General features: G+C 43.3%; 2 protein-coding genes across 3 annotated transcripts; both read right to left on the bottom strand.

The window, feature by feature from the left end:
• Positions 1 to 7,340: 7,340 nt before the first annotated feature.
• On the bottom strand, positions 7,341 to 13,514 carry cbx2 (chromobox homolog 2 (Drosophila Pc class)). The gene is made up of 5 exons (XM_079613759.1): positions 13,272 to 13,514; positions 13,152 to 13,195; positions 10,622 to 10,687; positions 9,510 to 9,579; positions 7,341 to 9,405 (listed from the first exon to the last, which is right to left on the bottom strand). The coding sequence occupies exons 1-5, from the start codon at positions 13,353 to 13,355 to the stop codon at positions 8,059 to 8,061; spliced, it is 1,611 nt and encodes a 536-aa protein (XP_079469885.1). The 5' UTR covers positions 13,356 to 13,514; the 3' UTR covers positions 7,341 to 8,058.
• Positions 13,515 to 14,895: 1,381 nt separating this feature from the next.
• On the bottom strand, positions 14,896 to 25,659 carry LOC306996965 (ectonucleotide pyrophosphatase/phosphodiesterase family member 7-like). 2 transcript variants are annotated; one of them, XM_079609941.1, is made up of 6 exons: positions 25,442 to 25,659; positions 24,655 to 24,800; positions 21,573 to 22,205; positions 16,807 to 17,041; positions 15,316 to 15,448; positions 14,896 to 15,146 (listed from the first exon to the last, which is right to left on the bottom strand). In XM_079609941.1, the coding sequence occupies exons 1-6, from the start codon at positions 25,524 to 25,526 to the stop codon at positions 15,086 to 15,088; spliced, it is 1,293 nt and encodes a 430-aa protein (XP_079466067.1). In that variant the 5' UTR covers positions 25,527 to 25,659; the 3' UTR covers positions 14,896 to 15,085. The 2 variants fall into 2 exon arrangements, with proteins under 2 accessions (XP_079466067.1, XP_079466066.1); XM_079609940.1 differs by lacking the exons at positions 14,896 to 15,146; positions 15,316 to 15,448 and adding an exon at positions 15,919 to 16,004 and having other exon boundaries at positions 25,442 to 25,637.
• Positions 25,660 to 60,948: the final 35,289 nt, after the last annotated feature.

Genomic DNA, 60,948 nt, shown 5'->3' with positions numbered 1-60,948 from the left:
AGATTTATTGACTTCTCCTCTGCTACACAAACACAAGCGTCGATTGTTTACTTTCTGTTGCGTTTTTGGTACTCACGGTCACTCAGACCTCACACACATTTGCTGCTGGTGTGTTTAGGCGTGCGTGTGTGTGTGTGTGTGTGTGTGTGTGTGTGTGTGTGTGTGAGAGAGATAATTGTTAGTTTCCCTCGTCTCCACCCTTTCCACAACTATTGTTTAACACCTGAGACTTTACAGATGACTGCACTCTGATTATTAATGTTAAAGACATGCCTTAAGGATTGTACATGCTGAACAACATACAGAAAGCTCTTCCTGAAAGATTCTTGACAAAATAATGTTGATGGACTTGATCAGCTTGTGTGTCCCGCCTGCTTCATACTCACACGATGAGCCTTACATCTCTGTTAGGAGGAAACTAATACACCTTTAAAGGGGTGGTTGATTATGATTTCACTTTTCTAACTTTAGTTAGTGTGTAATGTTGCTGTTTGAGCATAAACAACATCTGCAAAGTTACGATGCTCAAAGTTCAAAACAAAGGGAGATATTTGCTTTTAGAAATTGATTTTTAAGGACTACAAACGGCTGGCAGAACTACACAACATTCCTCCCGGGTTAGTGACATCACCAACCCTAAAATTTACATAAACCCCGCCCTCGGGAACGCGATTTATAGATTATCATGACAGAATATGCTAATCAATGACTAGAAGATAACTACACATAAGCTATTTATCAACCAACCATTCAGAAATGTTGTCTACATGTTGTCACTTCTTCTTGAGTCTCTCCATCTTTCTGACTTTGGTTTGAACATAAAAGGCTAAAAGTTTTTGAAATTTCTAGTGCGTGTGTGTGTTAGTGATGCGCGGGTCGGCTTTTTTTCCAACCCGCGGGTCCGCATTTATGAAATTATTTGGCCCGCCCCAGCCCGCCCCGCACCACTGTATCTATTTTTACAACCCGCCCCACACCGCACCCGCGACCATAAAATAGACATGCGTTGTAATGGAAATGAAAACAGCCTTTATTACAGCCTGAAAGTGAAGTGCACATCACGCAATATACGTTGCTGCGATCTTCATATTGTAAACTTATCAAATAACCTAATAGAATATGAAAATATATATTCCCAAATATTTCATATAGGCTGACATTTTTTTATTTTGTTTTTAATGACCCGCCCCGCAAATAAAGTGACAATTTCTTTACCCGCCCCAACCCGACCGGGGTCCGCGGGTTATGAGACGACCCGCGCATCACTAGTGTGTGTGTGTGTGAGTCCTGTAATCCTGGCTCCGCCCTCCTACGTACTTCCGCTCAATATTCTTTTTTTCATTTTCTCCGGTCAATTTTTCACCGGTCCAATCAGCGAACAGTGGGAGTGGCTGAGACCGATGACGTTGAGGTCGTGCGCTAATTTGTGTTGTAGTTTCGTCACGACCAAACGTTAGCGATTGGTTATGGCAGATCCTGAGTGGCTCTGTGGAGATCCAATAGTTTTAAACTTCAACAGAGTTAACAGAGCCTTCAAGGAAGTTAACGCTCGTCAACGGAGAGAGGCCAGACTCTCTGTACAAATGAAATGTACGAGAGTCTGGTAGGACCAGGTTAGTGTGAGGTAAAATGGACACGAGCTGTTGAAGCTCCGCCCTCTGTGCCGGGAGCAGCAGCTCATTTGCATTTAAAGGGACAGGCACAAAAATCGTGCTATATACAAATATGTATTTTGAGCTAAAACTTCACATACACACTCTGGGGACATCAGAGACTTATTTTACATCTTGTGAAAAGGGCATTATATCACCCCTTTAACTAAAATGAAAACAGAAAATATAATCCCAAAATCCATTCTTCTACTGTCACACATACATTTTCCTTCACATTCATACATTTCTACTCTCACACACACTTCTACTGTCACACACATACATTCTCCTTTCACATACATACATTTCTACTCTCACACACACTTCTTTCACACACATACATTTTTACTCTCACACACATACATTTCTACTCTAGGAGAGTGTGTGTGTGTGTGTGTGTGTGTGTGTGTGTGTGTGTGTGTGTGTGTGTGTGTGTGTGTGTGTGTGTGTGTGTGTGTGTGTGTGTGTGTGAGAGAGAGAGAGAGAAGAAATGTATGTATGTGAAAGGAGAATGTGTGTGTGAGAGTATAAGAATGGATTTTGGCTTGTACAGCCCCTCATAATTTTACATATAATACACACACACACACACACACACATATATATATATATATATATATATATATATATATATATATATATATATATATATATATATATATATACACACACATAACACTATTTTATATCATATATGTCCTATTTATTTGTGACTAAAATATATATTTAATCAATAAGAATTTTGAGGGAAATAATTTTGCAGTAGCCTACAAAAAAATAGGCACTTTCTTTAATAAATAGAATTTCTTATTTCTTTCTTTTGATTATGGGATGGAATCAGACCGAGTTATTAGCATTTTTCACAGTATTATACACACAAGTGTGTTTAGGCCATTGAATCGGCCTTGAGTTTAGCAGTGAACCCTAGGTTACACATGTTTGACTGTTGCCCACAGGAACACAGAGTAGCATTGAGCATCAGGAGCTCAGGCTGTAATCCGATCCCTCCCGCCCAGCAGTGTTTGGCAGCTTACATAAGCCAGCTCTGATGTACCTGCTGGAGAAACACTGCAGCAACCTCAGCACATGTGTGTCCTCTTATCTCATTCCTTCTGCTCGTCTCTGATTATCTCACTCCGCTCAGGAATGAGCCGGCGCTGATAGCAGCGGCCCAGCGGCGACATGCCGGCGCTCAAACTGCTAACATGTCGAGCTGCTCACAAAACATGGGTGAAAACTGCTCCTTTACACTGTCAGTTGTCAGCACTAATTTGTCATGTCAACAACATTGAAAATCACGCTGAAATATGTATTTTTGGTCTCATGCCAACCCAGAGAAAACATTTTTTCTCTTAGCAGTGCGACTCGTTTTAAAGTTTTCTGCTTTTTAGATGTTTCTCTTGAGGAAAAAAACTAATCTCACATGTGTCTCAACAATGTGCTCAGATTTGCAATCATTTATTAGAGATCTTAAAGGGATAGGTCACCCCAAAATGAAAATTAGCCCATGATTTACTCACCCTGAAGTCATAGGTGTATATGACTTTCTTCTTTCAGACGAACACAATCTGAGCTATATTTTAAAAATGTCCTGGCTCTTCCAAGCTTTATAATGGGAGTGAATGGGTGTATGTCTTTGGAAGTCCATAAAAGTGCATCCATCCATGATAAAAGTCCTCGACACAGCCGTGGGGGGTAATAAAGGCCTTGTGAAGTGAAGCGATGAGTTTGTGTAAGAAAAATATACATATTTAAAACTTTATCGACTTAAATAACTAGCTTCTGGCAGACGGCCTATGCAAGTTGACTTACGCCACTAGAGTAACTTGTGACGCACGTATGATGTAGGAGTAGCGTAAGCTTTAGACATCTTTAGCGGTTCAAACAAACAGGGCTAGGCTACAAACTCAAGCTCCTCCCACATTTCTCTTTGTTTTGAGAAACTGGTGTTTTTCTCTATCCTCTGCGCTTCCGCGTTCATCATTACGTTGTGCGTCAAGTTTAAGGGTTAGTCTTTCGCCATAAATCGAAAAGTGCGGCCGTCTACCGGAAGCTAGTGATTTTAGTTGATAACATTTTTAATATGGATATTTTTCTTACAAGATCTCTTTACTATCTCCGTTTTTTCTCTTAGCAATTTAAAGTCTGCTGCGAATTGAAAATACGGCCAATGGAAACACATAAATTTAGCAAAAACTCCCATATATCGCAAAAAAGTTTTTACGCTCACATGAGGTGGTTTTTCAGGCAATTTGTAAAAGAAAATATTTTACAAAACTGCAATGGGAACAGATTTTTTTTTTTTCGCATTTAGGTCGTGTCCACCAAAGCATTTTTTTCACGTGGCTGGCGTGTTTTTTCAATTGTTTTCAATGGGAGCGCCGCGTTTTTAAAACGCCATGAGAGTAACGAGGCGCTGAGCGTCTTTTTCACGCTGAAGCGTTGAACGTTCGCCGTTTTTTACAGGTCGTCAAGAGTTGAAGAATGTTCAACTTTGGGGAAAAGTCACTTTTTACCCAACCGTCCAATCACAGTGGAGGAGGGGCGGGACTAATACCAGACCGACCAACGGATATTCTGTATCATAGCAACAAAGAAGCAAAAAAAAACTGCGCTGCCAAAACGCTCTCAAGCGCACACAGCTCGCCGTTTTCAGCAGAGTGCCTAGCGTTTTTAGCCAGCTGAAAACGCTAGGCGCTCTGCTGAAAACGCCGGGCTATTTGCTTTGGTGGACACACGGCCTTACAGGTCATGACGTAAGTAAAAGTCGATCATTCTTTAAAGGCGGCGCGTTATGTTTGGACAGAAGACGAGACTGAGTTCTTTATTAAACTCATAGATGACAAAAGTATCACTGGAATACTGGATTCTAAACAACAAAGATTTGCCACAATTTATCAAGACCTTGAAGCAGATATGAGGGAGAAACGCCTCATACGAGCCACTCCCAAGGTCTTTCCTTGCCATTAATGCTGGGGACACACACCTACGTCTCCTTCGGGTAAAATAATGGCTTGTGCTGTGACTGAAATATATGTAAACTTACCAACATCCTTGCCATCATTTTTGGAATGACTTTAGTCACATAACATTGGTTAATAGAAACGCCGTCATTTCGCAATAGTTTTTTATCGACATTTAGAAAATATATTTTATAGTTTTGCGCAAATCTGTAATGTAAACACAGTTAATGTCTCAAAATGTTCTCCTATTTGCAATAATTTATCAGAGATCTCAATATGAGCTGTTCTCCACATTGATTTCACAGCTCTATATTCGTACTGGATGATGACCAGTGACTAATAGTGATGATTGATGACTAATTGTATTTTCCTCAGGAATTTTAGAAGAAATGTTTGACACAAAGTTGACTTAACTGAACAACCTAAGCAGGTGAAGTCACCGGAGCAGTGAAGCTGAAGCCCGTGTGAGGTTAAGGGAAGGCTGTGCCGCCCAGACAGACCACAGTAGAGTCTGTTTTCAGGAAGCCGCCTCTTGGAATTCTGGGAAAATTAAAGGGCTTCTCAAAACTTCTAAACCAGCGTAATTAAACAGCCTCTCAGATGTGCAGGACTGCGGAGGACATCAGACAAGAGACAGACAGCAAACACTAAACATGTGAGCTGCAGATACACTTTTAGAAGAAGAAAAAATCATACACTCTAAAAAATGCTGGGTTATTTCAGCCTAATTTTGGGTCAAATATGGACAAACCCAAACATTGGGGTTAAAAATGTAATGTAAAAATGTAACCCAACGGCTGGGTTTGTCCATATTTGACCCAAAATTGGGTTGAAACAACCCAGCATTTTTTAAGAGTGTACTCCGAATCTAATTCTCTAAATTCAAATAACTAAAAATTCTTGAAACAAGACACTAGAGAAGCAACTCTGCATACGATATTAAGGCTTGTTTTAAATTGCGTCTTCAGTTTATTTAGTCTTACTGCACTGGTTGGTCTTTTCAGTTGTTTTAAGTATAAACAAGTTAAAAATAAGCACAATATACTTGTATTAAAGACAACCTAAAACAAGTCTGAAGATCTTGCGCAGTGTTACATCAGCCCGGTCTCACCCCAAAACGTTATATACTGACGGGTCTTGACCATACGTCAACATACGGCGAAAAGGGTTCCCCTATAACGTCAATATGAGACGCAGACATAAGCGCACCAGCAGCGCCTCCTAGCGGTACCCTAACTCATACCTAAACCCAACCATACCCGAATCGTCACACATGGACGTTAAAGGGTACCCTTTTCGTCGTATGTTGCCGTATGGTCAAGACCCGTCAGTATGTGACGTTTTGGGGTGAGACTGTGTTAGTTACATTCATCTTGTCTTTAGGATATTTGGATATTTGAACTGAAGAATGTGTCAAAAAAGACCAAGTCATTTTTGCATTCTGACTTAAAGGTCCCGTTTTTCCTGTGTTTTTGAAGCTTTGATTGTGTTTACAGTGTGCAATATAGCATGTGTTCATTTTTCGCGTGTAAAAAAAACTGTATTTTTCACAAAATGTACTTATCTGTATACCGCTGTTTTCACTGTCCTAAAAACGAGCTGATGACTTCCTTGTTCTATGAAGTCCCTCCTTCAGAAATACGTAACGAGTTATGATTGTGCCAGCGGTTCCTGTGTTGTGATTGGACAGCAGCTTAGCGCACGTTGCCCGGAAAGGTCACGCCTCTTACCATAGTGGAGATGCATGCGCTCAGTGTTACTGTAAACATGGCCAAACAAAGGTGATTTGACTCCGGGATGAAAATAACAACGTTTCGACGTCATGGCGACAAACACACTCTACAAAAACGCAACTCTTCCTCTTCTCCGTAGGAGCGCAACAAGACCACGCCCCCTTTTTTGTGTATTCCTGTGTGCAGAGGTTAGTCAAAAAACTGTTCTAGTGACGTCATTAAAGCAGGAAGTAGAGATGTAGTCCAAACCGGCCGTTCGCTGTAGGCTTTGAAAGGGGACTTCTGTTAAATCAAATATCTCGCTTGGCATTGAACTTTGAGCTTTATGATTTTACAGGTATTATTTATGCTCTAACAGCAACATTACACACTAGCTAAAGTAAAAAAAAATGGGATCACGAAGAACAGGACCTTTAAATCATTGTAATATAAAATATGTGGTACAGTCAGGGGTGTAGTAACTAATCCTGAAGATCTTGATTAGCTGGATCAGGTGTGTTTAATTAGGGTTGGAGCCGATAAACTCTGTTTTTACAGCATCTTTGATCAAATAAACAGCCTTGGTGAGCAGAAAAGACTTCTTTCAAAAACATTTTGAAAAATCTTATCGTCACCAAACTTTTGCTCTTGCCATTTTTGCCTCTTTTCTTTAAAGGAAATCAGGACTACAGGGTCAATATCATTCTTACAACCCCTGAATATACAGGTAAAACTCGAAAAATTAGAATATGGTGCAAAAGTGTATTTATTTCAGTAATTCAACTTAAAAGGTGAAACTAATGTATTATATATAGACTCATTACATGCTAAGTGAGATATTTCAAGCCTTTATTTGTTATAATTTTGATGATTATGGCGTACAGCTTATGAAAACCCCAAACTCAAAATTAGAATATTGTGAAAAGGTTTTCATAAGCTGTAAGCCATAATCATCAAAATGATAACAAATAAAGGCTTAAAATATCTCACTTTGCATGTAATGAGTCTATGTAATACATTAGTTTCACCTTTTAAGTTGAATTACTGGAAAAAAACTTTTTTTTTTCAAAAATTACTTTTTTTGCACCATATTCAAGTTTTTCGAGTTTCACATGTATATAGCCTACACATTCATGCTCTAGGCTCTAGGTTTGATTCAGAACAGACAATGATGAATTTTGTATAAAAAGAATCTTTACTGTGTGTTTCAGCGTGTCACCTACCAACAAAAACCTGTAAGAAATAATAATAAATAAACAGAACTGTTGTGTAGTATAAAAAAAAATGCCCACATTCATTCTAGAAGGAAAAATAAACCCTCAGTTATAACTGTTATCAGGCAGAAAGAGGACAGCTTTATAAACAGGCACCTTAAAAGATGTGATCTGGCTTTAAAACACTTTGGATACATTTGTTCTGATTTTCTTCTTTACTAATACAGTACTCAGAATCAACATCAAGGGAACAAGAAACCATCCCTGCTGAGGAAACCAAGACGAACGGTCATTTGTTCAGTAACATATATTTATGTTTGATTCAAATTAGTTGAGACTATACATGTCTCTGATTGAGCTGGTCTTCAGGCGTTGGTCTAACTCCAAGAAACTGACCAACTAAAACAGTTAAAACAAGTAAAATCCATTGAAGATTGAGAAGCACCAAAAAAAAGCTGATTCTTTCGAAGCTTCTCCCGATTATCCCCAGAGTAGCTCCAGTTTCAGTTGACGACATTCAATAGTTACGGATGTTAAAAAACCCAACGCTGGTGGGCGACTCCTTCACCGTCACAGTGACCAGGTTTGCAGTGACGTCGGTGACAAACACGTGCTCTATCAGGCTCCTCGTCGGCCTCCAGTCCTGACCCGCCTGCACCGAGATGGCCAGGTCCCGGTTGTCCCTCGGAAACGAGGAATCGTGTTCAGAATCCGAGCTGCTTCCCTCTTCTCCGGTGCTCAACTCGCTCAGAGTCTTGCTTTGTTTCCCGGCATCTTTAGACAAGGCTCTGTCTTGCACCGGTTGGGAATCTCGACCCTCGGTCGCCGGAGTCTGAGCCAGAATCTTATCCGCTCGACCCTGATTCTTCTTCCCGAGCCTCTCGGCCAAATCGTCCGCTTTGGATTTCTCCCGTTGCGGACTCTTTAGGACTTGTTGGTTGGTCGTGAACTTACTAGGGGCGTTCGGCGCAGGACTCAGCTCGTGTCTTGTGTTAAACCCAGAACTTTTCCTGCCCGGATTAGGGGAACCCTTCAAGTAGGCACTGTCGGTCCCGTTACCCTGCGCCGTTTTGTCGACGCTCTGTAGATTGAGCGCTTGAAGGCTGGAGGGCGTTTTGAGTGACGAAAAGGAGCTCGATGGAGATTTCTGGAGAGATCCTGCTGATCTTTGAAGAAGAGTCTGGTCCAGCGCCTCCTGTTTTCTCAGCACATTTGGAGAGAGTTGTGGACAGGTTTGTCCATTGCTGCTGTGCACATTCAACGCAGCCACTCCTGGAGATTTGCACGTAGGCATTTTGGGATCGACTCCGCTGCCCATATCCGAGACCGAGAGCTTGAAATCCGAAGAGGATTTTGTTTGTGCCGGCCGACTTAGTGAAGGAGGCGTGGAGGCCGACCCGACAGAGCGTCCGAGGGAACTCAAAGAACTCTTCTGGGTAAAAACACCTCTGTTTTGCAGTGTCATCGGCTCCCTTCCGGAGGCTCGGTTCAACCCGGTGTAGGTGAAGCTTGCGGGCATGAGCGGTTTCTTTATGCTCCCTCGGAGGTCCAAGTCTCTGGAAAAGGGCTTGAGGATCTTCCGAGGACCTTTGGCCTGACGCAGCGCCTTCAGCTCCGGAGGCAACGCTTTCCTCCCTCGCTTCTTCTTCGGCGGCTCCGGCTTGGCCACCACGATCTGGGCTTTCTTCTGCGGGACCGGGTGATGCTCTCGTGGACGAGGACTCGGCTTCGGATTCCTGTCTGTATCATCTTCATCGTCGTCGTCGTCTGAAGAAGAGGAAGAAGACGAGGAAGATGATGATGAACCAGAAGACGAGGATGATGAGGACGAGCTGCTTGATTTGGAGAGCACTGGAATGGTTTCCTGAGAAAGGAACATATAGAAAACGATGAGAACAAAATGTATTGCACAAATTGAGTTTTTTTTTTTTTCAGTAGATCTGGGGCATTTTTTTTTTACAAACTCACCAATATTTTTCTGGGTCGTCCACGGGGCCGTTTCCCCTTTTTACTGATCAAGAGCTCCCGCTCCTGCTCCCTAAGAATGGATAAAAGACTTGTAAAAAACTTACAAATTAGCAATATTTATGTTCAATTAAATTGTGTTTATCCTACGGCCTTTGCTATCATTAAATTGTATTATACATGACCATTACAGCCATTACACAAGTTTATATACAGTAGTCAACATTTGAAGAGGATCAAAAAAGTTGATCAAAGTTGTCCTAAGACAAGAACGGGTATTGTTCAAAATTCATGTATTACTTTGATGAAAGGTTTTGATCCACTTCAAATGTTGACTACTGTATATTGTACAAGATTATTTTTTTTAGATATTATTTTAACAAACTGTCTTAGCATATCAAGAACGGCAAAACAAAAACAGTGGGCCGATTGTGAAATTCATTTCCTGTTTTTATGAATGAACATTTTCTCGTCCTCACTTCCTGTTCTCTTCCTTACTTCCTGTCAGAAGCCGCTGTCGTTCTAGTTTGGGCAAAAAAACATCACATTTCTTTTGTCTTTGTTTTTGGTGGATGCGTTAGCAAAAAGTGGTGTTTTCAACTAAAAAAATCATTGTTTGTGCCAGACATGAATGATACCTCAAATGTTATTTTAAGTGATCAGACTTATGTTTTTTCCGTGGCAAACGATAAGACAGGAGAAAAAACATTAAGGATAGACACGAGACATATTTCAACAAATATCCTTCAAAAATTGTAGAAAAAAAATATAGTTTTAACTTAACAGTAGAAAGTTAGTGTCAACATGTGGTTATGTTTCTCGTGCAATCCGAGGTATTCACACGGATTCTTCATAAACTGTGAAACCAAAATGCTGACAGAGCAAACTAGTTGTGCTGAAAACGTTAACTGCTAAAAATGTTAACGATGTTTGATTTTCAGTCAGTCTGCAGAGGCCCTCGTGAGCCTGGACACGTCTGCAGCCCCTGAATGGCCTGTGAATGGAGCCCCATTTACACCCTCCCAAGCGTTGCAGCCCATATTGTTTGCACATGGAGAAAAGGGGGCGTCTCTCTCACACACAGGCCTGCTCGTCCAATGGGAGAAACCTCTTACCTCTTGTTAAACGCTGCCAATAGTCTCGGGTCAAGAAGGTTTTCCTGAGGTTCCCAACTGTTATGCCTGAAACACAGACACTGGGATCTTAAGCATGCGAGTAGATGACATATAACATGCATATAACATAAAAAAAGATGGTTATGTACAAGGTAAAGTGTATATCTAAAGTTCCACAACTTATTTATTTTATGTTTCACACCATTTTAATCTCAATCCTGCGGTGTGACTAATTAAGTGGTAACACTTTACAATATGGTTCATTTGTTAACATTACTTAACTACAACATGAACAATACTTCTTCAGCATTTATTAATCTTAGTTAATATTAATTTCATCATTTACTAATGCATTATTAAAATCAAAGGTTGTATTTGTTAACATCAGTTGTGCACTAACATGAAAAAACAATGAATAGCTATATTTGTATTAAATTAACTGGTAACACTTTATAATAAGGTTCATTTATTAAACATTAGTTAATGTATTAACTAACATGAACTAACAATGAGCAATACATTTGTTACAGTATTTATTAATCTTTGTTAATGTTAGTTAATATGAATAAAGCTGTTCATTGTTAGTTCATGTTAGTTCACAGTGCATTAACTACTGTTAACAAGATTTTAATAAAGTATTAGTAAATGTTGAAATTAACATTAACAAAGATGAATAAATGCTGTATAAGTGCAGTTCATTATTTGTTAATTAATGTTAACTAATGTTAACTAATGAACCTTATTGTAAAGTGTAACCAATTAACTAATATTAACAAATGTTACTGTAACAAATGTATTGCTCATTGTTTGTTAATCAATTAACTACGGTTAACTTAACTCATGAAACTTATTGTAAAGTGTTACCAATTAAGTTTTAGACGTACACATATTTCACAGTCTTCCAATTAATATGAATCATATGCACATAAAATGCATGTATAATAAAGCATTGCCAAAACTTTTTTTTGTTATATAAATTACAACATGTCACACACTTCGATTAAAGCAACATAACCAAGCATGCAAAACAAGCTATTTGTGTAGCAACCCTTGAATACCATTTGGGTACCAATTTTGCATCTACTACTGTAAATGTAAACAGAAGGGATGTGGCGTAAAACTGGGCTTTAGTTAGACACGTTGGCATTATATAGCAGAGAGAAAGAAGATAAGATGAGAGTTTACTTTAAAGGGCACTTCAAAGAGTCTGGACCGTCTGGATTTGATTTAACACACAAAAAAATAGACGCGCTTAACCCACCATTACTCAATCAACGGCATTCGTTTTACTTCCATAACTACTACCACTACTTCCAATGAGAAAACAATGCAGGACAAGGCTTGATTTTTTCCCATCAGGAGTTGTTTGGATGGTGAAAAGTGTATTTAAGTAACAGGTGGTTGAATAATAAGAGAGCCTGGAGACATTCAGTCACAAAGAAAAGTTGTTTCAGAGGTGGAGAAGTTATTACACTTCGATGAAGGAATAAGAAAACTTTTTTCTTTCTTTAAGAATAGCGTGAACATGTAAATCAATCATGACAGACCAGCAAAGTGTTAAGATAAGTACAACACAATTTGTAAGTGCACATCACAAAAACAAAGAGTATTTTATAAAATATACTGCGAAATACATCAAAACAACGAGAATTCACCTCTCCTCAAACATCTACAGTATTTTAGAAACTTTCAGTGGCATTTTGCCCCTCAGTTGTGGTCAGTTTATGACCCTGCTTGATCAAATAATAATAAAGATTATAAAATAGATGGGAGTTGTAAATAATCAATGAAGCAGATGGAAGCGCGCGCGGGAGGTGTGGCTCGTGTGATTGACAGCTCAAGTGCCCATAGACGGGGCAAAAAGGGGGCGACAATGTAACAGAGAGCAACAGTGGGGGCATTAGGGGGGTTGGGGGGCAGCTGGAGTTTTTAAAGAAGAAGAAAAAACTCGAAACAAACCACGCGCTGAGCGGCGCGAGATCAAACCGTTGTCGTTACAAAAGCACAAATTGTTGCAAAGTAACAGAATGCGTTACAAAACTGAGACAATGTAACGACTGATTCATAACAACTGACCGACTCTCGAAACTCAATACATGAGGTTTATCACTGAAAACGAAAATAAACCAGCACACTAAATTGTTCTGTTTCTTTCGATTTTATTTTTAACAACCGCGATAAGACACACGAACCCAAAACAAGCCGAAGGCAAACAAACAAAAAGTAACTTGAAAGACAAAGAGAAATGCAGCAAAACGAGGCAAAGGCGAGCCGACCTGATGCGGTGTGATACAGTGCACGAAATCACGCGTGGACGCCAAATTAAACGCGCAACACGCTGTTGTTGTTGTTTTCATTGTTTCTCTCTCTCTCCCCCCTTTCTCGCGATCCACATTCAAGGATGTTTACTGGCACCGTGAGTAAAATAGCGCTGCATTAGCAAAGTACTAGTCCATATGAAGCATATATAGTCAACATATACACTCTCACACACATAAAAAAGCCAGTATTTGTAGCAGTTCTCACTTACTTGGACGACCATCCTCTCCACTTGACCAGATACTCCAGTTTTCCCTGTGGAAATCAAACACGCGTTGAGGATCACGATTCACGCGCGCTGAATGTGTGTGTTTGTGTGGATGTTTGTTACCTTCTTTATGCGTTTGTTGAGGATACACTCGGCATCAAAGACCTGCTCTCCCACCGCGCTCAGCTCCTCCATGACTGTTCTCATCTCATTCTCATCTCGTTCTCCGTGACCGACGTGTGTGTGTGAAAGAGAGAGAGGGAGAGAGGGAGAGCACAGAGCAGAACAGAGCAGATGGGGGCGGATACGCAAACGCGCAGTGGCCCTTGGAGGACACCGTCCACTTGACGTCACACATTTTTTAACGTACGTGAGTTTTTGGTCAACATCAGAAATTATGTAGGGTATGATAATCTGACTTTAATGTAGTTGTTTCGTTTTAATAGAATTTATAAACATAACATCTTTGATAGAATTTACAAGCAGAAATTGTGTTAAATCAGGCCTATGTAATTAAATGCTTTATAATCCAATTTAATACAGTATTTTAACTCTTTATTAACTTTATAAATTCAACATTTTGACAGTTCTAAACAAGATATATACATAAAAAACAAATACCTATATATCTTTGTTTTTAATTAATTTATAAATGTTATTATTCATATTTTAAATATAACACAACATATATATATATATATATATATATATATATATATATGTATATATATATGTATATATATATATATATTATAGTTTACTTTATATTATATATGCTGTTAATATTATATTGTATTATTATTATTTCAATAAGACTATTTTATAGCATACTTGTGAAACGTTACATGATGAGGTACAATTAATGTAAACGAGATGCAAATTAAAATATTATAAAAATAGAGCAACAAATAATAGGATAATGATAATACCATATAAACATGACATATTAAAAAAATAAGACCATGAGCTCAAAATAGTCAATCATTTATAACAAAGTACGAAATTATTTTATATATTCAAGTTTCATATAAAGAGACAAAATGAAGGGAGGGGAGGGGGGGGGGGGGGGCAAGTGATTTTGATAATTTAACACAATATAGTATTACAAAATATAACTAAATGTGTTTTCCTAATATTTCTAAGCGATTTGTGTAAAAATACAGGGGAAACCTTGAAACAAAGTGCAATGAAACTTTTTTTAGAAATATAGGACTGTTTTAAAAGCTTCTGGTGTAATTCTAAACACAATGAATTCATTAAATTAATCAAGAGTGCAGTCTGTGTGAGTGTGTGTGTGTGTGTGTGTGTTTGTGTCATTTATAATCATCAGTAATTTATGTAGCTGTCGTTTCATTTAAGCATTCATATTATTATAATTTGATTTATTTAATTTATTATTTAATCCTTTATTAATTTATGTAATTTTATGTTTTTATATTTTCCATTGTTGTTTAATCCATACAATCCATTACAACCGTACAATTTTGTGAACATAGAGTTACAAAATACACCAGTACCAGTGTCTCCACAGCTTTGACTGATACTAATTTATGTCATTTTATATATATTTTCCATTGTTGTTTAATCCAATGATAGTGTGGGTTTGAAGGGATGTTTGTCTTCTTCATGACTGAGAGATAAGAGAATGTCTCCATTTCAAGGTTTGTAACGTCACAGGACGATGTTGTGTTCTTGCTGTGGTATAATAACACTGGTTGGATCTGTAATCTACTAAGATTATTCACTACTAAACTCTGTTCTTTTTATTATCATCCCGTCGTCTCCTGCTTCTGCTCTTTCTCAGGCAATCTCTCAGGCTGATAGAAGACTGATATCTTGATCTGATATTTCTGATGTGGAGATCCGTCCGATCTAACAGTTGGAAGGATGTCCTCCTCATATATGTGTGTGTTTATCTTCCTCTGGATGTCCTGGCTCTAAAATGAGGTTTGTTTTGTTTCAGACGGACACGTGTCAATCTTCCCCTCGTCTGTGAAACTGTAAAGAACCAAGAAAATAAATCACATCCAGATCATCAACATTCAAGATCTGCTGTCAGGGCAAAATCAGGTCGGTCATGAAACAATTTATTTCTTTGTTTCATTCTATTTCAGACATACTTTTTAATTGTAATCTTAATCTTTTTAATTGTTAGTGTGAGGTTTACCTGCGTTTGTTCCTCCTGCGTCTGAAAATGCCGCGACTTATCAGAACGACAAAGACGACGAGCAGAAAACCAGCAACAGCTCCCAGTCCAGTGAAAACACTGGTGAGGATATCATCATCAGACGAGCCTTCATCTGAAACACACACACACACACACACACACACACACACACACACACACACACACACACCACATAATAAATCCATAAAAGTAGGCATTTTCTTAAGAAATCTTTGTTTGTGAAAGTAAAACTTTGTAACAAGGATAAGAAAGTTAACAGTAGTTTCTAAAGATTTGTTTGGGTTTTCAAAAAGACAAAGGACATCCTTAATGCATAGATTACCGTTCATATTAACTTTTGAAAAACAATTAGAGCTCAAATCATTCCAGAAAATGTATGAAACATTACAAGAGAAAAACAAATGACAGATGACTTAAATATTTAATCAAATCACTAAGAATAATTGATAACAGAAAATACTTATTTTTTGAAGAAATATGCTGAGATCTTTCATGTACCATGATATATATATATATATTTGTTTTTTTCTTTCTGTCTTTCTCTGTTTCATTCTTTCTATTATTGTCCTATGATTGTGCAAGATACGAAATTACTTGTATAACATACACAATATTAGATATGTTCTGATTTCTAAGAGATGCGTGTTTGCACTATTGTAAAGAAAATTCTGGAATAAAAACACACACACACACACACACACACACACACACACACACACACACACATGCTGATTAGAGACTGTTTCATGTTTCATTGACATCAGTGATTTAACTACAGGGAAGCGGAGGCAGACCGAAATACAGATAGATAGACAGACAGACAGACAGACAGACAGACAGACAGACAGACAGACAGACAGACAGACAGACAGACAGACAGACAGACAGACAGATAGATAGATAGATAGATAGATAGATAAATAGATGGATAAATAGATTGATAGACAGACAGACAGAAAGACAGACAGACAGACAGACAGACAGACAGACAGACAGACAGACAGATAGATAGATAGATAGATAGATAGATAGATAGATAGATAGATAGATAGATAGATAGATAGATAGATAGATAGATAGATAGATAGATAGATAGATAGATAAATAGATTGATAGATAAATAGATAGATAGATAAATAGATTGATAGATAAATAGATTGATAGATAGATAGATAGATAGATAAATAGATTGATAGATAGATAGATAGATAGATAAATAGATTGATAGATAAATAGATTGATAGATAAATAGATTGATAGATAAATAGATTGATAGATAGACAGACAGACAGATTGATAGATAAATAGATTGATAGATAAATAGATAGATAAATAGATAAATAGATTGATAGATAGACAAACAGACAGATTGATAGATAAATAGATTGATAGATAAATAGATAGATAAATAGATAAATAGATTGATAGATAGATAGATAGATAGATAGATAGATAGACAGGTGTTCTCACTCTCAGGCTGTATGGAGGAGGTCAGCATGTGTTGTGTGAGCTCCAGCTGGCCGTCGTTGGGTTCAGGTGTGATGTTCAGCATGTGGCACATCAGTGGGTAGATGTTGACGGTCTCGAACGGCTCCACCTGCAGGTTCTTCCTGAAGTCGGGCCCCACGGCCCTGAAGAACGGCTTCATGTCCAGAGCCTGGTTATCATAGCCGTGCTCTCCCTTATGGAACTGCACTGGGAAATACTGCGGGAAAACAAGCGGATAGGGTCAACTAAAGGCTATTCTACAAACTATCAGCACTTTAGAGCACCAACATATTAAAGGGCTGGTATAATGCCCTTTTCACAAGATGTCAAATAAGTATCTGATGTCCCCAGAGTGTGTGTGTGAAGTTTTAGCTCAAAATACCCCACAGATATCTTTATATAGCATGTTAAAGTTGTCACTTTTTGAGGGTTAGCAAAAACACACAGTTTTTGTGTCTGTCCCTTTAAATGCAAATGAGCTGCTGCTCCCGGCACAGGGGGCGGAGCTTCAACAGCTCGTGTCCTTTTACCTCACACACACATGCCCTGAAAATTGCATAGACAGTATATAAGATGGACACAGCGACCCCATAGACTTATACGTAGACAACGGAGAAAAGTGAAGCCCATTTGAAGCACTCACTTCCTGATCGCCAGGCGTACTGCGCAGGCTCACACTGAGCTTGACGACGTAGATGTGACGTGAGCAACGTGTCTGACAGCTGTCAGTCTTCTAGTAGCTGTGCGGAGAGAAATCTGAATCATTCCCTTCCGAATCCCGCAGAGATGGACAGTGTGAGCACTGTAAACTGTCCATGAGCTAGCAGCAGGAGCAACTTTATCACTCTCTGTGGGCTTCTCCCTTGACTTTATCGGACTTTATGCCTCCACGTCCCCCCGATTGCATGCAAGCTTCTCCGCCGGTCTATACGGTAATTTCTCTACAGTGCGACAGAGAGTCGCGTGGGTTATGACGTAATGGTTAGCCTATTTTTACAAAAACGGCTTCTACGGGGCCATAACGTAAGGTACAAGGTAATGGAGCCTTTTATACATTGTCGTATTTCTTTAGAAATAAATAATGGACAAATGGAGTCTGTGGACGCTTCAGATGTAAAGTTATTCGCTGTCAAAGTGACGCCAAAATGAATGAGAGTCAATGGAATGCTAACAGCAGGTGAAGTTCTGCTACAATGGCGGCGCCCGGGGAGGCTTCAGTTTCCGGCGGATGGATTACCCCCTTGGAAAATTGTTCAAACCGAAGTCAGAAAGATGAAAGACTCAAGAAGAAGTTATCTTCTAGTAATTTATTAGCAAATTCTGTCTTGATAATCTATAAATCGTGTTCCGCGGGGCGGGGTTTATGTAAATTTTAGGGTTGGTGATGTCAGAAAGAAAATATCTCCCTTTGACTGTGAACTTTGAGCATTGTAACTTTGCAGATGTGGTTTATGCTCAAACAACAACATTACACACTAACTAAAGTTAGAAAGTGAAATTATATTGAACCACCCCTTCAAAATATTTGAATGACTATTTTTATGCTTACTCCATAATATTCACTATATGCATTCTGTCTACTGAGAGAGAAAAATCTGTAGAAAACAGAAAATGTACTGATAATTTTCTGCCAGTTTACAGTTTATGGACTTTCAACACAGTGCGATGTGTAATCCGAGCTACTGGTAAAACACCTGTGAAAAATCAATATAATATTAATAACACACCAAAAATGTGACATATTTAACGACTGTCCTTAAAGCCAGTATTCAAAATGGAGTAATAAACCCCGATAAAAATGTAATGCAGTCGATTTTAATATGTGTCACATGACCTCATCATATTTGCTTATTGTTTAATTCAGTTATTGCGTTGGTCGTTGGAAACTAAATATTATTAAATAATATTAAAAGTAAAACATTTATGAAAAGACGCCTAAACTTTTGGTAGTTCAATCAAATAATGAGAACAGAACAATATGTTAAAATATTTTACAAGCATTTGTTTTGTACATCGCATGGGAAACATTATCTAACGCGATTACTGAACGTTTGGGCAAATGTAGAACATCATCCTAATATTTCATGCATAAAAACCAGTTCGTACATATTTGCACATTGTGTAGACTTACTTATAGTAGTAGTATGGTAGTTTAAACAAAGCAGGGCTTTTTTCAGTGAGTTTAACGAGTGCATTATATCATTCAAACAGCAGAGGGCGCCAGAGAGCGGCTGATTTGTCTTCTGGTTGTCATGGCAACGTCTGTCTTGCGGTTTCAGAAAAGATATTCAGCTGCGGTAAGTGTTTTGTTTGGCTCTTGGATCATGTTATGGTTATTGAGTGGTTTAGGATGCCAAGGTAGAGCTGCTGCTGTCAGGCTTGGTTTGATTTGCTCATGCTTTGCACCAGTGGTGTGGTTGTTAGTGCGCCACACTTATAAAACTGTCCTCTGACATCTGTGGGTCAAAGGTCAACAGGAGCTCAAAGAGTTCAATGACCTTGACCTGACCTTTGAGGTTGTCATGTGAGCAGAGTATTGATTCATTGATTGATTACAATGCAAATTAAAAGGAGAGGAGTGGCAAAGTAGAATTAGCCATTGATCGTGTTCGGTTCGTCTGCCAGTCAATAGATTTAGATTTACATTATTCATCTATCTGTCAGTTACCTACGACTAACACCATAAAAACAAACATTTTTTTACTTTATTAGACAGATATATATATATATATTAATCGCAATTAATCGCATCCAAAATAAAAGTTTGTGTTTACATATATGTGTACTGTGTATAATTATTTATATATATAAAAACACACACACTTATGTATATATATTTAAGAAAAATTGGTTATATTTATATATAAAATATTTATATATAATATAAATTAGGCCTATATAAATGTATATACAGTATATAAATGCAAATATTTCTTAAATATATACATGAATGTGTGTGTATTTATACATAATCGCGATTAATCTTTTGACAGCCCTAATATATATATATATATATGCATATATACACTTATTTTATTTTAGCTAGTTTTTAGATAACTTTCTGTACTAAAATAAGTAAAAATTGTAAACTTAAAAATAAATTAATTAAAACTATATAGACACACACATAAAAACACACACAATAAAAAATAACAAAAATGTAAACAGAAAATATGAAAATAATTCAAAATATTAATAAAAACTAGAAGAGCAACTCAATGGTACTAAAACTAAATATGCAGTCTTCAAGGAAGAAACTTGTGCATGTTTATTGTTTATTTGCGTGTTTATAAGTTTCTCATGAAAGCATGTCCTTGGTCAGGTTAAAACAAATGTTTTTGATAACAAATTATATTTTGCATAAAGGAAAGAATGCCTATTTTGGACTATTAGTTGGTCAACATTATAAAAAAATCATTAAATATAAAAATAATTGTTGATAAAATAAGTATTTTGCATGTGGAATTGGGGAGTAAATATGGTAAATTGTCATTAAAATAATATCACAGTGTAACATCTCTCAATGTTCATATATAGGCTTTGTTTTCTTTATGTAAAGCACACTATATTTCTGTTGATTTTAGGGAGATTTCTAAAAAGGTTTAGTGAGAGATTCCCTCAGATATGCACTCACATATCACAGATATGTCAATCAAGTAAACAGGAGGACAGTTTGTTCTTTCCCTGAGAGAGCTGATGAGATTTCAGAGTAAACCATAAAACACAGATAATCTGTGAACAGCCCTGACTGTTGATCATGTACACCGGCTTTCACTCATGAATCAAAATCATTTGGTCAATTTGAACTCCAAATGAAGGCGATACTGCATGTGTGTCGGCAGATCTCTAATTCACCATTAACCATTAACATCAAGGTAACATCACTTACTCTTTATAAGTGTTTTCATGGTGATCTGGGGCATTTCCCCAAATTCTCAGCACAGTAAGGCCAAATTATGTATTTATTTATTATAATTAATGCAGTGTGAATTTTTGTACATTATTTTCATGGTGATTTAGTGCATTTACCCCCTAATCCTACTGTTATGCAAATTAATTCGTTCATTCATTCATTCGTTCGTTCGTTCGTTTATTTATATTGATACATTTTTTGGGATATTTGTACATTATTTTTATGGTGATTTAGTACATTTAACCCTCAGTTTTCATTAATGTAATGCAATATCACCTCTGAGAATAATGAGAACTACATTTATACTTTGTAGGACTACACGCCTGCGCACATACAGTATATATTCAAACACGCATACCTATCGACCGAACACGTGATGCGCATGTAAAATACCGAAACTCTTTGGTAATTTTTCCGAGAGAGATGCTAACGGTCTAATCGGATTCAATGATCTATGCTAAGCTATGCTAAAAGTGCTACCGCCAGACCCGGAGATCGGCTGAATGGGTTAGAAAACGGTGAAACTCAACCGCTTAACTCTAGGGGAGTTGGAAAATGAGCCTATTTCCAAAAAAAGTGGAGTGCTCCTTTAAGTAGGAAGAAACTGGTAGGAAAATGTGCTTAAAAATCATGAATATACAGTAATGTCACAATGCTAAAATCATAACCGATACCTAAAACATGCTTTATCTGCTTAATGCAATGTAAATCCTATTTTTCTTTCTTTTAATTTTGAGGAGAACATTCACCCACTTGTGCTTGAGAGCGGCCTTTTTAATTCCTTGACAAACTTGCATTACGTTTTCACGTCTTTTAAAAAAAATGAGAGTCTCACCCCATTGATGACGTATCCTGGATCGGCCCAGAGGATGATGGGTAATATGCGCTGGTTCTGGGAGAAATGCAGGCGAGCGGGCATCTCCTCCCTCTTATAGACGTGGAGATGCGGATGAGCGCCTTTCAGCGCGGTGTACACTTTATCGAGTCTCCCTTCTTTGGGAAGCAGAAGTCCCACCGGTCCAAAGTCCACGATATGGAAGGACAGATCTCCGAAAGAGAAGCCGGGGATCTTGGAGAGCACGATCTCGTCCACCAGGCCGTTCCTGTAGACGGTGCTCATGCCGTGGTCGGCCGTGATGATGATGTTGAGCCTCTCGCTCAGGCCGTTTCTCTCAGCCGAGCTCCTCAGGTATCCCACGGTCCGGTCCACCTGTCGGACCATCGCCCTGCGCTCGGGGGAGTCCGGCCCGTACCTGTGTCCCGTGGCGTCAGGCTCACCGAAGTACACGGACACAAAGTCCAGGTCCTGCCCCCTGAACCAGGACTCCATCACTTTATCTATGTTCTCTCGCCAGGCCGTTTCGTTGCTGTAGTTGTAGTTTGCAGGCTCCACTTCTCTCACAACAGCACTTTCTCCCTGATACGTGGATGCTGTTCCAGGAAAGTGGAGGGAACCGGCCTTCAGACCCTTTTTTTTTGGGCGGGAAAATCAATAATATTCATTCAGCAAACGCTTCTTTTACCAACTCTAAGAGCAAAGCAGAAAATGTTAAATCTAGCATTATTTGCTCTCATGTTAAACACAAAACTAGTATCGAATTATTTTTTCATCAAAGCAGAAGCTCCTTTGCAACTTGACAAGTCACATATATTTCTTTATGCTACATTAATGGCCATTGTTTGCAGCTTGACAGACCTTGGTCACAATATGCATGCGTTGCATGGACAAGAGAAGATCTGAGATGCTTTAAAACACAATTTCATTGGTTTTCAAAGTCATTGGTTTAGTGCGACAGTGGTAAATGAAGATAGAAATGTTCTTTAAATTGATTCTGGTTGTTCATGCATCACCCTTTCTAAGGGTTTGAACCTGCAATCTTAACAGTCTGTATTTTTACTGACTAGAATTAGTATTATGTATAACTGTGAGCAAATCATCATATGAGATTTCGAGTTTCTGAGCTGGTTTCTGCGATTCATCTGGTTGAATCTCCTGTGTGTCTGGTTTTATATGTAGAGGTTACTGGAGGAAATGAAATGAGGTATTCGGGATGATTCACAGTGAAGTGTTGCGGATCATTAGCAGACGGCCCGCTTGTGGGAAATACGTGTCTTGCAGGAGACCAAGTCAATTTGAAATGGTCCTCTCTAACCAACCCCAGAAAAACTGGACAATATTCATTCAGAATCCATTTGAAATCAGTTTATTTCATTCTAAAGTCAAGAAGTTTTTACAGTTACATTTGACTACATTTAGTATACATTTAAAACATATATTATATTATATGAATTATATTATATTATATGAATTATATTATATTATATGAATTATATTATATTCATTATATTATATTCATTATATTAAATTATATTACATATTATATTATATTTCAAGTACAGTAATAGTAAATAGTATGATAAACTCAAACCAACCCCAGAAAAACGATATTTAAATATTATTATTATTTATTATTTAGTTTATTTCATTCTAAAGTCAAGAAATATTTAGTTACATTTGACTACATTTAACATATGCAGTATATATTTAAAAAACATATCACATTATATTATATTATATTTAGGGCTGTTAAATGATTAAAGGTGCTGTAAGCGATCCTGGGTGACATCACTTCTTGTTGACGTTCGAACTATTGTCAAACAAAACGGAGGCTAGCTAGACCCTCCCTCCTCCTCATCTCGTCTCCTATAAATTAACATTCAAATTCATAACAAACAGTGGATGAAAACAACCATTCACATAAATTGTCGCCATACTATTAATTTGATTGATCATTTACAATACAGATTGATCTCTAGCTGCTACAAACATATGTATTCACCAAAGTTAACGCTGACTGCATAGTTCTAGCTAATTATATCCTTGTGTGGGTTTGGCGAACATAAGCGTCAATTTAGAAAAAAATAAAAATTTACGTTACCCACCTGTCAAGCAAAAACAGAGCAACCTGAATGTTGGACTTGAAGCCCTTCTGTCGGCGGAGTTCTCGCCATCTTTCGAATGCTTTACCGATGTAAATTCGGTACTTCGCGCGTTCTTTATCCTTTTCCCTCTTCTTTGTAAGTTGATCAACGGAACGTCGTCTCTTGTGTGTCGGCCATTATTCAAACTTCCCTCTTGATGCTTCTCTCTCCTTCACACACCCCCCTTCATGTGCACGCGCACTAACCCCCAAGACCCACCCTCAAATACTTCTTGCCAGTGATTGGCTGGAACACTGTTTGTAATGTTTCGTGGTGCGGGTTAGTCCAGTTTGTTTTTGTTGCCGTTTGTGGAGCCTGTGGTGTCTACAGAGACCGCGTTTTTTACAGTGTGTTCAGGGGACAGGCAGCTAGCGGATAGTGAGGAGATGTTTGCTGTATGTGACAAAAAATATTTTGGCCTGACATCACTTAGAGCACCTTTAATCGCGATTAATCGCATCCAAAATAAAAGTTTGTGTTTACATAATAAATTTGTGTGTACTGTATAATTATTTTGTGTATATAAATACACACACGTTCATGTATATATTTAAGATTTTTTAAAATATATATATATAAATTATTTATAATTTATATATAGTATAAATTATATATAAATCTATATACAGTATATACATGCGAATACTTCTTAAATATATCCAAGCATGTGTGTGTATTTATATATATAAAATAAGTATACAGTACACACAAATTTATTATGTAAAAACAAACTTTTATTTTGGATGCGATTAATCGCTATTAATCGTTTAACAGCCCTAATTATATTATATTATATTTAAATTACAGTCATATAGTAAATAATATGACAGACTGTTAAGTCAAAGGCTATGTTCAGAGTGCATTCGGCTCAGTGCGCACCATGTGACCCTGAACAGTGCAGCTTGGGACGGGCGCTGCTGGTGTAACTGGAGTACCTGTCTCTGAGCCGTGATCCATATGGGCAGACTTCCACTGTCCCACCACTCGTTCACAAACTGAGACTTGTAGTAGGACTTCTTCTCCCAGGTGCTGGTGTTAAACCACATGTTGTGAATTACACCGTGATTCTCTATATATTTCCCTGCGGAAAGATACTTAAAGACATTAAATATATATATATATATACTGTAGAATTTACTTTAAAATAATCGTCACTCATAAAAGCATAATCTGTTTAATTTACATCTTTTTAAAGTGTATATTCATATACACACACTAAATGTATAGATATTTATGGATATAAGTATTCATTATTGCCTTGTTTCATCTGGATGGATGGACATAAATATTAAATGCATATATTTAAAGCTAGTTACATTGTATATTATACATATATATTAATTTTGAAGAATTAGTTTAATGATTTGAATTAATTATGAATTAAATTAAATGTTGTATATATATATATATTTATTTTATTTTATTAACTGACAGGACTAATATATATATATATATATAGTAAATAGGCTACTTAGTGCTGTGTTGATTAATTAACTAATTAATTAATTCCTGTAATTTATTAATTAATTGCATTTAACATTCAAGTTTTAAATATATTTTTATATTGTAATGATTTCACAGTTGTTCTAAATCTTTATATTTAGTCAACTCTGTGTACACAAACAATGTAGTCAATGCTCAAGTTTTTGTAGTCAATGCTCGAGTGTTTGACAGCCCGCATGATTCTTCCGTGTGCATTGCTTCATGCGTGTTGTATTGTACCTGTGAGGATGGTGAAGTGTGTCGGGCTGGTGATAGTGAGGAACGCAGGGGTCACGTATGTGGCTTTGACCCCATCCTTCGCCATGGCGTCCAGGTGCGGCGTGTCCACGTCCCTGTCGTAGTCCCACCTGAAGCCATCGAAGGAGACCAGCAGCAGTTTTCTGTGTTTCTCAGTGGCCCGGTGCGCTGGAACGGGGACCGCCAGAGCCTGAACACACAAACACAGACAGAGAACCGGCGTCCACAGCATGATCAGAGCGGATCGTGTTCAGGTGTCCGTGTGACACAACCAGATTGTGTTCGGTTCTCCGGCTCAGCCTCTTTTACTCGCCCTCGCTGCTGCCGGCCAAAGTTTCATCTGGTTATCTTATCTCTTTTGATTTGCCGGTTTGCAGATTTTTGCTGAGGCTTGATTAGCTCACATAGATTCAAGAAAGTGTGATTGCTTTTTGCATTAAAATATGTTTTTAAAAAAATCGTATCAACCACAAACCTTTGATCGGTAGTGCATGTCATTTGCTTAAATGCTGCAGGATCATTTCTTGTGACCACTTTTCTTTTTTCTGAAGTGTCAATGTTTTTTAGTCGGCTGGTGTTTTGGTGATTTGATAGATGTATCAAGCTCTCCTCAAGTTCACACAGGTGTCCTAGTCCTATAATCTTAATGAAATGTGTTATCATTGCACTTATCAGTGTATGACCAGAGAGCAGATCTCACTGTAACTCACTAATTTCACTATCATTACTGACCTTGTTAATCAGTTATCAACGTCCTTCTGGAAGAGCTTTTTCTCTTTGTCCTTGACAGTATTTCAGGGGAAATATCTAATCTGTGTGAAGATAAAGAATTACATTCCTCAGCTTACTTACAAACAGTTAATTCATTACAACTCTTTTTTTAATGAAGACCGGTGTCCGTTAAATGTTTCTGTGTCTATATGTGTTCTTATATGATACTTTATTTGAGTCTGATTTGTTCAAATAATAATGTCTTTTCTCAATATTATTTTTATTATGTATTATTGAATTTGAAGCTTATCCTTTTCCGCACTCATCCTGACAGCCTCACCATGACGACCTCTCAGTCCTGACAGTGTCACCATTACGACCCTTTACATCTGACAGCCTCACCATGACGACCCCTCAGTCCTGACAGTGTCACCATGACGACCTCTCAATCCTGACAGCCTCACCATGACGACCTCTCAGTCCGGACAGCCTCAACATGACGACCTCTCAATCCTGACTGTGTCACCATTACGACCCTTCACATCTGACAGCGTCACCATGACGACCTCTCAATCCTGACAGTGTCACCATTACGACCCTTCACATCTGACAGCCTCACCATGACGACCCCTCACTCCTGACTGTGTCACCATTACGACCCTTCACATCTGACAGCCTCACCATGACGACCTCTCAATCCTGACAGCCTCACCATGACGACCTCTCAGTCCGGACAGCCTCAACATGACGACCTCTCAATCCTGATTGTGTCACCATTACGACCCTTCACATCTGACAGCATCTCCATGACGACCCCTCACTCCTGACTGTGTCACCATTACGACCCTTCACATCTGACAGCATCACCATGACGACCCCTCAATCCTGACAGTGTCACCATTACGACCCTTCACATCTGACAGCATCACCATGACGACCCCTCAATCCTGACAGTGTCACCATTACGACCCTTCACATCTGACAGCATCACCATGACGACCCCTCAATCCTGACAGTGTCACCATTACGACCCTTCACATCTGACAGCCTCACCATGACGACCTCTCAATCCTGACAGTGTCACCATTACGAACCTTCACATCTGACAGCCTCACCATGACGACCTCTCAATCCTGACAGTGTCACCATTACGACCCTTTACATCTGACAGCATCTCCATGACGACCTCTCAATCCTGACAGTGTCACCATTACGACCCTTCACATCTGACAGCCTCACCATGACGACCCCTCACTCCTGACTGTGTCACCATTACGACCCTTCACATCTGACAGCCTCACCATGACGACCTCTCAATCCTGACAGCCTCACCATGACGACCTCTCAGTCCGGACAGCCTCAACATGACGACCTCTCAATCCTGATTGTGTCACCATTACGACCCTTCACATCTGACAGCATCTCCATGACGACCCTTCACTCCTGACTGTGTCACCATTACGACCCTTCACATCTGACAGCCTCACCATGACGACCTCTCAATCCTGACAGTGTCACCATTACAACCCTTCACATCTGACAGCATCACCATGACGACCCCTCAATCCTGACAGTGTCACCATTACGACCCTTCACATCTGACAGCATCACCATGACGACCCCTCAATCCTGACAGTGTCACCATTACGACCCTTCACATCTGACAGCATCACCATGACGACCCCTCAATCCTGACAGTGTCACCATTACGACCCTTCACATCTGACAGCCTCACCATGACGACCTCTCAATCCTGACAGTGTCACCATTACGAACCTTCACATCTGACAGCCTCACCATGACGACCTCTCAATCCTGACAGTGTCACCATTACGACCCTTTACATCTGACAGCATCTCCATGACGACCCCTCACTCCTGACAGTGTCACCATTACGACCCTTCACATCTGACAGCATCACCATGACGACCCCTCAATCCTGACAGTGTCACCATTACGACCCTTCACATCTGACAGCCTCACCATGACGACCTCTCAATCCTGACAGTGTCACCATTACAACCCTTCACATCTGACAGCATCACCATGACGACCCCTCAATCCTGACAGTGTCACCATTACGACCCTTCACATCTGACAGCCTCACCATGACGACCTCTCAATCCTGACAGTGTCACCATTACGACCCTTCACATCTGACAGCATCACCATGACGACCCCTCACTCCTGACAGTGTCACCATTACAACCCTTCACATCTGACAGCATCACCATGACGACCCCTCAATCCTGACAGTGTCACCATTACGACCCTTCACATCTGACAGCCTCACCATGACGACCTCTCAATCCTGACAGCCTCACCATGACGACCTCTCAGTCCGGACAGCCTCAACATGACGACCTCTCAATCCTGACTGTGTCACCATTACGACCCTTCACATCTGACAGCATCTCCATGACGACCCCTCACTCCTGACTGTGTCACCATTACGACCCTTCACATCTGACAGCCTCACCATGACGACCTCTCAATCCTGACAGTGTCACCATTACGACCCTTCACATCTGACAGCATCTCCATGACGACCCCTCACTCCTGACAGTGTCACCATTACGACCCTTCACATCTGACAGCATCACCATGACGACCCCTCAATCCTGACAGTGTCACCATTACGACCCTTCACATCTGACAGCCTCACCATGACGACCTCTCAATCCTGACAGTGTCACCATTACAACCCTTCACATCTGACAGCATCACCATGACGACCCCTCAATCCTGACAGTGTCACCATTACGACCCTTCACATCTGACAGCCTCACCATGACGACCTCTCAATCCTGACAGTGTCACCATTACGACCCTTCACATCTGACAGCATCACCATGACGACCCCTCACTCCTGACAGTGTCACCATTACAACCCTTCACATCTGACAGCATCACCATGACGACCCCTCAATCCTGACAGTGTCACCATTACGACCCTTCACATCTGACAGCCTCACCATGACGACCTCTCAATCCTGACAGCCTCACCATGACGACCTCTCAGTCCGGACAGCCTCAACATGACGACCTCTCAATCCTGACTGTGTCACCATTACGACCCTTCACATCTGACAGCGTCACCATGACGACCTCTCAATCCTGACAGTGTCACCATTACGACCCTTCACATCTGACAGCATCTCCATGACGACCCCTCACTCCGGACAGTGTCACCATTACAACCCTTCACATCTGACAGCGTCACTATGACGACCTCTCAATCCTGACAGTGTCACCATTACAACCCTTCACATCTGACAGCATCACCATGACGACCCCTCAATCCTGACAGTGTCACCATTACGACCCTTCACATCTGACAGCCTCACCATGACGACCTCTCAATCCTGACAGTGTCACCATTACAACCCTTCACATCTGACAGCATCACCATGACGACCCCTCAATCCTGACAGTGTCACCATTACGACCCTTCACATCTGACAGCATCACCATGACGACCCCTCACTCCTGACAGTGTCACCATTACAACCCTTCACATCTGACAGCATCACCATGACGACCCCTCAATCCTGACAGTGTCACCATTACGACCCTTCACATCTGACAGCCTCACCATGACGACCTCTCAATCCTGACAGCCTCAACATGACGACCTCTCAATCCTGACTGTGTCACCATTACGACCCTTCACATCTGACAGCGTCACCATGACGACCCCTCAATCCTGACAGTGTCACCATTACGACCCTTCACATCTGACAGCATCTCCATGACGACCCCTCACTCCTGACAGTGTCACCATTACAACCCTTCACATCTGACAGCATCACCATGACGACCCCTCAATCCTGACAGTGTCACCATTACGACCCTTCACATCTGACAGCCTCACCATGACGACCTCTCAATCCTGACAGCCTCACCATGACGAGCTCTCAGTCCGGACAGCCTCAACATGACGACCTCTCAATCCTGACTGTGTCACCATTACGACCCTTCACATCTGACAGCGTCACCATGACGACCCCTCAATCCTGACAGTGTCACCATTACGACCCTTCACATCTGACAGCATCTCCATGACGACCCCTCAATCCTGACAGTGTCACCATTACAACCCTTCACATCTGACAGCGTCACTATGACGACCTCTTAATCCTGACAGTGTCACCATTACGACCCTTCACATCTGACAGGGTCACCATGACGACCTCTCAATCCTGACAGTGTCACCATTACGACCCTTCACATCTGACAGCATCTCCATGACGACCCCTCACTCCTGACAGTGTCACCATTACAACCCTTCACATCTGACAGCGTCACTATGACGACCTCTCAATCCTGACAGTGTCACCATTACGACCCTTCACATCTGACAGGGTCACCATGACGACCTCTCAGTCCTGACAGTGTCACCATTACGACCCTTCACATCTTACAGGGTCACCATGACGACCTCTCAATCCTGACAGTGTCACCATTACGACCCTTCACATCTGACAGGGTCACCATGACGACCTCTGAATCCTGACAGTGTCACCATTACGACCCTTCACATCTGACAGCGTCACACCATGACGACCTCTCAATCCTGACAGTGTCACCATTACGACCCTTCACATCTGACACCGTCACCATGACGACCTCTCAATCCTGACAGTGTCACCATTACGACCCTTCACATCTGACAGCGTCACCATGACGACCTCTCAATCCTGACAGTGTCACCATTACGACCCTTCACATCTGACAGCGTCACCATGACGACCTCTCAGTCCTGACATTGTCACCATTACGACCCTTCACATCTGACAGGGTCACCATGACGACCTCTGAATCCTGACAATGTCACCATTACGACCCTTCACATTTGACAGCGTCACCATGACGACCTCTCAATCCTGACAGTGTCACCATGACGACCCCTCACTCCTGACAGTGTCACCATAACGACCCCTCACTCCTGACAGTGTCACCATAACGACCCTTCACATCTGACAGCATCACCATGACGACCCCTCAATCCTGACAGTGTCACCATTACGACCCTGCACATCTGACAGCCTCACCATGACGACCTCTCAATCCTGACAGCCTCAACATGACGACCTCTCAATCCTGACTGTGTCACCATTACGACCCTTCACATCTGACAGCGTCACCATGATGACCCCTCAATCCTGACAGTGTCACCATTACGACCCTTCACATCTGACAGCATCTCCATGACGAACCCTCACTCCTGACAGTGTCACCATTACAACCCTTCACATCTGACAGCATCACCATGACGACCCCTGAATCCTGACAGTGTCACCATTACGACCCTTCACATCTGACAGCCTCACCATGACGACCTCTCAATCCTGACAGCCTCACCATGACGACCTCTCAGTCCGGACAGCCTCAACATGACGACCTCTCAATCCTGACTGTGTCACCATTACGACCCTTCACATCTGACAGCGTCACCATGACGACCCCTCAATCCTGACAGTGTCACCATTACGACCCTTCACATCTGACAGCATCTCCATGACGACCCCTCAATCCTGACAAGTGTCACCATTACAACCCTTCACATCTGACAGCGTCACTATGACGACCTCTTAATCCTGACAGTGTCACCATTACGACCCTTCACATCTGACAGGGTCACCATGACGACCTCTCAATCCTGACAGTGTCACCATTACGACCCTTCACATCTGACAGCATCTCCATGACGACCCCTCACTCCTGACAGTGTCACCATTACAACCCTTCACATCTGACAGCGTCACTATGACGACCTCTCAATCCTGACAGTGTCACCATTACGACCCTTCACATCTGACAGGGTCACCATGACGACCTCTCAGTCCTGACAGTGTCACCATTACGACCCTTCACATCTGACAGGGTCACCATGACGACCTCTCAATCCTGACAGTGTCACCATTACGACCCTTCACATCTGACAGGGTCACCATGACGACCTCTGAATCCTGACAGTGTCACCATTACGACCCTTCACATCTGACAGCGTCACACCATGACGACCTCTCAATCCTGACAGTGTCACCATTACGACCCTTCACATCTGACACCGTCACCATGACGACCTCTCAATCCTGACAGTGTCACCATTACGACCCTTCACATCTGACAGCGTCACCATGACGACCTCTCAATCCTAACAGTGTCACCATTACAACCCTTCACATCTGACAGCATCACCATGACGACCTCTCAATCCTGACAGTGTCACCATGACGACCCCTCACTCCTGACAGTGTCACCATAACGACCCCTCACTCCTGACAGCCTCACCATGACGACCCCTTACTCCTGACAGTGTCACTATACTGACCCCTCATTCCGGACATGTCACCATGACGACCCCTCACTCCTGACAGTGTCACCATAACGACCCTTCACTATTGACCCCCATCCCCTTGGCCACCTTTTACCGCAGCTCTCATTTTTTGACTCAGTCACCATAACGACACGTTACTCCTGACAACATCACCGTTACCGCGGTTTTCTGATTTTCACACCTTCACCAGGACGACACTTCATATATTTTTAAAGTTGAAAACAAATCACTTTTGTTAGATATCTTGTTAGAAATTCTCAGTAATGACTTCATGTACAGAAGTTTAACATTAGCCTTTTCATTTCTTCAGCAGAACATTTACAAAACGAACAGCCATTTGAAAATTCATTAATTCATTTGCTTATGAAAGTGTTTTGAAACATGACAGAAGTATCCACGAGCAGCAGAAGTCGCTCATAGCAGCGAGGACTGTTGTTGTTCGCACTGATTTCAGGCTGTAAGTGTTTTTGGTTCCTGGGTCACTGGACCACTGATGTTTTCATTCCCACTGTTTTAACTAGAAGTGCAGTTCACAGTCAGAGCAGAAGGGGGCGCACACGAACCGCACACGGTGACTATAGTCTTCTGCTGGATTTTACATAACACTGGTTATAACAACTGCAGACTAACCTTTCGTCAGATCCTCTCTTATATTCATTAGCACAGCACACGAATAATACAGTGCATGAGTCATAAGGACTATTTTAATGATGCCTTTGTGTCTTTTTTTTTGCTTGAAAGTGCCAGTAAAAACAGATCCGTTTTTATGCTCTGTGAAAGAAATATAGTCATACGGTGAGGACAGGTTTCTTTATATGGATGAACTAACCCCTTAACCAACACTTAACTCAAGGCCTGTTAATAAAAAGCATGCGATGTTACTAAAAAATCTCAAAAGCTTACAATGACTTCAAACAATATTAGGGAGTTATCATGTTTTTCACTTTAGATACTGATCCAAATTTTTAGTCATTCCTTTAGAAGGATGAAGTAACACTTGATTCATTACTAATGGGATCCTATTACCTTATTCTATAAATTATGCATTATTCATGTTGATTATGAACCTGTATAGTAGTTCTCTGGGAGGTGTGAACTACCTGATTCGATATTACTTACTGATTTGTTGATCAGATTTTCTTGTTAGTTAATAGTGCATTACTCATTTGTTCCTGTAGTTATTCATTAATGAAGGAACAGTATTATTAAGTGTTACTGTAACTCTTTATCTTCACACAGATTAGATATTTCCCTTCAATCATGAACAAAGACAAGCGACAGCAAAAAAAAAAAAAAAACCTTGTGTCTGAATGCGATTATGAACAGAAGATAATATTAGTGTGTATTAGAGTCAGAAATATCTCCCGATACACATCTCTGTGTTTATTAGGGAACTATTTTTTAAATCTGACAAATATTTCATATTGTAAAATGAACTGGAAGTGACATCCCAGCGAACTCAAGCTTCTCTCAAAGTTATGAACAAACAATATTCTAGCAACAGAATGTTATCTGGTGTTTTCAAAACATTATTAATACATCATTCATGGAATGTTTATTCTGATATGTTTTAGTTGGATGTTAGCCTAACTTTTAAAAAATGTTCTAACTTGTTTCTGAACATCTAGAACATTCAAAAGTAACGTTTCTATAACGTTTGCAGAATGATAAAAATGCATTACCAAGAATTGTTTTTATTTTTTTATTTGGAAAACTGGATGTTTTGAACGTTCAGTGAACACTGAGAAATACTGTTTTCATAACTCAATGGGAACATTGGCAAAACGTTCTTAGAATATAGTTTTGTTTGCAGGGTTTAACCTACAGGAACCTCAATCTGTCCTGCTGAGCACACGCACACACGTACACACACACACACACACACACACACACACACACACACACACACACACACACACACACACACACACACACACACACACACACACACACACACACACACACACACACACACACACACACACACACACACACACACACACACACACACACACACACACACACACACACACACACACACACACACACACACACACACACAGTTGCTCTCCTCTCACTAGGAGGGATTCCCTGATGCAGAATGTTTCCTGTGATGGGTTTAGGGATAGGGGCAGTGTAAGGGGATAGCGTATACAGTTTGTACAGTATAAAAACCATTACGCCTATGGAGATTCCTCATAATGTAGTTGCACCAACGTGAGTGAGTGAGTGAGTGAGTGAGTGAGTGAGTGAGTGAGTGAGTGAGTGAGTGTGTGTGTGAGTGAGAGTGAGAGTGAGTGAGTGAGTGAGTGAGTGAGTGAGTGAGTGAGTGAGTGAGTGAGTGAGTGAGTGTGTGAGTGAGTGAGAGTGAGAGTGAGTGAGTGAGTGAGAGTGAGTGAGTGAGTGTGAGTGAGAGTGAGTGAATGAGTGAGTGAGTGAGTGAGAGTGAGAGTGAGTGAGAGTGAGAGTGAGTGTGAGTGAGTGAGAGTGAGTGAGTGAGTGAGTGAGAGTGAGTGAGTGAGTGAGAGTGAGTGTGAGTGAGAGTGAGTGAGTGAGTGAGTGAGTGAGTGAGTGAGTGAGAGAGTGAGAGAGTGAGTGAGTGAGTGAGTGAGTGAGTGAGTGAGTGTGAGAGAGTGAGTGAGTGAGTGTGAGAGAGTGAGTGAGTGAGTGAGTGAGTGAGTGAGTGTGAGAGAGTGAGTGAGTGAGTGAGTGAGTGAGTGAGTGAGTGAGTGAGAGTGAGTGAGTGAGAGTGAGAGTGAGTGTGAGTGAGTGAGAGTGAGAGTGAGTGAGTGAGTGAGTGAGTGAGAGTGAGTGAGTGAGTGAGAGTGAGTGAGTGAGTGTGAGTGAGAGTGAGTGAGTGAGTGAGTGAGTGAGAGAGTGAGAGAGTGAGTGAGTGAGTGAGTGAGTGAGTGAGTGTGAGAGAGTGAGTGAGTGAGTGTGAGAGAGTGAGTGAGTGAGTGAGTGAGTGAGTGAGTGAGTGAGTGTGAGAGAGTGAGTGAGTGAGTGAGTGAGTGAGTGAGTGAGTGAGAGTGAGTGAGTGAGTGAGAGTGAGTGAGTGAGTGAGTGAGAGTGAGTGAGTGAGTGAGTGAGTGAGAGAGTGAGAGAGTGAGTGAGTGAGTGAGTGAGTGAGTGTGAGAGAGTGAGTGAGTGAGTGTGAGAGAGTGAGTGAGTGAGTGAGTGAGTGAGTGAGTGAGTGAGTGAGTGAGTGTGAGAGAGTGAGTGAGTGAGTGAGTGAGTGAGTGAGTGAGTGAGAGTGAGTGAGTGAGTGAGTGAGTGAGAGTGAGTGAGTGAGTGAGTGAGTGAGTGAGTGAGTGAGTGAGTGAGTGAGTGAGTGAGTGAGAGTGAGTGAGAGAGTGAGTGAGTAAGTGAGAGAGTGAGTGAGTGAGTGAGAGAGTGAGTGAGTGAGTGAGTGAGTGAGTGAGTGAGAGAGTGAGGAGTGAGTGAGAGTGAGTGTGTGAGTGAGTGTGAGTGTGAGTGAGTGAGTGAGTGAGTGTGTGTGTGTGTGAGTGTGTGGTGAGTGAGTGAGTGAGTGAGTGAGTGGTGAGTGAGTGAGTGAGTGAGTGTGAGAGAGTGAGTGAGTGAGTGTGAGAGAGTGAGTGAGTGAGTGAGTGAGTGAGTGAGTGAGAGAGTGAGTGAGTGAGTGAGTGAGTGAGTGAGAGAGAGAGTGAGTGACTGAGTGAGTGAGTGAGAGTGAGTGAGTGAGTGACTGAGTGAGTGAGTGAGTGTGAGAGAGTGAGTGAGTGTGAGTGAGTGAGTGAGTGTGAGTGAGTGAGTGAGTGAGTGAGTGAGTGAGTGAGTGAGTGAGTGAGTGAGTGAGTGAGTGAGAGAGTGAGTGAGTGAGTGAGTGAGAGAGAGAGTGAGTGACTGAGTGAGTGAGTGAGTGTGTGAATTTGCATTTGAAGCGATCCTGTGACACTGAACACTGGAGTAATGATACTGAAAATGTTATATATATTCTAACATTTATTCAAATAGAAAATAGCTATTTTAGATTGTCCAATATTGCAGTATACAATCAACATGGAGCGACATGTAGGTAAATGATGAATTTTCATTTTCTGAACTATTCTTTTAAGGTAGAGATGAAGCTATCAACACTCTCAGAGACCTTGAAACACAATCACACACTCAAACAAACCATTCAAAACTGACTGACACACACACACACACACACACACACACACGCAACAGATGAACGCTGTACGTCTGTCTCTGAACATGAGAGACACGTTCAACATGACATTTAAAATTCATTTCTTTATGTGCTGCCAGGATTCATGAGGGCAAACACTTCATGTTTGCATTTTTCTATTAGTTTTATTTTTAGGCTTTACTTATATGTTTGAATTCGAAGTTTCACAAAAAACACAAACTATATTAATTTTAGATTTTTTTTTTTTTTGCATATTGTGGTTACAGAGTCTACTCTCTGTTATAATCGTCTAATATGACTTTGGTTTCTTCCTCTCTGTAAAAAAAATGCACTCAAAAATATTTAGGCCTAAATTTAATATGTATGCATTTGAATTGCATCTCAATCCATTTAGATAACACAGTTTTAACATAAACTAATAAACGTAATGTGATACATATTTTTCAGTCATAAATCATTTTGGCATGGTTCATTTTGGCATGGTCATCCACGGAAAATGACTATTTTTGTGTGGTTGCAGCATCTACCAGCAAGGACGTTGCTAACCAGCCAAACCTTGACCTCCGCTCTCCTTCAGAACATGTAGGTGTGTTTCTAATCCTGTGATAATGATATTTTCCGTAGCTGACCTGTGTGTGTGTGTGTGTGTGTGTGTGTGTGTGTGTGTGTGTGTGTGTGGGCTTGGTTTATTATGCATTGTGGGAACCGAATGTCCCCACAAGGATAGTAAAACCTGAGATCACCTCCATTGTGGGGACCAGCCAGCGGTCCCCATGAGGGGAATGGGTTAATAAACATACTAAATTATATATTTTTGAAAATGTAAAAATGCAGAATGTCTCCTGTAAGGGGTAGGTTTAGGGATAGGGGCAGTGTAAGGGGATAGAATATACAGTTTGTACAGTATAAAAACCATTACGCCTATGGAATGTCCCCACAAGGATAGAAATGAAAGCTTGTGTGTGTGTGTGTGTGTGTGTGTGTGTGTGTGTGTGTGTGTGTGTGTGTGTGTGTGTGTGTCTGTGTGTGTGTGTCGGGCTGGATAAATCTGTACCTCCCTGATCTGAACTATTGGAAATCAATAGCAGTGAAATCAGCCAATCAGAGCCCATTACCGCCACGAGCACAGCAGATTCTGACTCTCTCTCTCTCTCTCTCTCTCTCTCTCTCTCTCTCTCTCTCTCTCTCTCTCTCTCTCTCTCTCTCTCTCTCTCTCTCTCTCTCTCTCTCTCTCTCTCCTGCCGTCACTGCAGGGGTCAGAGGTCACCTGTGGCAGTCATGTATACATGCATGCACACGTGAGGGAAAGGTGAAGGGTAAGAGGTGAAGGAGGGGGTTATTTTTGGACTGGGAGAAAAACAGGTAAGGATCGATCTGTTTACACGGGGGTCACGAGTGAAGAACGACCTCAGAGAGAGAAGACATGCTACGGTAAGAACACAGTACATTACATTTTTGCACCTGCCAGCGAATGACAGCATTTACCAGCCATAAGTGTATATTTAACTGGCTTTTGCCTTATTAATAACATCAGTGGTGTTATTACGCAGCGGCAGGGAAAAGGAGAGTCGAGCAGCAAAAATTCATTCAAACACCAACAAAGATAATCCAGAACAGCAACAGCTTAACAAACGTGCAAAGACAGCGACCGACTACTGAGACACAGGGGTAAATATACACCGGATATAAAGTGTTAATGAGGAACAGGTGTGGGAAATTAATCGCTATAGCAACAAACAAGTGAGCTTAGGAAAGGAGGCAAACTCATTTTGTCTCATTTTTATTAGTTTTAAAAAATGTGTCTATATAGTTTTTTTATTACATTTTAGTTAGTAGGTCAACTTAAACGAAGCGAAAATTAGAAATGTTGCTTTGGCAAGTAGATTTAAATAATATATATATATTTTTATATTGTTATTTTATTTCAGTTAATGTTAATGACAATACGATAATAACCTTGCTTAAGATTACTTTGCAAACATTTTTGTTGTTGTTTTTGAGTCTCTTGCTCACCATTGCTGCATTTATTTGATCAAAAATACAGTAATGTTGTGAAATATTATTAATGGTGCTTGCCTATAGGCAAAGCAACATTAGTGTTATTGCTCATACTTATTACTGGTGCTTGCTTTAGCAAGGCAACAGTATTGTTATTGCTCATACTTATTAATGGTGCTTGCTTTAGCAAGGCATCATTATTGTTATCCGTCATACTTATTATTCTTCTTCTTCTTTTTATTCCGCCGCTTTTTTGGCGCGCTACTCCTCCCGCAGCTTTTGTCACAGACCCCTGAATGAGGTGTCAAAACGTGCGGCCTATTCGGGAATGGTGTGCTATGACGTTTATAAGCGATCGGGGGTGCGGTGGTCGCCCCAGGGGCGAAAAAGTCGTCGAAAAAACGCATAGACTTAACATTACGTCAAACTTTGACGAGTCATAGCTCAGAGTTGGGATTTCGTAGAAATGTGAAATTTACCACATTTGGAGAGGCTGGCAGGCTCTGTAAGAATATACCTCATAATGGGGTAAAAGTTGCACCCCTGGGGGGCAGGAGCGGCCCAAACTTTTCGTATTGACTTAACATGGTGTAGGACGGCCCATGAAATGGAGAGAGAGAGAGAGAGTAAGCGATTTTGTAATGAACATAACTCTGGTTCACTGTGTCATAGAGACAAGGGGGCGGGCTCATTTTACTCAGACGACCAATCAATCTCTCAGGATCATTGTGAAGCTATCAGGCCACGCCCCTAGCAACCATTTAGAGCACCTTAGCAACAAAATCCATAGACTTCCATTGAAAGACATCAAAGGGATATCTTTGGATAGAAGTGTCATAGAAACATGAGGGTGGGCTCGTTTGACTCGGGGCAGCAAACAGCCAATCTTGAATAGCCTCAACACTTCCTAGCCCCTCCCTAGCAACCATTGTTGAGCCCCTTAGCAACCAAAATTCACAGACTCATAGCTCAGAGCAAGAATGTCGCAGAAATGTGTAATTTGGCACATTTAAAGAGACTGGCAGGCTCTGTAAGAACATACCACACAATGGGGTAAAAGTTGCACCCCTGGGGGGCAGGAGGGGCCCAAAGTTGCCCCAATGAAGTACTATGGTGTAGGACAGCCCATGAAATGGGCTGTCCTACACCATAGTAAGCGATATTCTATTGAACATAACTCTGGATCACATTTGAAGAGGCTGGTAGGCTCTGTAACAACATACCACACAATGGGGTAAAAGTTGCACCCCTGGGGGGCAGGACCGGCCCAAAGTTTCCCATTGACTTACTATGGTGAAGGACGGCCCATGTAATGCATGCGTTTTGTAATGCATGCGTTTTTCCTACTATGGTAAATTGCATAGGGATTTTGTATTGAACATAGCTCTGGATCACAGTGTCATAGAAACAAGGGGGCGGGCTCATTTTACTCAGAAGACCAATCAGCATCTCAGGATCATTGTGAAGCTATCAAGCCACGCCCTAGCAACCATTGTCGAGCAGCTTAGCAACCAAAATTCACAGACTCATAGCTCAGAGCAAGGATGTCGCAGAAACGTGTAATTTGGCACATTTAAAGAGACTGGCAGGCTCTGTAAGAACATACCACACAATGGGGTAAAAGTTGCACCCCTGGGGGGCAGGAGGGGCCCAAAGTTGCCCCAATGAAGTACTATGGTGTAGGACAGCCCATGAAATGGGCTGTCCTACACCATAGTAAGCGATATTCTATTGAACATAACTCTGGATCACATTTGAAGAGGCTGGTAGGCTCTGTAACAACATACCACACAATGGGGTGAAAGTTGCACCCCTGGGGGGCAGGAGGGGCCCAAAGTTGCCCCAATGAAGTACTATGGTGTAGGACAGCCCATGAAATGGGCTGTCCTACACCATAGTAAGCGATATTCTATTGAACATAACTCTGGGTCACATTTGAAGAGGCTGGTAGGCTCTGTAACAACATACCACACAATGGGGTAAAATTTGCACCCCTGGGGGGCAGGACCGGCCCAAAGTTGCCCCATTCACGTACTATGGTGTAGGACAGCCCATGAAATGGGCTGTCCTACACCATAGAAACCGCATTTGTATTGAACATAACTCTGGATCACAGTGTCATAGAGACAAGGGGGCGGGCTCATTTTACTCAGACGACCAATCAGTCTCTCAGGATCATTGTGAAGCTTTCAAGCCACGCCCTAGCAACCATTTAGAGCTCCTTAGCAACAAGCTCCATAGACTTCCATTGAAAGACATCAAAGGGATATCTCAGGATATAAGTGTCATAGAAACATGAGGGTGGGCTCATTTGACTCGGGGCAGCAAACAGCCAATCCCGAATCACCTCAACACTTCCTAGCCCCTCCCTAGCAACCATTGTCGAGTACCTTAGCAACCAAAATCCAGACAGGGATATCTTCCATTCTGAATGTCACAGAGGCATGGGAGTTGGTTTATATCATTCATACTGACAAGTAGCCTTTGGAGTTTCATGATTGGCAGCTGCGGAGCCACTCCCTAGCAACAAAACAGAGTACCCTAGCAACCATTTTGCAAGACCTATATCTCTGCATCAAAACATCGTATAGAGATGGGGGTTGGTTTATACATTCACACTGACTTTGGAGCTTCATGATTGGCAGCTGCTAAGCCACTCCCTAGCAACCAAACAGATTACCCTAGCAACCGTTTTGCAAGGCGTATATCTCTGCATCAGAACATCGTATAGAGATGGGGGTTGGCTCTTTTGACTCATGCTAGCAAACAGGACTTGCTACATGCTACACATGCTAGCAGTGAATAGCTACATGCTAATTTTGATTAGCTAAGTGCTAAATCATGCCAAGAAAATGCTACAAACACCATAGTAACCATCTGTGACAACTACCAACCACCTAGTAACACCATAGCAACTACCCAGAATACCCTAGCAACTGCCTAGCAACCACCCAGAACACCCTAGCAACCGCCTAGCAACCATCAAGAAACACCCTAGCAACCGCCCAGAACGCCCTAGCAACCACCTAGCAACCGCCTAGCAACCACCCAGAACACCCTAGCAACCGCCTAGCAACCACCTAACAACCGCCTAGCAACCACCCAGAACACCCTAGCAACCGCCTAGCAACCGCCTAGCAACCACCCAGAACGCCCTAGCAACCACCTAGCAACCGCCTAGCAACCGCCTAGCAACCTCTCAGAACACCCTAGCAACCACCTAGCAACACCCTGGCAACCACCCAGAACACCCTAGCAACTGCCTAGCAACCACCTTGCAACCGCCTAGCAACCACCCAAAACACCCTAGCAACTGCCTAGCAACCACCCAGAACACCCTAGCAACCACCCAGAACACCCTAGCAACCACCCGAACAACATGAATAAGCCATATCTCAGCAGCAGAACATCGTACAGACATGGTTGTTGGCTCGTATGCAATCATGTACCACACTCTAGCATCCGAGTGTCGAGTTTTGCCACTGCAAGCACCATTCACATTTTCTTCTGGAAATGTACGTTCTAGTTATTATTACTGGTGCTTGCTTTAGCAAGGCAACAGTATTGTTATTGCTCATACTTATTACTGGTGCTTGCTTTAGCAAGGCAACAGTATTGTTATTGCTCATACTTATTAATGGTGCTTGCCATAGGCAAAGCAACATTAGTGTTATCTCACATACTTATTATTAATGGTGCTTGCCTATGGCAAAGCAACATTAGTGTTATTGCTCATACTTATTATTTTACTTCTTTTTATTCCGCCGCTTTTTTGACGCGCTACTCCTCCCGCAGCTTTTGTCACAGACCCCTGAATGAGGTGTCAAAACGTGCGGCCTATTCGGGAATGGTGTGCTATGACTTTTATAAGCGATCGGGGGTGCGGTGGTCGCCCCAGGGGCGAAAAAGTCGACGAAAAAACGCATAGACTTAACATTACGTCAAACTTTGACGAGTCATAGCTCAGAGTTGGGATTTCGTAGAAATGTGAAATTTACCACATTTGGAGAGGCTGGCAGGCTCTGTAAGAACATACCTCACAATGGGGTAAAAGTTGCACCCCTGGGGGGCAGGAGCGGCCCAAACTTTTCCTATTGACTTAACATGGTGTAGGACGTCCCATGAAATGGAGAGAGAGAGAGAGTAAGCGATTTTGTATTGAACATAACTCTGGATCACAGTGTCATAGAGACAAGGGGGCGGGCTTATTTTACTCAGACGACCAATCAGTCTCTCCGGATCATTGTGAAGCTATCAGGCCACGCCCCTAGCAACCATTTAGAGCACCTTAGCAACAAGTTCCATAGACTTCCATTGAAAGAGATCAAATGGATATCTCTGGATAGAAGAGTCATAGAAACATGAGGGTGGTCTCGTTTGACTCGGGGCAGCAAACAGCCAATCATGAATCACATCAACACTTCCTAGCCCCTCCCTAGCAACCATTGTCGAGCACCTTAGCAACCAAAATTCACAGACTCATAGCTCAGAGAAAGGATGTCGCAGAAACGTGTAATTTGGCACATTTAAAGAGACTGGCAGGCTCTGTAAGAACATACCACACAATGGGGTAAAAGTTGCACCCCTGGGGGGCAGGAGGGGCCCAAAGTTGCCCCAATGAAGTACTATGGTGTAGGACAGCCCATGAAATGGGCTGTCCTACACCATAGTAAGCGATATTCTATTGAACATAACTCTGGATCACATTTGAAGAGGCTGGTAGGCTCTGTTAAAACATAGCACACAATGGGGTAAAAGTTGCACCCCTGGGGGGCAGGAGGGGCCCAAAGTTGCCCCAATTAAGTACTATGGTGTAGGACAGCCCATGAAATGGGCTGTCCTACACCATAGTAAGCGATATTCTATTGAACATAACTCTGGATCACATTTGAAGAGGCTGGTAGGCTCTGTAACAACATACCACACAATGGGGTAAAAGTTGCACCCCTGGGGGGCAGGACCGGCCCAAAGTTGCCCCATTCACGTACTATGGTGTAGGACAGCCCATGAAATGGGCTGTCCTACACCATAGAAACCGCATTTGTATTGAACATAACTCTGGATCACAGTGTCATAGAGACAAGGGGGCGGGCTCATTTTACTCAGACGACCAATCAGTCTCTCAGGATCATTGTGAAGCTTTCAAGCCACGCCCTAGCAACCATTTAGAGCTCCTTAGCAACAAGCTCCATAGACTTCCATTGAAAGACATCAAAGGGATATCTCAGGATATAAGTGTCATAGAAACACGAGGGTTGGCTCGTTTGACTCGGGGCAGCAAACAGCCAATCCCCAATCACCTCAACACTTCCTAGCCCCTCCCTAGCAACCATTGTCGAGTACCTTAGCAACCAAAATCCAGACAGGGATATCTTCCATTCTGAATGTCAAAGAGACGTGGGAGTTGGTTTATATCATTCATACTGACAAGCAGCCTTTGGAGTTTCATGATTGGCAGCTGCCAAGCCACTCCCTAGCAACAAAAGAGTGTACCCTAGCAACCATTTTGCAAGACCTATATCTCTGCATCAAAACATCGTATAGAGATGGGGGTTGGTTTATACATTCACACTGACTTTGGAGCTTCATGATTGGCAGCTGCCAAGCCACTCCCTAGCAACCAAACAGATTACCCTAGCAACCGTTTTGCAAGGCGTATATCTCTGCATCAGAACATCGTATAGAGATGGGGGTTGGCTCTTTTGACTCATGCTAGCAAACAGGACTTGCTACATGCTACACATGCTAGCAGTGAATAGCTACATGCTAATTTTGATTAGCTAAGTGCTAAATCATGCCAAGAAAATGCTACAAACACCATAGTAACCATCTGTGACAACTACCAACCACCTAGTAACAACATAGCAACTACCCAGAATACCATAGCAACTGCGTAGCAACGCCCTAGCAACCACAAAAATACCCTGGCAACTGCCTAGCAACGCCCTAGTAACCACCCAGAACACCCTAGCAACTGCCTAGCAACCACCTAGCAACCACCCAGAACACCCTAGCAACCGCCTAGCAACCACCCAGAACACCCTAGCAACCGCCTAGCAACCACCCAGAACAACCTAGCAACCACCTAGCAACCGCCTAGCAACCACCCAGAACACCCTAGCAACCGCCTAGCAACCACCTAGCAACCGCCTAGCAACCACCCAGAACACCCTAGCAACCGCCTAGCAACCACCTAGCAACCACCTAGCAACCACCCAGAACACCCTAGCAACCGCCTAGCAACCGCCTAGCAACCACCTAGCAACCGCCTAGCAACCACCCAGAACACCCTAGCAACCGCCTAGCAACTGCCTAGTAACCACCCAGAACACGCTAGCAACCGCCTAATAATAATAATAATTCATTACATTTATATAGCGCTTTTCTGGACACTCAAAGCGCTTTACATAGAAGGGGGGAATCTCCTCAACCACCACCAATGTGCAGCATCCACCTGGATGATGCGACGGCAGCCATATTGCGCCAGAACGCCCACCACACACCAGCTTACTGGTGGAGAGGAGACAGTGATGAAGCCAATTAGTATATATATAGGAGGATGATTAGGAAGCCATGATGGACAGAGGCCACTGGGCAAATTTGGCCAGGATGCCGGGGTTACACCCCTACTCTTTCGAAAGACATCCTAGGATTTTTAATGACCACAGAGAGTCAGGACCTCGGTTTAACGTCTCATCCGAAGGACGGCGCTCTTTGTCAGTATAGTGTCCCCGTCTCTACACTGGGGCGTTAGGACCCACACAGACCACAGGGTGAGCGCCCCCTGCTGGCCACACTAACACCTCTTCCAGCAGCAACCTGGTTTTCTCAGGAGGTCTCCCATCCAAGTACTAACCAGGCTCAGCCCTGCTTAGCTTCAGTGGGAAACCAGTCTTGGGCTGCAGGGTGATATGGCTGCCTAGCAGGGTGATCAGGGTGATATGGCTGCCTAGCAACCACCCAGAACACCCTAGCAACCGCCTAGCAACCACCTAGCAACCGCCTAGCAACCACCCAGAACAACCTAGCAACCACCTAGCAACCACCTAGCAACCGCCTAGCAACCACCCAGAACACCCTAGCAACCGCCTAGCAACCACCTAGCAACTGCTTAGCAACCATCCAGAACACCCTAGCAACCGCCTAGCAACCACCCAGAACACCTTAGCATCTTCATAGCAAACTCCAAGAACACCCTAGCAACCGGGTCGTGTTTTTTGCCACTGCAAGCACCATTCACATTTTCTTCTGGAAATGTACGTTCTAGTTATACTTCTTTTTATTTTTATTCTTCCACACAAAAGTTTGGCGCGCTACTCCTCCTGGACCGTTTGTCACACACCCCTGAATGAGGTGTCAAAACGTGCGGCCTATTCGGGAATCGTGTGCTATGACTTTTATAAGCGATCGGGGGTGCGGTGGTCGCCCCAGGGGCGAAAAAGTCGACGAAAAATCCCATAGACTTAACATTGCGTCAAACTTTGACGAGTCATAGCTCAGAGCGAGGATTTTGTAGAAATGTGAAATTTACCACATTTGAAGAGGCTGGCAGGCTCTGTATGAACATACCACACAATGGGGTAAAAGTTGCACCCCTGGGGGGCAGGAGCGGCCCAAAGTTTCCCATTGACTTACTATGGTGAAGGACGGCCCATGTAATGCATGCGTTTTGTAATGCATGCGTTTTTCCTACTATGGTAAATTGCATAGAGATTTTGTATTGAACATAGCTCTGGATCACAGTGTCATAGAGACAAGGGGGCGGGCTCATTTTACTCAGAAGACCAATCAGCATCTCAGGATCATTGTGAAGCTATCAAGCCACGCCCTAGCAACCATTGTCGAGCAGCTTAGCAACCAAAAGTCACAGACTCATAGCTCAGAGCAAGGATGTCGCAGAAACGTGTAATTTGGCACATTTAAAGAGACTGGCAGGCTCTGTAAGAACATACCACACAATGGGGTAAAAGTTGCACCCCTGGGGGGCAGGAGGGGCCCAAAGTTGCCCCAATGAAGTACTATGGTGTAGGACAGCCCATGAAATGGGCTGTCCTACACCATAGTAAGCGATATTCTATTGAACATAACTCTGGATAACATTTGAAGAGGCTGGTAGGCTCTGTAACAACATACCACACAATGGGGTAAAAGTTGCACCCCTGGGGGGCAGGACCGGCCCAAAGTTGCCCCATTCACGTACTATGGTGTAGGACAGCCCATGAAATGGGCTGTCCTACACCATAGAAACCGCATTTGTATTGAACATAACTCTGGATCACAGTGTCATAGAGACAAGGGGGCGGGCTCATTTTACTCAGACGACCAATCAGTCTCTCAGGATCATTGTGAAGCTTTCAAGCCACGCCCTAGCAACCATTTAGAGCTCCTTAGCAACAAGCTCCATAGACTTCAATTGAAAGACATCAAAGGGATATCTCAGGATAGAAGTGTCATAGAAACATGAGGGTGGGCTCGTTTGACTCGGGGCCGCAAACAGCCAATCCCCAATCACCTCAACACATCCTAGCCCCTCCCTAGCAACCATTGTCGAGCACCTTAGCAACCAAAATCCAAAGAGGGATATCTTCCATACTGAATGTCACAGAGACGTGGGAGTTGGTTTATATCATTCATACTGACAAGCAGCCTTTGGAGTTTCATGATTGGCAGCTGCCAAGCCACTCCCTAGCAACTAAAGAGAGTACCCTAGCAACCATTTTGCAAGACCTATATCTCTGCATCAAAACATCATATAGAGATGGGGGTTGGTTTATACATTCACACTGACTTTGGAGCTTCATGATTGGCAGCTGCCAAGCCACTCCCTAGCAACCAAACAGATTACCCTAGCAACCGTTTTGCAAGGCGTATATCTCTGCATCAGAACATCGTATAGAGATGGGGGTTGGCTCTTTTGACTCATGCTAGCAAACAGGACTTGCTACATGCTACACATGCTAGCAGTGAATAGCTACATGCTAATATTGATTAGCTAAGTGCTAAATCATGCCAATAAAATGCTACAAACACCATAGTAACCATCTGTGACAACTACCAACCACCTAGTAACACCATAGCAACTACCCAGAATACCCTAGCAACTGCCTAGCAACCACCCAGAACACCCTAGCAACCGCCTAGCAACCGCCTAGCAACCATCCAGAACACCCTAGCAACCGCCTAGCAACCACCCAGAACACTCTAGCAACCGCCTAGCAACCACCCAGAACACCCTAGCAACCGCCTAGCAACCACCCAGAACACCCTAACAACCGCCTAGCAACCACCCAGAACACCCTAGCAACTGCCTAGCAACACCCTAGCAACCACCCAGAAGACCCTAGCAACCGCCTAGCAACCATTCAGAATACCCTAGCAACCGCCTAGCAACCACCAAGCAACCTCCCAGAACACCCTAGCAACCGCCTAGCAACACCCTAGCAACCACCCAGAACACCCTAGCAACTGCCTAGCAACTGCCTAGCAACCGCCTAGCAACCACCTAGCAACCACCCAAAACACCCTAGCAACTGCCTAGCAACCACCCAGAACACCCTAGCAACCACCCAGAACACCCTAGCAACCACCCGAACAACATGAATAAGCCATATCTCAGCAGCAGAACATCGTACAGACATGGTTGTTGGCTCGTATGCAATCATGTACCACACTCTAGCATCCGAGTGTCGAGTTTTGCCACTGCAAGCACCATTCACATTTTCTTCTGGAAATGTACGTTCTAGTTATTATTATTTTTCTTATTCCGCCGCTTTTTTGACGCACTACTCCTCCCGCAGTTTTTGTCACAGACCCATGAATGAGGTGTCAAAACGTGCGGCCTATTCGGGAATGGTGTGCTATGACTTTTACAAGCGATCGGGGGTGTGGTGGTCGCCCCAGGGGCGAAAAAGTCGACGAAAAATCCCATAGACTTAACATTACGTCAAACTTTGACGAGTCATAGCTCAGAGTTGGGATTTCGTAGAAATGTGAAATTTACCACATTTGGAGAGGCTGGCAGGCTCTGTAAGAACATACCTCACAATGGGGTAAAAGTTGCACCCCTGGGGGGCAGGAGCGGCCCAAACTTTTCCTATTGACTTAACATGGTGTAGGACGTCCCATGAAATGGAGAGAGAGAGAGAGTAAGCGATTTTGTATTGAACATAACTCTGGATCACAGTGTCATAGAGACAAGGGGGCGGGCTCATTTTACTCAGACGACCAATCAGTCTCTCCGGATCATTGTGAAGCTATCAGGCCACGCCCCTAGCAACCATTTAGAGCACCTTAGCAACAAGTTCCATAGACTTCCATTGAAAGAGATCAAATGGATATCTCTGGATAGAAGAGTCATAGAAACATGAGGGTGGTCTCGTTTGACTCGGGGCAGCAAACAGCCAATCTTGAATCACATCAACACTTCCTAGCCCCTCCCTAGCAACCATTGTCGAGCACCTTAGCAACCAAAATTCACAGACTCATAGCTCAGAGCAAGGATGTCGCAGAAACGTGTAATTTGGCACATTTAAAGAGACTGGCAGGCTCTGTAAGAACATAACACACAATGGGGTAAAAGTTGCACCCCTGGGGGGCAGGAGGGGCCCAAAGTTGCCCCAATGAAGTACTATGGTGTAGGACAGCCCATGAAATGGGCTGTCCTACACCATAGTAAGCGATATTCTATTGAACATAACTCTGGATCACATTTGAAGAGGCTGGTAGGCTCTGTAACAACATAGCACACAATGGGGTAAAAGTTGCACCCCTGGGGGGCAGGAGGGGCCCAAAGTTGCCCCAATGAAGTACTATGGTGTAGGACAGCCCATGAAATGGGCTGTCCTACACCATAGAAACCGCATTTGTATTGAACATAACTCTGGATCACAGTGTCATAGAGACAAGGGGGCGGGCTCATTTTACTCAGACGACCAATCAGTCTCTCAGGATCATTGTGAAGCTTTCAAGCCACGCCCTAGCAACTATTTAGAGCTCCTTAGCAACAAGCTAAATAGACTTCCATTGAAAGACATCATAGGGATATCTCAGGATATAAGTGTCATAGAAACACGAGGGTTGGCTCGTTTGACTCGGGGCAGCAAACAGCCAATCCCCAATCACCTCAACACTTCCTAGCCCCTCCCTAGCAACCATTGTCGAGTACCTTAGCAACCGAAATCCAGACAGGGATATCTTCCATTCTGAATGTCAAAGAGACGTGGGAGTTGGTTTATATCATTCATACTGACAAGCAGCCTTTGGAGTTTCATGATTGGCAGCTGCCAAGCCACTCCCTAGCAACAAAAGAGAGTACCCTAGCAACCATTTTGCAAGACCTATATCTCTGCATCAAAACATCGTATAGAGATGTGGGTTGGTTTATACATTCACACTGACTTTGGAGCTTCATGATTGGCAGCTGCCAAGCCACTCCCTAGCAACCAAACAGATTACCCTAGCAACCGTTTTGCAAGGCGTATATCTCTGCATCAGAACATCGTATAGAGATGGGGGTTGGCTCTTTTGACTCATGCTAGCAAACAGGACTTGCTACATGCTACACATGCTAGCAGTGAATAGCTACATGCTAATATTGATTAGCTAAGTGCTAAATCATGCCAAGAAAATGCTACAAACTCCATAGTAACCGTCTGTGACAACTACCAAACACCTAGTAACACCATAGCAACTACCCAGAATACCCTAGCAACTGCCTAGCAACGCCCTAGCAACCACCCAGAATACCCTAGCAACCGCCTAGCAACCACCCAGAACACCCTAGCAACCACCTAGCAACCGCCTAGCAACCACCCAGAACACCCTAGCAACCACCTAGCAACCGCCTAGCAACCACCCAGAACACCCTAGCAACCGCCTAGCAACCACCCAGAACACCCTAGCAACCGCCTAGCAACCACCCAGAACACCCTAGCAACCGCTGAGCAACCACCCAGAACACCCTAGCAACCACCTAGCAACCGCCCAGAACACCCTAGCAACTGCCTAGCAACACCCTAGCAACCACCCAGAAGACCCTAGCAACCGCCTAGCAACCTCCCAGAACACCCTAGCAACCGCCTAGCAACACCCTAGCAACCACCCAGAACACCCTAGCAACTGCCTAGCAACCACCCAAAACACCCTAGCAACTGCCTAGCAACCACCCAGAACACCCTAGCAACCACCCGAACAACATGAATAAGCCATATCTCAGCAGCAGAACATCGTACAGACATGGTTGTTGGCTCGTATGCAATCATGTACCACACTCTAGCAACCGAGTGTCGAGTTTTGCCACTGCAAGCACCATTCACATTTTCTTCTGGAAATGTACGTTCTAGTTCTTCTTCTTCTTCTTCCACTTTTTTTTCGTCTCGCTACTCCTCCTGCAGTTTTTGTCACAGACCCATGAATGAGGTGTCAAAACGTGCGTCCTATTTGGGAATGGTGTGCTATGACTTTTATAAGCGATCGGGCGTACGATGTTCGCCCGCCGGGCGAAATAGCAGCGAAAAAAAACGCATAGACTTACATTGAAAAAAACGTAAAACGCCTCATAGCTCAGAGCGAGGATTTCGTAGAAATGTGAAATTTACGACATTTGAAGAGGCTGGCAGGCTCTTTAAGAATATGCCTCACAATGGGGTAAAAGTTGCACCCCTGGGGGGCAGGAGCGGCCCAAAGTTTTCCCATTCATTGTCTATGGCATAGGACGGCCCATGAAATGGGCCGTCCTACACCATAGTAAGCGATTTTGTATTGAACATAACTCTGGATCACAGTGTCATAGAGACAAGGGGGCGGGCTCATTTTACTCAGACGACCAATCAGTCTCTCAAGATCATTGTAAAGCTATCAGGCCACGCCCCTAGCAACCATTTAGAGCACCTTAGCAACAAGTTCCATAGACTTCCATTGAAAGAGATCAAATGGATATCTCTGGATAGAAGAGTCATAGAAACATGAGGGTGGTCTCGTTTGACTCAGGGCAGCAAACAGCCAATCATGAATCACATCAACACTTCCTAGCCCCTCCCTAGCAACCATTGTCGAGCACCTTAGCAACCAAAATTCACAGACTCATAGCTCAGAGCAAGGATGTCGCAGAAATGTGTAATTTGGTACATTTAAAGAGACTGGCAGGCTCTGTAAGAACATACCACACAATGGGGTAAAAGTTGCACCCCTGGGGGGCAGGAGGGGCCCAAAGTTGCCCCAATAAAGTACTATGGTGTAGGACAGCCCATGAAATGGGCTGTCCTACACCATAGTAAGCGATATTCTATTGAACATAACTCTGGATCACATTTGAAGAGGCTGTTAGGCTCTGTAACAACATACCACACAATGGGGTAAAAGTTGCATCCCTGGGGGGCAGGACCGGCCCAAAGTTGCCCCATTCACGTACTATGGTGTAGGACAGCCCATGAAATGGGCTGTCCTACACCATAGAAACCGCATTTGTATTGAACATAACTCTGGATCACAGTGTCATAGAGACAAGGGGGCGGGCTCATTTTACTCAGACGACCAATCAGTCTCTCAGGATCATTGTGAAGCTTTCAAGCCACGCCCTAGCAACCATTTAGAGCACCTTAGCAACAAGTTCCATAGACTTCAATTGAAAGAGATCAAATGGATATCTCTGGATAGAAGAGTCATAGAAACATGAGGGTGGTCTCGTTTGACTCAGGGAAGCAAACATTCAATCATGAATCACATCAACACTTCCTAGCCCCTCCCTAGCAACCATTGTTGAGTACCTTAGCAACCAAAATCCAGACAGGGATATCTTCCATTCTGAATGTCACAGAGACGTGGGAGTTGGTTTATATCATTCATACTGACAAGCAGCCTTTGGAGTTTCATGATTGGCAGCTGCCAAGTCACTCCCTAGCAACAAAAGAGAGTACCCTAGCAACCATTTTGCAAGACCTATATCTCTGCATCAAAACATCGTATAGAGATGGGGGTTGGTTTATACATTCACACTGACTTTGGAGCTTCATGATTGGCAAATGCCAAGACACTCCCTAGCAACCAAACAGATTACCCTAGCAACCGTTTTGCAAGGCGTATATCTCTGCATCAGAACATCGTATAGAGATGGGGGTTGGCTCTTTTGACTCATGCTAGCAAACAGGACTTGCTACATGCTACACATGCTAGCAGTGAATAGCTACATGCTAATTTTGATTAGCTAAGTGCTAAATCATGCCAAGAAAATGCTACAAACTCCATAGTAACCATCTGTGACAACTACCAACCACCTAGTAACACCATAGCAAACACTCAGAACACCCTAGCAACTGCCTAGCAACCGCCCAGAACACCCTAGCAACCACCTAGCAACCGCCTAGCAACCACCCAGAACACCCTAGCAACCGCCTAGCAACCACCTAGCAACCGCCTAGCAACCACCCAGAACACCCTAGCAACCGCCTAGCAACCGGCCAGAACACCCTAGCAACCACCTAGCAACCGCCTAGCAACCACCCACAACACCCTAGCAACCGAATAGCAACCACCTAGCAACCGCCTAGCAACCACCCAGAACACCCTAGCAACCGCCTAGCAACCACCCAGAACACCCTAGCAACCGCCTAGCAACCGCCTAGCAACCACCAAGAACACCCTAGCAACCACCCATAACACCCTAGCAACCGCCTAGCAACCACCCAGAACTCCCTAGCAACCGCCTAGCAACCACCCATAACACCCTAGCAACCACCCATAACACCCTAGCAACCGCCTAGCAACCACCCAGAACACCCTAGCAACCGCCTAGCAACCACCCAGAACACCCTAGCAACCACCCAGAACACCTTAGCATCTTCATAGCAAACTCCAAAAACACCCTAGCAACCGGGTCGTGTTTTTTGCCACTGCAAGCACCATTCACATTTTCTTCTGGAAATGTACGTTCTAGTTACTGGTGCTTGCTTTAGCAAGGCAACAGTATTGTTATTGCTCATACTTATTATTATTATTTTTCTTATTCCGCCGCTTTTTTGACGCACTACTCCTCCCGCAGTTTTTGTCACAGACCCATGAATGAGGTTTCAAAACGTGCGGCCTATTCGGGAATGGTGTGCTATGACTTTTACAAGCGATCGGGGGTGCGGTGGTCGCCCCAGGGGCGAAAAAGTCGACGAAAAATCCCATAGACTTAACATTACGTCAAACTTTGACGAGTCATAGCTCAGAGTTGGGATTTCGTAGAAATGTGAAATTTACCACATTTGGAGAGGCTGGCAGGCTCTGTAAGAACATACCTCACAATGGGGTAAAAGTTGCACCCCTGGGGGGCAGGAGCGGCCCAAACTTTTCCTATTGACTTAACATGGTGTAGGACGTCCCATGAAATGGAGAGAGAGAGAGAGTAAGCGATTTTGTATTGAACATAACTCTGGATCACAGTGTCATAGAGACAAGGGGGCGGGCATATTTTACTCAGACGACCAATCAGTCTCTCCGGATCATTGTGAAGCTATCAGGCCACGCCCCTAGCAACCATTTAGAGCACCTTAGCAACAAGTTCCATAGACTTCCATTGAAAGAGATCAAATGGATATCTCTGGATAGAAGAGTCATAGAAACATGAGGGTGGTCTCGTTTGACTCGGGGCAGCAAACAGCCAATCATGAATCACATCAACACTTCCTAGCCCCTCCCTAGCAACCATTGTCGAGCACCTTAGCAACCAAAATTCACAGACTCATAGCTCAGAGCAAGGATGTCGCAGAAACGTGTAATTTGACACATTTAAAGAGACTGGCAGGCTCTGTAAGAACATAACACACAATGGGGTAAAAGTTGCACCCCTGGGGGGCAGGAGGGGCCCAAAGTTGCCCCAATGAAGTACTATGGTGTAGGACAGCCCATTCATGGGCTGTCCTACACCATAGTAAGCGATATTCTATTGAACATAACTCTGGATCACATTTGAAGAGGCTGGTAGGCTCTGTAACAACATAGCACACAATGGGGTAAAAGTTGCACCCCTGGGGGGCAGGAGGGGCCCAAAGTTGCCCCAATGAAGTACTATGGTGTAGGACAGCCCATTCATGGGCTGTCCTACACCATAGTAAGCGATATTCTATTAAACATAACTCTGGATCACATTTGAAGAGGCTGGTAGGCTCTGTAACAACATACCACACAATGGGGTAAAAGTTGCACCCCTGGGGGGCAGGAGGGGCCCAAAGTTGCCCCAATGAAGTACTATGGTGTAGGACAGCCCATGAAATGGGCTGTCCTACACCATAGAAACCGCATTTGTATTGAACATAACTCTGGATCACAGTGTCATAGAGACAAGGGGGCGGGCTCATTTTACTCAGACGACCAATCAGTCTCTCAGGATCATTGTGAAGCTTTCAAGCCACGCCCTAGCAACCATTTAGAGCTCCTTAGCAACAAGCTAAATAGACTTCCATTGAAAGACATCATAGGGATATCTCAGGATATAAGTGTCATAGAAACACGAGGGTTGGCTCGTTTGACTCGGGGCAGCAAACAGCCAATCCCCAATCACCTCAACACTTCCTAGCCCCTCCCTAGCAACCATTGTCGAGTACCTTAGCAACCAAAATCCAGACAGGGATATCTTCCATTCTGAATGTCAAAGAGACGTGGGAGTTGGTTTATATCATTCATACTGACAAGCAGCCTTTGGAGTTTCATGATTGGCAGCTGCCAAGCCACTCCCTAGCAACAAAAGAGTGTACCCTAGCAACCATTTTGCAAGACCTATATCTCTGCATCAAAACATCGTATAGAGATGGGGGTTGGTTTATACATTCACACTGACTTTGGAGCTTCATGATTGGCAGCTGCCAAGCCACTCCCTAGCAACCAAACAGATTACCCTAGCAACCGTTTTGCAAGGCGTATATATCTGCATCAGAACATCGTATAGAGATGGGGGTTGGCTCTTTTGACTCATGCTAGCAAACAGGACTTGCTACATGATGCTACACATGCTAGCAGTGTATAGCTACATGCTAATTTTGATTAGCTAAGTGCTAAATCATGCCAAGAAAATGCTACAAACACCATAGTAACCATCTGTGACAACTACCAACCACCTAGTAACAACATAGCAACTACCCAGAATACCCTAGCAACTGCGTAGCAACGCCCTAGCAACCACAAAAATACCCTGGCAACTGCCTAGCAACGCCCTAGTAACCACCCAGAACACCCTAGCAACTGCCTAGCAACCGCCTAGCGACCACCCAGAAAACCCTAGCAACCGCCTAGCAACCGCCTAGCAACCACCCAGAACACCCTAGCAACCGACTAGCAACCACCCAGAACAACCTAGCAACCACCTAGCAACCGCCTAGCAACCACCCAGAACACCCTAGCAACCGCCTAGCAACCACCTAGCAACCGCCTAGCAACCACCCAGAACACCCTAGCAACCGCATAGCAACCGCCTAGCAACCACCCAGAACACCCTAGCAACCGCCTAGCAACCGCCTAGCAACCGCCTAGCAACTGCCTAGTAACCGCCCAGAACACCCTAGCAACCGCCGAGCAACCACCCAGAACACCCTAGCAACCGCCTAGCAACCACCCAGAACACCCTAGCAACCGCCTAGCAACCGCCTAGCAACCACCCAGAACACCATAGCAACCGCCTAGCAACTTCCTAGTAACCACCCAGAACACCCTAGCAACCGCCTAGCAACCACCCAGAACACCCTAGCAACTGCCTAGCAACGCCCTAGCAACCACCCAGAACACCCTAGCCACGCCTAGCAACCACCCAATACACCCTAGCAACCGCCTAGCAACCACCCATAACACCCTAGCAACCGCCTAGCAACCACTCAGAACACCCTAGCAACGACCCGAACAACATGAATAAGCCATATCTCAGCAGCAGAACATCGTACAGACATGGTTGTTGGCTCGTTTGCAATCATGTACCACACTCTAGCAACCGAGTGTCGAGTTTTGCCACTGCAAGCACCATTCACATTTTCTTCTGGAAATGTACGTTCTAGTTATTACTGGTGCTTGCTTTAGCAAGGCAACAGTATTGTTATTGCTCATACTTATTAATGGTGCTTGCCTATAGGCAAAGCAACATTAGTGTTATTGCTCATACTTATTATTCTTCTTCTTTTTATTCCGCCGCTTTTTTGGCGCGCTACTCCTCCCGCAGCTTTTGTCACAGACCCATGAATGAGGTGTCAAATCGTGCGGCATATTCGGGAATGGTGTGCTATGACTTTTATAAGCGATCGGGGGTGCGGTGGTCGGCCCAGGGGCGAAAAAGTCGACGAAAAAACGCATAGACTTAACATTACGTCAAACTTTGACGAGTCATAGCTCAGAGTTGGGATTTCGTAGAAATGTGAAATTTACCACATTTGGAGAGGCTGGCAGGCTCTGTAATAACATACCTCACAATGGGGTAAAAGTTGCACCCCTGGGGGGCAGGAGCAGCCCAAACTTTTCCTATTGACTTAACATGGTGTAGGACGTCCCATGAAATGGAGAGAGAGAGAGAGTAAGCGATTTTGTATTGAACATAACTCTGGATCACAGTGTCATAGAGACAAGGGGGCGGGCTCATTTTACTCAGACGACCAATCAGTCTCTCCGGATCATTGTGAAGCTATCAGGCCACGCCCCTAGCAACCATTTAGAGCACCTTAGCAACAAGTTCCATAGACTTCCATTGAAAGAGATCAAATGGATATCTCTGGATAGAAGAGTCATAGAAACATGAGGGTGGTCTCGTTTGACTCGGGGCAGCAAACAGCCAATCATGAATCACATCAACACTTCCTAGCCCCTCCCTAGCAACCATTGTCGAGCACCTTAGCAACCAAAATTCACAGACTCATGGCTCAGAGCAAGGATGTCGCAGAAACGTGTAATTTGGCACATTTAAAGAGACTGGCAGGCTCTGTAAGAACATACCACACAATGGGGTAAAAGTTGCACCCCTGGGGGGCAGGAGGGGCCCAAAGTTGCCCCAATGAAGTACTATGGTGTAGGACAGCCCATGAAATGGGCTGTCCTACACCATAGTAAGCGATATTCTATTGAACATAACTCTGGATCACATTTGAAGAGGCTGGTAGGCTCTGTAACAACATACCACACAATGGGGTAAAAGTTGCACCCCTGGGGGGCAGGAGGGGCCCAAAGTTGCCCCATTCACGTACTATGGTGTAGGACAGCCCATGAAATGGGCTGTCCTACACCATAGAAACCGCATTTGTATTGAACATAACTCTGGATCACAGTGTCATAGAGACAAGGGGGCGGGCTCATTTTACTCAGACGACCAATCAGTCTCTCAAGATCATTGTGAAGCTTTCAAGCCACGCCCTAGCAACCATTTAGAGCTCCTTAGCAACAAGCTCCATAGACTTCCATTGAAAGACATCAAAGGGATATCTCAGGATATAAGTGTCATAGAAACATGAGGGTGGGCTCGTTTGACTCGGGGCAGCAAACAGCCAATCCCCAATCACCTCAACACATCCTAGCCCATCCCTAGCAACCATTGTCGAGCACCTTAGCAACCAAAATCCAGACAGGGATATCTTCCATTCTGAATGTCACAGAGGCGTGGGAGTTGGTTTATATCATTCATACTGACAAGCAGCCTTTGGAGTTTCATGATTGGCAGCTGCCAAGCCACTCCCTAGCAACAAAACAGAGTACCCTAGCAACCATTTTGCAAGACCTATATCTCTGCATCAAAACATCGTATAGAGATGGGGGTTGGTTTATACATTCACACTGACTTCGGAGCTTAATGATAGGCAGCTGCCAAGCCACTCCCTAGCAACCAAACAGATTACCCTAGCAACCGTTTTGCAAGGCGTATATCTCTGCATCAGAACATCGTATAGAGATGGGGGTTGGCTCTTTTGACTCATGCTAGCAAACAGGACTTGCTACATGCTACACATGCTAGCAGTGAATAGCTACATGCTAATTTTGATTAGCTAAGTGCTAAATCATGCCAAGAAAATGCTACAAACACCATAGTAACCATCTGTGACAACTACCAACCACCTAGTAACACCATAGCAACTACCCAGAATACCCTAGCAACGCCCTAGCGACCACAAAAAATACCCTAGCAACTGCCTAGCAATGCCCTAGCAACCACCCAGAACACCCTAGCAACTGCCTAGCAACACCCTAGCAACCACCCAGAATACCCTAGCAACCACCAAGCAACCACCCAGAACACCCTAGCAACCGCCTAGCAACCACCTAGCAACCACCCAGAACACCCTAACAACCACCTAGCAACCGCCTAGCAACCACCCAGAACACCCTAGCAACCACCTAGCAACCGCCTAGCAACCACCCAGAACACCCTAGCAACCACCTAGCAACCACCCAGAACTCCCTAGCAACCGCCTAACAACCACCCAGAACACCCTAGCAACTGCCTAGCAACTGCCCAGCAACCACCCATAACACCCTAGCAACTGCCTAGCAACCATCCAGAACACCCTAGCAACTGCCTAGCAACCATCCAGAACACCCTAGCAACCACCCGGACAACATGAATAAGCCACATCTCAGCAGCAGAACATCGTACAGACATGGTTGTTGGCTCGTACGCAATCATGTATCTCACCCTAGCAACCGGGTCGTGTTTTTTGCCACTGCAAGCACCATTCACATTTTCTTCTGGAAATGTACGTTCTAGTTATTATTCTTCTTCTTCTTCTTCTTCCACTTTTTTTTCGTCTCGCTACTCCTCCCGCAGTTTTTGTCACAGACCCATGAATGAGGTGTCAAAACGTGCGGCCTATTTGGGAATGGTGTGCTATGACGTTTACAAGCGATCGGGGGTGCGGTGTTCGCCCCACGGGCGAAATAGCGGCGAAAAAAAACGCATAGACTTACATTGAAAAAAACGTAAAACGCCTCATAGCTCAGAGCGAGGATTTCGTAGAAATGTGAAATTTACGACATTTGAAGAGGCTGGCAGGCTCTTTAAGAATATACCTCACAATGGGGTAAAAGTTGCACCCCTGGGGGGCAGGAGCGGCCCAAAGTTTTCCCATTCATTGTCTATGGCATAGGACGGCCCATGAAATGGGCCGTCCTACACCATAGTAAGCGATTTTGTATTGAACACAACTCTGGATCACAGTGTCATAGAGACAAGGGGGCGGGCTCATTTTACTCAGACGACCAATCAGTCTCTCAGGATCATTGTGAAGCTATCAGGCCACGCCCCTAGCAACCATTTAGAGCACCTTAGCAACAAGTTCCATAGACTTCCATTGAAAGAGATCAAATGGATATCTCTGGATAGAAGAGTCATAGAAACATGAGGGTGGTCTCGTTTGACTCGGGGCAGCAAACAGCCAATCATGAATCACATCAACACTTCCTTGCCCCTCCCTAGCAACCATTGTCGAGCACCTTAGCAACCAAAATTCACAGACTCATAGCTCAGAGTAAGGATGTCGCAGAAACGTGTAATTTGGCACATTTAAAGAGACTGGCAGGCTCTGTAAGAACATACCACACAATGGGGTAAAAGCTGCACCCCTGGGGGGTAGGAGGGGCCCAAAGTTGCCCCAATAAAGTACTATGGTGTAGGACAGCCCATGAAATGGGCTGTCCTACACCATAGTAAGCGATATTCTATTGAACATAACTCTGGATCACATTTGAAGAGGCTGGTAGGCTCTGTAACAACATACCACACAATGGGGTAAAATTTGCACCCCTGGGGGGCAGGAGTGGCCCAAAGTTGCCCCAATGAAGTACTATGGTGTAGGAGAGCCCATGAAATGGGCTGTCCTACACCGTAGAAACCGCATTTGTATTGAACATAACTCTGGATCACAGTGTCATAGAGACAAGGAGGCGGGCTCATTTTACTCAGACGACCAATCAGTCTCTCAGGATCATTGTGAAGCTTACAAGCCACGCCCTAGCAACCATTTAGAGCTCCTTAGCAACAAGCTCCATAGACTTCCATTGAAACACATCAAAGGGATATCTCAGGATAGAAGTGTCATAGCAACATGAGGATGGGCTCGTTTGACTCGGGGCAGCAAACAGCCAATCCCCAATCACCTCAACACATCCTAGCCCCTCCCTAGCAACCATTGTCGAGCACCTTAGCAACCAAAATCCAAAGAGGGATATCTTCCATTCTGAATGTCACAGAGACGTGGGAGTTGGTTTATATCATTCATACTGACAAGCAGCCTTTGGAGTTTCATGATTGGCAGCTGCCAAGCCACTCCCTAGCAACAAAAGAGAGTACCC

This window comes from Phoxinus phoxinus, assembly GCF_949152265.1.
Source record: "Phoxinus phoxinus genome assembly, chromosome: 1".
Lineage (NCBI taxonomy): Eukaryota > Metazoa > Chordata > Actinopteri > Cypriniformes > Leuciscidae > Phoxinus > Phoxinus phoxinus.
The sequence above is the reverse complement of the archived record's forward strand: the minus strand, read 5'-3'. Positions and strand labels throughout refer to the sequence as shown.

Coding starts and splice junctions, on each gene's coding strand:
- cbx2 (XM_079613759.1), bottom strand. CDS start 13,355: ATGAGAACAGTCATGGAGGAGCTGAGCGCGGTGGGAGAGCAGGTCTTT. Junction 9,580..10,621: donor TTGGCAGCGTTTAACAAGAG/GTAAGAGGTTTC, acceptor ATCCATTCTTAG/GGAGCAGGAGCGGGAGCTCT. Junction 9,406..9,509: donor GACGACCCAGAAAAATATTG/GTGAGTTTGTAA, acceptor TTCCTTTCTCAG/GAAACCATTCCAGTGCTCTC.
- LOC306996965 (XM_079609941.1), bottom strand. CDS start 25,526: ATGGCGAAGGATGGGGTCAAAGCCACATACGTGACCCCTGCGTTCCTC. Junction 22,206..24,654: donor GGATCACGGCTCAGAGACAG/GTACTCCAGTTA, acceptor CCAAAAAAAAAG/GGTCTGAAGGCCGGTTCCCT. Junction 15,449..16,806: donor CTCCTCCATACAGCCTGAGA/GTGAGAACACCT, acceptor TGTGTGTTTCAG/ATGAAGGCTCGTCTGATGAT.